The 72089-nt window shown below is 44.8% G+C and overlaps 1 protein-coding gene across 1 annotated transcript; it reads left to right on the top strand.

Annotated features, from left to right (window-relative positions):
• Positions 1 to 43766: 43766 nt before the first annotated feature.
• Positions 43767 to 60637, top strand: METRN (meteorin, glial cell differentiation regulator; the record flags this gene model as incomplete). Its single annotated transcript, XM_081338053.1, has 4 exons — positions 43767 to 43861; positions 53816 to 54240; positions 56886 to 56951; positions 60321 to 60637. The coding sequence occupies 4 exons, from the start codon at positions 43767 to 43769 to the stop codon at positions 60635 to 60637; spliced, it is 903 nt and encodes a 300-aa protein (XP_081194179.1).
• Between the last annotated feature and the right edge of the window lie 11452 nt (positions 60638 to 72089).

Raw genomic sequence — 72089 nt, 5'->3', positions numbered from 1 at the left:
TCCGAGGTAGGTAAAATGAGGACCCAGATTGTTGGGGGCAATAAGCTGACTTTGTAATAATGCCGCTTGGGGGGGATGTGAAAGCCCTAATAAGCAGGCATATACATAGAATGAAGGCTACTGCTAAGTTTGTAAAGCTGCCCTGAGTCTTCGGAGAAGGGCGGGATATAAATGGAATTAAAATAAATAAAAAAAATAAATCTATCTGTCTGTTAGATATCTTCCATCTAGGGGAGAAAAAAATCATTAAGTGACAAGGAAAAGTGTCCATGTCTGTCCTTGAACCTTCTGCCAGACCTGTCGACACCAATAGGTGAAGCTTCTCAATACAAAATAATGCAGAATGCAGGAAACAGAGGTGGAGATCTTGTAGATCAGCCCTGGGCCCATGGCAGGAAATCCTATACCAGGGGTAGGCAACCTTGGCTCTTTTATGACTCATGGACTTCAATTCCCAGAATTCCTGAGCCAGGAATGGCTGGCTCAGGAATTCTGGGAGTTGAAGTCCATGAGTCATAAAAGAGCCAAGGTTGCTACCCCTGTCCTATACCATTCTGGACAAACAGTTGTCCATTCCTTTCTTGAAAGCCTCCAGTGATGGCGTACCCACAATTTCTTGAAGCGAGCCCTTCCACTGGTTAATTGTTCTCACGGTCAGGAAATTCCTCCTTAGTTCTAGGTTGCTTCTCTCCTTGATTAAATTTCCATCCGTTGCTTCTTGTCCTGCCTTCGGGGGCTTTGGAGAATAGCTTGACTCCCTCTTCTTTGGGGCAGCCCCTGAGATACTGGAAGACACTTATCACGTCACAGCTAGTCCTTCGCTTCATTAGCCTAGCCCTAGACATACCCAGTTCCCACAGCCGTTCATTGTACGCTTTTTTCTACGCTATTCTTTAAGGTTTGCTGATACAGTTGGGCAGAAAAATGTCGGAGGTGGGGGTCCAACTAAGCAACCGTATTGATCTTTGTTGATGGGAAGGGCGTTTCTATATGGGTCCCACATTTTTTGCCTACTAAAGGCAAACGATGCAGTAGATTCTGGAAAGAGTGAGATCTCTACATTTTGAGTAGCAAACCAAAAATTTCTTTTATCCAGAAAGGGAACTAGAACCACAGAGAACTCACATTCAAAATAACCTCTGTCTTTTCCTCTTTCATTCACCCAAGCAGAGGGAAAAAAATCAGTGGCATTCATTAACATGTGCTGGGGTGTCCTATCTATCTATCTATCTATCTATCTATCTATCTATCTATCTATCTATCTATCTATCTATCTATCTATCTATCTATCTATCTATCTATCTATCTCATCTATCTATCTATCTATCTATCTATCTATCTATCTATCTATCTATCTATCTATCTATCATCTATCTATCTATCAGTGAAAAAAGTGAAAAAAATCAGTGAAAAAATCAGTGGCATTCATTAACATGTGCTGGGGTGTCCTATCTATCTATCTATCTATCTATCTATCTATCTATCTATCTATCTATCTATCTATCTATCTATCTATCTATCTATCTATCTCTATCTTCTCTCCCTCCCTCCCTCCCTCCCTCCCTCCCTCTCTTTCTTTCCTGATCTCAGTCCTTGGTTGTCTAAAGCCCCTTAAAGAAATGTGGTTTGTAATAACATTGTAACAGTCTTGATAATGGTTACTGAAGAGATATCTTCTAGAATCTAACAGGTGAAGTTACTCTAGGGCGCTTCTCTGGATGTTATGAAAGGCATCACTGGCCATCTTTTGGTGATCCAGGTTGGCATTAAAAGAAAGAAGTAGAAAAAAAGCACAGAACCAGGAGTCCATAAAAATGGGTTACCTTAGGCAAAGACCAGTGGCCCTGAAATCTATCCAAGCAGTCCAATTTTGTGGACAGAAGTCATTCTCAAGTTCAATGGTGGTTCTTCAAGATTAAATCTAGAGAGCTGCATCCCAAATTAGAGACACAGAGAGAAGGGGGGGGCGGTCTCTGTAGCAGGAAAGGGTCGAAATGAGAAGAGATGGTTTTACCGACTGTGGTTGAGGGCCAAATCCCAAACATCTTGGCCGGGATTCATTTCTTAGCCCTCTACCTTCTTTCCAAAGTAACCAAGCCACATGGGCATGCAATTAACCGTTGCTTCTCCATAGCTTCTCCACCAATCCAGGTTATCTGGGAGAAGCTCTGTCCATCAAAGGTGTCTCAGACCCCTCCACCTCAGCATGCCTTCCTCACAAAGCAGGGTAACGACACCATTGCCCCACCCTGCCCCATCCTCTGATGAGCTGGCCTCCAGAGCCGGCCACTCAAAATTTTCCATCCAATGCAGCAAAGCCCAACAGGGGTTGAGAGAAATCCTTTGAGTGGGGGGGGGATCCGGACTGCAACGGCAAGAGGAACCTCTTTTTTCCTTTCCCCCCCCCTCCCCACAGCCCTACTCGGGAGGACGAGAAGGCTGGTCCTTATGTAACGCCAACCTGGCATCCCAACCTGGCATCTCTGCTGAAAAGGGGAGATGCGGGCAGCCGAGCGGGGTACCTACCCACAGGGCAGATGTGAGAAGACCCCGGTGGCACGCATCCCGCTCAGGAGGCAGGGTTGGGACTGGAGAGGGGGGCTTTGTGGCCAAACAGCTTCAATCCACCAAAATATCGCAAGCTTACCTCCAAGACCTCGGTCTTAGCACATCCCTTCCTCACCCACTGCAACAGCAGCCAGAGCAGGGTGGTGGTGGTGAGAAGAATATATCACAATCCTTCAGTTGGAGGGGGGGTGGGAAAAAAGGATCCGAGAAAGGACTTCACGGAGAAGGGAAGCAGGCCCCTCAGTTCTCTCCTCTTCTTTTCTAACCCAGCCAGTTCTCTCTCTCTCTCTCTCTCTCTCTCTCTCTCTCTCTCTCTCTCTCTCTCTCTCTCTCTCTCTCTCTCTCTCTCTCTCTTCCTCTCGTCTTCTCCTCTCCAGCCGAGAAAGCTTCCCCTGTTTTTCCAGCATGCAATAATCCACCGGTCTGTTGTTTGCTCAGCCACGAAGCCAAGAAGAATCTGGAAAAAGGGCCCCCCCACACCACAAAGCAGGCATCCCCCCCCTCTGCCGTCGCTGATCAGAATGAGGGGTCTTGCTGGGAAGGGGTGGAAAAGAAGGAGCCCCCAGCCTCTCCTTCCCTCCCCATCGCCAGCCAAAGAACAGCAGCAACAGGGAGAGCGGTCAGGATTCCAAACAAGCCCACCACTTAAGAATAACAATGGCTGGGATGGTGGCGATGATGAGTTATCCAGACGGCACGGAAGCAAGAGACAGGATCCACTTCTCCGGCACCGTTCACCCTCCCTCCCTCCCTCCTCCTCCTCCTCCTCTGCCTTCACGTACACACACACACAAACACACACACACACTCATCCACACGCACATCCACGCTTCCTAGCCCGACACTCAAGTGTCCTCAGGCAAAGCCAGTTAAAGGCACAGGAGCCTGATTATCCATTACACCCTGCTCTGGCTCTGTCCGAGTGGCTGTCTGGCCCACCGACCGAGGGTCTCTTGCCATTGCTCTCTCCCCCCCCTCCTGGCTGGATTCCAAGGAGTGATTACAAGCTTTCTGTGGAGAAAAAACAGAAGGTTTCCCTCGGACAACTCCCCCCCCTGCCCCTTGTTTTAATTAGGACCCTCCTGTTTTCTTTTTTTTTTAAGAAAAGGGAAATCAAACATTGGATCTACCAGAGGATTCTGGGTAGGCAAAGGGCATGCAGCAAAGAGCAGAGGAGAGGAGAAGGCCAGGGTCATGTTGGAAGGCAGGAATGGGGGGGGCAGGAGGAAGAGAGATTGAGATGGATGGATGAGAAGCATGCATGATTGGTAATAGGGCAGCAAAGCAGCTTTTTTTTTTTAAAACCCAAACCATCGGGTTGCGATCCCAAAGTTGTTTTCCCACGAGGCCGCTGGACTTTCTCGTTTTTTCTTTGGAGACGTTTCGCTTCTCCCCCAAGAAGCTGCTGCTTCAGAGGAGAAGTGAAGGAAGAGCTTCAGGAAGAGTTGAAGAAGCTTCTTGGAGGAGAAGCGAAAGGTCTTCAGAGAAAAAAAAACGAGAGTCGCCTCGTGAAAAAGCGTCTTTGGGATAACTGTGACCCGGATGACGGAGAAGCGCCGTCAACATCAGGTTGAGGCTGGATCGGAAGCCACTTTGCATTCGGAATCTTGCTACGCCTTATTGACAGAGTCACGGAGTTGGAAGGGACCTTGGAGGTCTTCTAGTCCAGCCCGCTGCTCAGGCAGGAAACCCTACACCATTTCAGACAAAGGGTTGTCCAATCTCTTCTTAAAAGCCTCCAGTGATGGAGCGCCCACAACTTCTGGTGGCAAGTTGTTCCACTGGTTATTTATTTTTTCCACTGTTAGGAAAGTTCTCCTTACTTCTAGGTTGCTTCTCTCCTGGATTAGTTGCCATCCATTGTTTCTTGTCTTGACGTCTGGTGCTTTGGAAGTGAAATTGACCCCCTCTTCTTTGTGGCAGCCCTTCAAATATTGGAACACTGCTATCATGTCACCCCTAATCCTTCTTTTCATTAAACTTGACATACCCAATTCCTGCAACCGTTCTTCCCATGTTTTAGCCTCCAGCCCCCTAATCCTCTTCGTCGCTCTTCTCTGCGCTCTTTCTAGAGTCTCGGCATCTTTAAAATAAATGCTGTTGTGGAGTACCTGACCGTGCTGCATCAAGGGAGCTGTTGTAGGGGCCATGTTGTCTCTCCCACCCACTCCCAAAGATTCAGAGGACGTTCGGAGGGGGAAACCTTAGTGCATGGACAGAACTGCTAGTATACCCACCATATATTAAGAGCCTTGGTGGAGCAGTGGGCTAATGCCTCCTTAAGTAACACCAGCTGCCTGCAATCAGTGCAGGTTTGAGTCCCACCAGGCTCAAGGATGACTCAGCCTTCCATCCTTCCGAGGTAGGTAAAATGAGGACCCAGATTGTTGGGGGCAATTAAGCTGACTTTGTAATAATGCCGCTTGGGTGTGTGTGTGTGTGTGTGAAAGCCCTAACAAGCAGGCATATACATAGAATGAAGGCTACTGCTAAGCTTGTAAGCCGCCCTGAGTCTTCGGAGAAGGGCGGGATATAAATGGAATTAAAATAAAATAAATAAATAAATAAATATATGCTTCTGAGGTTGTTGCACCCTTCCCTGGCATCGCTGCCTTCTGAAATGGACGTTGCCCGATTTAACAGGCACCAAGAAGGATGCTATTTTGATCCGGCGGAGGGGGGGGGGAGGAAGGAGTGAGGCGGGGGGGGGGGGGGCGGGGAGAGAAAAAAATAGAAGAGAAGTGAGGCGTGAAGAGGGTGAGGTGATATGTGAGCATCAAGCGGGAAAGAAACAAGTTTCTATTTTCGACCCAGCTGCTGGCTTTCTCTCCCTCCCAGCCCAATTAAGAAACCTGACCCGCTTTTTAAATAATCAAGGGGGGGTGGTGGTAATCAGGCTCCCGGCTTTACAGGACCATCCGGGGTTTTGCCAGCCAGGCCCCGTCCCCAGGGAGAAGCCAGGCCCAACAACACCTGGAAGGAAGACGTTGGCTGATGGTCGGGGTGGCGCACAGCATATGGCAGTGACAGCCCTGCCTCGGCAGATGATGCGGCTCCGTCCCTTGTTCCGCGCCTCGGATTTGATGAGACGGGTGCCCTCCTGGTGGGACAGACTCAGCTCCGGGAAGCAAGCGCCATAGCAACCGCGGTGGAAGAGGGTGGTGGAGGTGGGGGGGGGCAACGTGAGTGAATTTCTAAAAATTGAGCTCTCCTGCAAGGCAGCCTCTCTTTCCCCATCTGGTTCCGCTCGCCTCGCCCACCCCTCGGGGAGAAGGGCCATCCCGCTTCTTCTTCTTTTTTTTCTCTCCCCTTGCCCTGATGTGAAATCAATTTAGCCCCCAAGTGACAGCCAGATGGTTCCTGCAATTTCACCATCTTGCCGACTTGGAGAAAAGGGAGGGTAGGCTGGGCTCTCGACAAGAAAGCCTACCAACCCAGAGTTGCCCAATGCCCAACACTAAGCGCCTATCCAAGGTTAACCTAAACCAGGCAACCTCGGCTCTTTTATGACTCGTTGACTTCAACTCCCAGAATTCCTGAGCCAGCATGGCTTAGCTTGGAAACCTCTCCCTTTCCCCTCAGTGTGGCTGGCTTCAGGAATTCTGGGAGTTGAAGTCCACAAGTCATGAAGCGGCCTAGGCCAGGGGTAGGCAACCTCGGCTCTTTTATGACTCCTGGACTTCAACTCCCAGAATTCCTGAGCCAGCATGGTTCAGCTTGGAAACTTCTCTCTTTCCCCTCAGCGTGGCTGGCTCAGGAATTCTGGGAGTTGAAGTCCACGAGTCATAAAAGAGCCAAGGTTGCCTACCCCTGGTATAGGTGGTACCTGGCTCAATAGTAGCAACTGTGAGAGGGATCTTGGAGTCCTAGTGAACAATCACATATGACTTGTGGACTTCAACTCCCAGAATTCCTGAGCCAGCATGGCTTAGCTTGGAAGCCACTCTCTTTCCCCTCAGCATGGCTGGCTCAGAAATTCTGGGAGTTGAAGTCCACGAGTCATAAAAGAGCCAAGGTTGCCTACCCCTGACCTAAACCAAGCTTAGCATGATAGGACATAGACTAATAAGGTTGGAAGGAGCCTTGGGGATCTTGCTAGTCCAACCCCCTACTCCGGCAGGAGACATACCAATCTGGACAAATGGCTGTCTGGTCTCTTCTTGAAAACCTCCAGTGATGGAGCCCCCCACAACTCTGAGACACAAGGTGTTCCTTTGATTAATCGCTCTCATTGGAAGGAAATTTGTGCTTAATTCTAGGTTGACTCTCTCTTTAACAAGCTTCCATGCATTGCCTCTTGTCCTGCTCTCAGGTGCTTTGGAGAACAAGTCAACCTCCTCTTGTCTGTGACAGCACCTGAAATACCAGAAGACAGTTATCATGTCCCCACCCCCACCCCCCAAACCTTCTCTTTGATTGGCTAGCTTGGCAGTCTAAAGAAAAGAGGAAATAGGGGAGACATGATAGCAGTCTTCCGGTATTTGAGGGGCTGCCACAAAGAAGAGGGGGTCACGTTATTCACCAAAGCACCAGAGGGCAGGACAAGAAACAATGGATGGAAGCTAATCAAGGAGAGAAGCAACATGGAATTAAGGAGAAATTTCCTGACAGTGAGGACAATCAACCAGTGGAACAGCTTGCCTCCAGAAATTGTGGGTGCTCATTCACTGGAGATTTTTAAGAAAAGGCTAGAGACAGTGACTTGTCAGAGATGGTATAGGTTCTCCTGCTTGAGCAGAGGGCTGGACTAGAAGACCTCCAAGGTCCCTTCCAGCTCTATTCTACATAATCGTACAGTTTAGCTTCTAGATCCCTTTTCATCTTTGTTGCTCTTCTCTGCAAGGATATTTTGTATTTATATTTTGTATAAATATAAACGGCCCAAGTTCCAACCTCTCTTGAATTCCATTGACTTTGGTCTACTGGCAATTCAATGTTGACCGTTAGTTGACTAGATTCTTGTGTATAGTCATGAACAGAGCTTTCCAAACTTGACAACTTTAATATGCTGACTGGGGAATTCTGGGATTTGAGGTCCACAAGTCTAAAGAGTGGCCAAGTTTGGAAAGCCCTGGTCATGAACAATAAACCTTCCGAACTGCAACTGAATGTGTGGACCTAATTCTTTGCACTGGATATTTCTAGGACTAAGTTTTTTTTAAAAAAATTCCATTTATATCCCGCCCTTCTCCGAAGACTCAGGGCGGCTTACAAGCTTAGCAGTAGCCTTCATTCTATGTATATGCCTGCTTATTAGGGCTTTCACCCCCCCAGCGGCATTATTACAAAGTCAGCTTATTGCCCCCAACAATCTGGGTCCTCATTTTACCTACCTTGGAAGGATGGAAGGCTGAGTCAACCTTGAGCCTGGTGGGACTCGAACCTGCACCAATTGCAGGCAGCTGGTGTTGCTTAAGGAGGCATTAGCCCACTGCTCCACCAAGGCTCCACCAAGTTGCTATGTCTCCCTCTCATAACAGCTTCTGAAAGCCTTCATCAAGGTTATCTCTACATTTCTCTGTTTCCTTGACTTGCTGGATGATGTAGTTAGAGCAGGGGGTCTTCAAACTTGGCCCTTTGATGACTTGTGGACTTCAGCTCCCAGAATTCCTCAGCCAGGCATGCCCGGCTGAGGAATTCTGGGAGTTGAAGTCCACAAGTCATCAAAGGGCCAGGTTTGAAGACCCCTAGGTTCGAGGGACTGTTTTCTAGCCAGAGATTTTCTCTCTGACAGAAGGGTCTTCTCCCTTAGAGAACTGAATGCATTTAATGAAGTATGGAAGAGCATGACAATTTCCCTACAGTGAGTAGGTGAGCAGCCCACACTTTACTGAACAGGGGCAGGTCCCATTTGGGTGGAAAGTCTCCTGGATTCAGATTGCTGGCCAGGTTGTGATGGGAGTTGTATTCTCCAGCATCTGAAGGGTGGGGATGGCTGCTTGCAAATAAACAAAGTCTCTCTTCGGTCCAGAGACACCCCCCCCAAAAAAAATGGAGCAAAACATTTTCCCAGTTGGCAAACGCCTCCACCACCTCTGCTGATATTTAGCGCGTGCAAGATGCATCCCTGCTCAGAAGCCAAAACATGAAATGTTAATGAGCTGCAAGCGTAGTTTCCCTCTTCCCTTCCCTGTTCTTGTTTCTTTGAGAAGAATCGGCCTTGCTTGTAGAATGATTAACTGTCAAGAAATGGAGTGTAGCTTGAAAAGCCAGCAGGATGGCTTGCTTGCCCCAGTGACCTCCGTAAATTATGGACAGGGCAAGAGAATGGAAATTAGATTAAAGATATGAATAATATCTTTTTGCTCTGGCTTTACAGTTTGGTAATTGCAGAATCAGCCAAAAGCTTTAGGCTGCAGGCAATGGAAAATCCAAGGAATTGGACAGCTGTCAATTGCCCCATGGTTACTGCTCTGTGGGTCGGTTTAGCTGTTTCTTGATAAAATTAAGAAGTTGCTCAAGAGGTCCAAGGCCAAAGTTTAGGAGGAGGAGGAGGAAGAGGAAGAAGAAAGAAAGAAAGAAAGAAAGAAAGAAAGAAAGAAAGAAAGAAAGAAAGAAAGAAAGAAAGAAAGAAAGAGAGAGAGAGAGAGAGAGAGAGAGAGAGAATGAAAGAAAGAACAGGCCAGTGCTGGAGAAAACAATTTTGTTTTTCCATTTGAATGAGAACTTCTCTAATTATGCATTTTACAACCAATCCATTGTCTGAATCATGGCTGTCATTCAACGTTTGCCATTCCCTGAATCTTGCCACCAGTGAAAGTATCCCACTGATAAGTGGAAAGTCTGCTACGAAACGTGTCTTGTGTTCATTCATGAAAAGTGCATTGTATTAAGGAAATTAATTGCAAAATTCCCTTTGTTGAGTAATCTGCTAAGAATAATGCCTGTGCAGATTGTTTTAAAAGAAGAAATGCACAGTTTTGGCAAGAAAAACGTGACACTTGCCAATACCTCCCTGTTTGATGTAATACATCTGTAGCTCCTGACCTCCTACTGTACTAGACTTCTCAATGGGAGGTTTGATGATGGTGACTGGCATTCAATCTTGGTTTGGTAGACAGCATTCATTTATCCTGTTTTCTATCCCTTTTTTTTGGCTTTGGGATAGAGACGGGGAAAGGAGACAAAGTTCCAAACAGCCCTTACAAATAATAGCATCAAAAAGTTCAGAAGCAATAGAAGAACACTAAATCAGAGCCAAAGGAAGTACTCTTTCCATCTATTTGACTACAGTGCCCTTCTTCCACAATTAATAAAAGCCCATATTGGAAGGACCTTCAAACAATTCATCAGGTGGAGGATGAGACATTGAAGCACAGTACTTTGCATGGGATCCTTGGTCCTCTCTGAGCTTGGTTGTTTTCTTGCAGATGTTTCAGGACCCAGCTAGGTTACATAATCAGTGCTAGAAGGGAGTGGGGTTTGCTTCCTGTTTCTATCCTGTCTGTCAGAGCAAGTCACTTGCATATAAAAAGAAAGCAAAACCTGCTCCCTTTTAACACTGATGACATTACCTAGTTGGGTCATGAGACCCCTGCAAGAAAAAAACCAAGCTCAAGAGATTAACAAGGACCACACATCTCCATCTCCTCCTCCTCCTCCTCCTCCTCCTCCTCCTCCTCCTCCTCCTCCTCCTCCTCCTCCTCCTCCTCCTCCTCTCCACAAAGCCCATGCCCTAGTAGCACTGATGATGTTACCTAGCTTGGTAATGAAATGTCTGCAAGAAAACCACCAAGCTCAGAGAGCACCAGGAACCCCACAGTTCTCCTCCACTCCACAACCCCCTTTTCTTCTAGCCCTGATGATGTTACCTAGTTGGGTAATGAAACGTCTGCAAGAAAATCACCAAGCTCAGAGAGCACCAAGGACCCCTAAATTCAACCTTGAACTATAAATGTTCTCTTTTATTGCCAAGCACAATACTATCAGAGGTATTACTATGGCTGCAGAGAGAATTAAAAAAAATATTTGGCAATAGAAGACTTTAAAAAAAAACAACTCACCCGAACAGAGAAAACAGGAGCCCCCCCCCCCCGAGTGTTAAGTAGATTCTCAAGGCAGGACAGAACTGTCTACACAGGATATGGTGCTTTTAGCCGAATGACAAAAGCAGAGACAGGCCACTGTGATTCAAACCTCCAGGCCTTGTGGATGTACCTATGACATCACACTGCAGATACCAAAGGGGTGGAGTTTGCATTCATAATCATAATCATAATAGTAAAGTTGGAAGGGACCTTGGAGGTCATCTAGTCCAACCCCCTGCTCAGGCAGGAAACCCTATACCCTGGCATTGCCCTGGCAAGTTTCTGCTTTCATAGTTTTCCCCCCTAAAAAAACCTCTGAGCCAAAGGACCCCAACTTAGGCAAGACTTCTCTGTGGCCTTTTTGTATCCTCGTGTCTCCGTAACACTTTGCTGTCCTCCCCTGTCACGTCTGCATCTTTGAAGAGACACATCTATGCATTTACGAAGTGATACATCCATATATATTCCTCTAGATCTCTATGCGGTCCTGTCTGCAATTTGGAAAGTGATGCGTCTATTGTAGATTCCTCTACACATCTAGAAGAACAGCTATGCACCTTTAAAGTGTTGTGCCTATGCAGATTTACCTCTATACCTAGGACAGGGGTAGGCAACCTCGGCTCTTTAATGACTCATGGACTTCAACTCAGCTGACTCAGGAATTCTGGGAGTTGAAGTCCATGAGTCATAAAAGAGCCGAGGTTGCCTACCCCTGACCTAGGAGAACATCTATGCATTTGTGAAGTGACGCACCCACGTAGATTCCTCTAGATATCTATGAGATCATTTGATCTATCCGTGTAGGCTCCCCTCTACGTGTATGAGAACATCTGTGCATTTATGAAGTCATTACATCCATATAGATTCCTCTAGGTATTTATGAGGTCACCTCTGCAGTTTTGAAGTGATGCATATTCTAAGTAGTTTCCTCTGTACATCTATGAGGTCATCTGTGCATGGGGAGGAAAGCCATGGCAAATCTAGACAGCACACTAAAAAGCAGAGACCTCACCCTGCCAACAAAAGTGCGTATAGTCAAGGTTATGGTCTTCCCAGTTGCAATGTATGACTGTGAAAGTTGGCCCATAAGAAAGGCTGAGTGCCAAAGAATTGAGGCCTTTGAACTATGGTGCTGGAGAAGACTCCTGCGAGTCCTTTGGACTGCAAGGCGATCAAACCCGTCAGTTCTAGAGGAGATCAACCCTGACTGCTCTTTAGAAGGCCAGATCCTGAAGTTGAAACTCAGATACTTTGGCCACCTAATGAGAAGGAAGGACTCACTGGAGAAGAGCCCAATGATGGGAAAGGTTGAGGGCAAGAGAAGAAGGGGGCGACAGAGAATGAGGTGGCTGGATGGAGTCACTGAAGCAGTAGGCGTGAGCTTAAAGGCACTCCAGAAGATGGTAGAGGACAGGAAGACCTGGAGGAACGTTGTCCATGGGGTCGCGATGGGTCAGACACGACTTCGCAACTAACAACATGCATTTATGAAGTGGCATATCTACCTACTTTCTCTCTGAGAACATCTGCGCATCTTTGAAGTGATACATTCCAAGTAGATTTATCTCTACATCTCTGAGATCATCTACGAGTCTATATAAGTGAACAGATTTACTCTATGTCTGATGAAGTGAGTTGCAGCTCACAAGAGATTTTGCCTTTTAGTAAGACCCCTGGGTTATACCTAAAACTAGTGTACAAATCAGATTTGATTAGAATTGAGCGGCTAAACTTTGGGGCCCTGGCGCAGTTAAGTGTTAATTCAGTTTTCAAAATCACGCAGCATTTAAAACATTTCCCCATCAGCCTTGGACCAAAAAGGGAAAGATGCAAGTTGCAAACAAGGGATCACTTCCTGTTCAAAACAGCACCAGAAGCAATGTTAGCTATCTTCAGTTCCCAATGCAACATCAACATTTTGATCCATGTGCGAAAAAATCTACAGAAAGGCACCAAGTTGCAGATGGAGGGAAGACTTTTACAATTCTTTTCTGATCCCTGAGAACAATCGCTCTCCCAGTGCTACAGAAGTCAGCCAAAGGGTGAAATTGGGTCGTCTGGGCCCTTTAGTTTCTGGCCTAATCAATTTCATGCTGGAACAACCTGAAAGCAAGAAAGATGGTTTTTAATTGTGAATGGAAGGATGGAGTAAAAATATACAGCTGTTGCTTTCTTTTCCAATCTGTTTATATATATATATATACTGTAGATATTCAGGCAGTGAATTGAAACATTTGAAAAACAGGTATGAGAGAGATGGAATATATTGCTGCACATTATGCAATAAATCTGATAGCACTTCCACACAAGAACAGCATCAGTTTAAAATGGACTGCCGTCCTCTGGGATCACACAAGATTAGCTGAGTTCATAAGCTAAATCAACTTATTTATAAGTGAGCTGTACTGTATTTGAAAGTGAAATTCAACATCCTGTTTTGGAAGGAGTAAAAAATAAAATCAGCCTCATGCAACACACACCAAAAAATCTGAAAACACGCAATGAAACTCTCCCAGTGTGCTTAAAGGCGTTGTTGTTTTGTGTGATTTTTTTATAACTACTCATCACAGTCATGTGTTCCTATGTTTTAACAGTTACAGCTACTGTGTCTTGCAAATGTTTTGTGTGATTTTTTTGTAACTACTCATCACAGTCATGTGTTCCTATGTTTTAACAGTTACAGCTACTGTGTCTTGCAAATACTGGAGAAATTTTAAGAAATTTTAGATGAATTATCAGGTTTTCAGATTTGCATCAGTAAAGGGACATTTGATGATATCCATCTTTTTTTTAAAAAAATAAAATAAATTATTAATAACTACATTTAATTTTAACTTCAGAAATTTTAAAAGGCTGTAGTTTTATGGAGCTTGTATACTGCATTTTTCTTACTTAAGAAACTCCTGCAACATTTTGGCTCTTGAGTTTCAACTTATCTTAAGGACAAAGTGGCTTAGCAGCTCCCCGTCATACAAAGTACTCAGATTTTTTTTTTTGCGGGGGTGGGGGGGGAGCCACACAATTAAAGAAATTCATTCTGTAGAACTTAATTGCGAACCATTTATCCATGCAACTGTATGAATGGAGTCAGGGATCTTTTTCTGATCCCTGAAGCAACTTAGAAAGTGTGTTGGCAGGAGTTCTTTCCTCCTTGTTCTAAACAGAATGACAGAGTTGGAAGGGACCTTGGAGGTCTTCTAGTCCAACCCTCTGCTCAAGCAGGAGACCTTATACCATGTCAGATAAATGGTTGTCCAATCTCTTCCTAAAAAACTCCAGCATTGGAGCACCCATAATTTCTGGAGGCAAGTTGTTCCACTGATAAAATTGTTCTCACTGTCAGCAAATTTCTCCTAAGTTCTAGGTTGGTTTTCTCTTTGATTAGTTTCCATCCGTTGCTTCTTGTCCTGCCTTCTGGAGCTTTGGAAAATAGATTGACCCCCACCCCACCCCAGTCTTCTTTGTGGCAGCCCCTCAAATACTAGAACACTGCTATCATGTCACCTCTAGTTTTTCTCTTCATTAAACTAGACATACCCAATTCCAGCAACCGTTCTTTGTATGTTTTAGCCTCCAGCCTGTTAGATTATGTTGTTGAAAAAATGGTTTGTTTAACAGAATATTATTAATACACAGTGGAAGTTGTACTGGGACTTTTAGGCAAACAGTAATGCACTAACACGAGTTTTATAACTTATTTTTACTCAGACAACAAAAAGAAACACAGTAAGAAATAGTCCAAGTATCAATCCAGTATCATGCACATAAAAGTCAGTCCATAAAAAACATAGTATCAAAATACAAAAGCTGCTTACCAATATCAAAAACAATATACACTGTAGCAAGCAGTTGATTCTTGAGAGAATAAATATCAAGTTAGCAAACAAGAGAACAAGAGGTATCCAAACACTAACATCAAACACATATACAAGAGCAACTACGTGTAACATCTAACTCTCTTTTATGTGGAATAATTACAACCACACCCTTAGGCTGTTTAACTCCTTAAAGGTGCTTTTACTCCATTATATAATATTGTCACCCAAATCAAGTTTAATCTCTAACAATCTCCCCTTTTTGGGTGGCATATTATACATATATTTTTACAATCTCAAATTACACATATCACAAACAGATTTATGCTTTATAGCACCCTGAGCTTTAGTAAACTGGTCAGCAATATTATCTTCAGTTGCACAATATTCCAGTTTAATCAAATTATCTTTAACACATTGTCTGACATTTAGATACCGTAGATCCGTATGTTTTGATCTAGTTTTCACTGCAGCATTAGTTGCTAATTTTATAGCTGCTTGATTGTCTTCATACACTTTTATTGGTTCATTACAATTTAAACCCATATCAAACAATAATTGTTTCCATACCAATAGCTCAGTACATAATAAAGATAAACAAGAAAATTCAGATTCAGTTGTTGATAAGCTTATATGCTTCTGTCTGTTAGACCTCCATCCTACTAAAGCGTTTCCCAATAATACAACCAATCCTGAAGTGGATTTCCTGGTTACAGTATCAGATGCAAAACTAGCATCTGCAAATGCTTTTAGTTCCAATTCCTTTGTTGGCTCTAGATATAGAGAATAATGTATGGTGTGCTTCAAATATCTTAAAACTCTTTTCGCACCTTGCCAACATCTGGTTGTAGGATTCTCACAATATCTAGCTAAATGATTAACTGTAAATGCTATGTCAGGTCTTGACCAGTTACATAAATACATCAAGCTGCCTATTAATGATTGATATATCTTTTTATCAAAGACATTGCTGTTATCTGCTGAACTCTCAAAACCTTGAACCATAGGTGTTTTTACTGGTTTACAGTTTTCCATATTATAACGTTTCAGCAAACCATTAATTTTCTTAGCTTGAGACAGTTTAAATCCTTTACTAGTCCTGACAATATCCAGCCCTAGATAATGACTAATAGCTCCTAGATCTTTTACTCTAAATTTTCTTTTTAACCCTGAAATTATTCTTTCAGTTTCTGTTTCATCTTTTGCTATAATAGCAATATCATCAGTGAATAATAATAACAATGATAATTCACTATTTTGCTGTTTTATAAATAAACAAGGATCTGCAATACTAGCTTTAAATCCCAAACTATTTAACTCTTTTACTAAACATCTATTCCACTCATAACCTGACTGTTTTAAACCATACAAACTCTTATTCAGTTTCCAACAGTACCCTACCTTACTTTCTATTCCTGATGGAACTTTCATATATATATCATGGTTTAATGTTGCATGCAAATAAGCAGTTTCAATATCTACATGTTTTATACTATAATTCTTATTTGCTGCCCAAACTAAAGCAGCCCTAAGAGTGGAAGCTCTTAACGTTGGGGAAAATACTTCATCATAATCACTATTATTCTGTGCAAATCCTTGAGCAACTAATCTTGCTTTATGTATTACCTCTCCTGTAACACTTTCTTTCAGTTTAAAAACCCATTTACATCCAATTAACTTTTCTGTTTTAGGTATTTTAACCTCTTGATAAACATTAAGATCTTGCAAAGACTTTATTTCTTTATCCATAGCTACTTTCCAATTCTTTCTTTCATTCTCAGGATACATTTTTATTTCTTCAACATTAGAAGGTTCAATGTCTATTTGACAAATTAAACCTGCCTCGAAACGATCAGGCTGTCGTCTTTCCCTGTTAGACCTTCTGAGAATTATTGGACTTATAGGTACATTTACATTATTATCTTCTTCCTCTCCTGTCTCCACTATCAGTGGTTCTTGTTTGATCTCTCTAGCAGGTTCCTCCTCTTCTTTATCACTTTCATTTGAGGAGTTAGTTAAATCTTGTTGAGGAATATATACAATATCTTCTACCCTTTCCCAGCCTGACTGTTCTTGAAAAACAGCGCTAGAACTACAATAAATGTTTTTAGTACCTTTCTCCCAGAACCGATAAGACTTATGGTTTAACTCATAGCCAACAAAAAATAATTGTTTAGCTCTATGTTCTCCTTTATTTCTTATTGAACTTGGAATATGTACCCAAGCAGGTGTCCCAAATGTGTGAATATAACTAAGATTTGGTTTTCTCTTATACCATAAGGTATAAGGAATTTTACCTGTAGCTGAACTAACCACATTGTTTAAAATATGATTAGCACATTTTGCTGCTTCTCCCCATAAGCTATCAGGTAAACCAGAATCTTCAATCATAGATCTAATCATAGCTTGCAATGTTTGGCCCCTCCGTTCAACAAATGCATTATGCTGAGGTCTATAAGGAGCTGTACGTCTATGCTCTATTCCCTCTGAAACTAACAGCTCATTGAACTGTTTATTAACAAACTCAGTTCCATTGTCTGTTATTATGGTTTTTACATTTAACTGAGTTTTCCTTTGTACAAACTTGAGCCAATTAGATATTGTTTGTATAGTTTCAGTTTTTGACGTAAGGAGATAACAGAACCCATATCTGCTATAATGGTCTAGAATATTTAATATGTAGCAAGCACCCCCTAAACTGGGTTTCATAGGACCTATCAAATCCATAAATACCAGTTCTAATGGAGTTGTGGTTTTAAATCCATCTAACCTATTAGCTGGTGCTGCCCTGCTCTTTTCTCTACCACATACGTTACACTGCAGATATTTCTTAAAAGCCTTTAACTTAAACCCATTAGACAAAGCTACAGTTCTTTTTAGTGTATTAAAATTCACATGACCCAATCTTCTATGTAATAAATGAATACATTCATCATGTGGTTTTTGATTCGTACAAGTAGTAGCCATTATTATAGGATCATTGCTAATTACAAACAAACCGTCTTTCATATTAGCTATTAAGTTCACTTCATTCTTTTGAATAAGACATTCCTCCCCTTGGAAAGTAACTTTAAAACCTGCTTCCAATAATGCCTTAACTGATAATAGATTATAATCACATCTGGGAACATATAGCATTTCCAAATTTTGTTTTAAAAATGAACAGTAAACCTTACCCTCTCCAGAGACCTTGACTCTCCAACCATTAGCCATAGAAATATATTTTTTACTGGACCTTATATTCTCAAAATCCCTTTTTATTTTTGAAATACAGTGTGTAGCTCCACTATCTACCACCCACCAATTGTGGTTATTGGTAGTTCTATTAGCTACAGCTACATTAATCAGCTTTTTATTCTTTCTATGGCTTTCCTTTCTCTGACAATTACTATTCTGACAAAACTTAGCAATATGTCCCTTTAACCCACAATTAAAGCATTTCCTTAAAATATAAGCAGATTCAGTCTTCTTTATTTCTTGTTGCAATGGCTCTCTCAACTGTTTTCTCTCCATACGACATCTTGATTCTTCCAACAACCTTCCAGTTATTGAAGAAACAGTTAGGTCTTCTTTGGACAAAACCTCCAAGGACGATACAAAGGCATCGTAGCTCTCATCCAATGATGATAAAATGATGTAAACCTGGTGAAGCTCTGAGAAAATAAGTTCTTTTTCTTGCAGTTCCAACAAAGTTGCTTTTATAAAGTTAAGGTGAGCTAACATATCGCCATCCTTTTCCAGTCTAGCTCTAAATAGCTTTCTGGTAAGATTTATATGAGCACCAACACTGTCCCGAACAAAAATCTTTTTCAACTTAGCCCAACATTTAGCAGCAGATTCTTCTCCATGCACATGGACTAGCTGTTGGTCTCCTAATGTTAGCCCAATGATAGATAAAGCCTTATCATTGTCTTTATTGAAGTCTACAATCTTCTTGTTATCTTCTTCATTAGTTGGATCCCAGGCAGTTACATCAGGAGGATTATGGACTATTTTCCAAAGACCTTGTGCCATTGTCTGAATTGGAAAACTCAGTTAGGAAATATAAATACAATACTGTGCCTGTCCTCAGCACCACACTGGATCTGGGCCCATAACCATTGTTAGATTATGTTGTTGAAAAAATGGTTTGTTTAACAGAATATTATTAATACACAGTGGAAGTTGTACTGGGACTTTTAGGCAAACAGTAATGCACTAACACGAGTTTTATAACTTATTTTTACTCAGACAACAAAAAGAAACACAGTAAGAAATAGTCCAAGTATCAATCCAGTATCATGCACATAAAAGTCAGTCCATAAAAAACATAGTATCAAAATACAAAAGCTGCTTACCAATATCAAAAACAATATACACTGTAGCAAGCAGTTGATTCTTGAGAGAATAAATATCAAGTTAGCAAACAAGAGAACAAGAGGTATCCAAACACTAACATCAAACACATATACAAGAGCAACTACGTGTAACATCTAACTCTCTTTTATGTGGAATAATTACAGCCACACCCTTAGGCTGTTTAACTCCTTAAAGGTGCTTTTACTCCATTATATAATATTGTCACCCAAATCAAGTTTAATCTCTAACACAGCCCCCTAATCATCTTTGTTGCTCTTTTCTGCACTCTTTCTAGAGACCCAACATCTTCTTATATTGTGGCAACCAAAACTGGACATAATATTCCAAGTGTGGTCTTACAAGGCATTATAAAATGGTCTTGATTCTATCCCTCTGTTAATGCAGCCTAGGACTGTGTTGGCTTTTTTAGCAGCTGCAACACACTGCTGGCTTATAAAATTTAAGTGATTGTCCACTAGGATGCCATGTTCCCTCTCACAGTTAGTTGTGAGTCCAGCAATAAGTTTCCCATTATCTGTATGCACGTATGCAAAGGAAAAATTTAAAATTTTTTAAAAAAAATTAATTTTAATTTTAACTGTTTTTATTTTTCTCAGGGTTTTATTTAATCTTTTTAAATTTGTTTTAACGTCTGTATTGCCTTTCTTTTAAATGCCCTGTAAACCGCCCTGAGTCCTTCGGGAAAGGGCAGTATATAAATCTAAGTAAATAAAATAAATAAATAAATAAAATAAAAATTGGGGGGGCGGGAATCAATAAATGGGGGTATCTCATTTGCTCATGATGCGATTAATGGCTCACAACAATATGAAAGTTGATAGCTCTTTATTCCAATAATTTTATTGGTTTATCAAAATATAAAATACAAGGAGAAATTTTTAAAAGTAATAGAAAAAGCGGGAGGGAAAAGAAAAAAGTTGGTGCGAGAAAAGAAGAGAAAAGAAAAAGGCACCAACTTCCGACTCTTTAGAAGATAATAACAGTACTGTCACAACTTTCTGCTTTTACACAACAGTATGCACAAAACATAGGGACGCGGTGGCTCAGTGGGTTAGGACGCTGAGCTTGTTGATCAGAAGGTCGGCAGTTTGGCGGGTCGAATCCCGAGTGCCGTGTAGCAGAGTGAGCGCCTGTTACTCGTCCCAGCTTCTGCCAACCTAGCAGTTCGAAAGCATGTAAAAATGCAAGTAGAAAAATAGGGACCACTACGGTGGGAAGGTAACAGCGTTCCGTGCGCCTTTGGCGTCTAGTCATGCCGGCCACATGACCACGGAGAGGTCCTCGGACAAGCGCTGGCTCTTCGGCTTTGAAACGGAGATGAGCACCGGCCCCTAGAGTTGGAAACGACTAGCACGCGTGTGCGGGGGAACCTTTACCTTTACCTTTATGCACAAAACATTTCTATAACAATAAACCTATCTAATTAACAAAAACAAAGTCAAGTTTTCATTTTCTTTTTCACTGCAAGCACAACATCTGGAAGCAATTTCAAAATAGAAGCTAGCTTAAACATATTCTCATCTTTGGATAAAAGAGTCCGTTTGACCACCTCTCATTGCTGTGGGGAATAATATATACCTCTATTGTCTCATTAATCTTTATCCTAGTTCATATTAAAAGAGTCCTCTTAAATATAAATTCAGTCTTTTTTTTTAACCCTAAAGGGGGAAAACATTTCCCCTAGTTTTGATATTGTTGATAGGTCTGGATGTCATCTTTCCAACCCAAATGTTTTTCTGATAACTTGGCATGATATTTCCCAAACATTTCCAGTCAACTTGGCCATGATAATGGGAGACGCTGGAAATTGTATTCCCCTTTCCCAACCTTGGTGCCCAACTCCAAGATTGCCTATGGACCAACTCCAGAATTGCCTGGCCAGCCAGTCCGTTGCCGAGAATCCTAAGAGATGAAGCCCATATCTCTGGAAGAGTTGCATGATGGGAAGGGCTGATGTACATCTAATATGTACACTGATGCTTTAGAAGCACTAAGTGGCAGCTGCTTCTAAGAGCATCCTGTGGGAAAGACAACGTGAGAAACACAAAGAAGGGAGAAGCTAGGATAGCATCTTTCTGGATGTATGCGTGTGATGTTAGTCAAAACACCCCCTCAGAAAACCTTTGGTATCTTCAACATAGCATCCTGGTCTAGATGGTCCTATCAGTTCTTTGAGGTAGTCCATTCAGGAAACCACAAATAGTACGATTACCTTTATTGCAAGGTTGTAGTAACAGAATTTTACAAGTCTGAAAGTACTTCTCCCCTCCCCTGCCTTTACTTTTTGGACAACTGGGGGGGGGTGTCTTTTTTGATATGCTTTCTCCACTCCCATTCCTTCTGTGGGCTGAGATTTCTGTTATCACACCATTGTCTAGGCCAGGGGTAGGCAACGTTGGCTCTTTTATGACTGGTGGACTTCAACTCCCAGAATTCCTGAGCTAGCATGGCTCAGCTTGGAAATCTCTCCCTTTCCCCTCAGCATGGCTGGCTGTGGAATTTTGGGAGTTGAAGTCCACGAGTCATAAAGCGGCCTAGGCCTAGGTCAGGGGCAGGCAACCTTGGCTTTTTTATGACTCGTGGACTTCAACTCCCAGAATTCCTGAGCCAGCATGGCTCAGCTTGGAAATCTCTCCCTTTCCCCTCAGCATGGCTGGCTGAGGAATTCTGGGAGTTGAAGTCCACGAGTCATAAAAGAGCCAAGGTTGCCTACCCCTGGCCTAGGCTGAACTTCTTCCTTCTGTCTCCCAAGGCTATTCTCACAGGCCATTTCAGGTCCACATTTCCTTGATTTAGTCTAAAAAACATAACGTGAAAGGGGGGAAAAAGGATGGTATAGGTAAGGAAAACAAATGCAATATTTTAGCATTAAACGATGGATAAAATTTAGGGCTAGGAGACCCTGACGCTATGGATTTGTAGGGAAAGGACCTTGGTTTACAGAGAAACTTTGATTGCAGCTCAGCAGTCTGCGTATGCACATTAAAAAAAGAACAGGACTTAGGTTGTGCGATTGGAGCTATTTTTACTCCCACCCACCCTGGAAGATGTTGGCTGGCTTTAGGAGGAAATGCCACTCACACGGACCCTAAGGCTTTTTGCAGGGTGGTGCTTAGGAAGGCTTACTGAGATGTGACGGTCCTGAGCGTGTTTGACAATATGCTCCCAGGAAAAATAATCTCTTTCTATTTTAGTCGACTCCCAGTTATGCCAGCTGCCCATTTGCAGAGAGGCCTTACAAAACAGGGTGTGGAGGAGCAATCAAAACACATCAACTCTCATTTGCATGGCAGTCTGAAAGACAAATCCCCGGATCCAGTTTGTTCTTAGATTTGCATTTCCTAATTTCAGATATTAGCTCCAGCTATGATGCCTCTCTGGTCTCGTTATGATCTTCAGAAAACATTCAGGTTTCAGGAGAAGGAGAAGCAGGAGGAGGAGGAGAAAAAGGAAGAGGAGGAGGAGGAGGAGCAGAAGGAGGAGAAAACGGAGGAAGAGAAGGAGAAAATGGAGGAGGAGGAAGAAGGAAGGAGGGAGGAAGGAAAGAAGGAAGGAAGGAAGGAAGGAAGGAAGGAAGGAAGGAAGGAAGGAAGGAAGGAAGGAAGGAAGGAAGGGTCTACCTAGTCAAATCTTCCTCCATGATTCCCTCCCAGGAGTGTGAAATCTCCAGCAGCAGCTCCATCGCTATTTACCCAGTTCAAGATAGACTGCACTGCAGATGACTCAGGCACCCAGCTGTCACCATGGCAACTAGTGTCGCCTAGCAATGCCTGCCTCCCAGTCTCCTAGCGATACCAGAGATGAAAATATGTGTGTGTGTGTGTGTGTGCGTGTGTGTACATATATATATATATATCACAGCTAGAGATGGAGAGTTTAAAGCTATTTTTAGCCTAGAGTTCAGACAATATCTTCCTTCACTGGAGAAGAGGCTACTGTGGTGAACCCGGTTTGTTTATGTGATTTATTCATTATATTTATAACCTAGACCTCATGGGTGGTGTACATACTTCTTCCTCTTTGATTCCCCTCCATCAACAACACCTTTATGATGTAGGTTGGATTTTAGATATTGTGATTAGCCCAAATTTCCTATGGATCTCTTCATTCTTAATCTAATACCTTCATCACATCACACTGACTTTCCAAGGTAGCTACTCTCCCTGCCAACGCACATGTAGGTTTAGTGAGACCTATGTGTCTTTCGTGTGTTTTCTCCACTACAACGGCCTTGAGAGGTAGGTCGGCTGCAAAGATGTGACTGGCCCAAAGTAAACCAGAGCATTGCCATGGCTGAGGGTGGATGCACATACAGATTGTTCTTGATTTACAGTGGTTTGTTTAATGACGCTTCAGAGTTACAGTGGTACGGGAAAAAGTTGCTTACTCCAACTTATGACCATCACGGCATCCCCAGAGTCATGTGATCAAAATTGGGGTGCGTCTAGGTATTTATGATGGTTGCCGCATGCCAGGATTGTGTGATTGCCATTTGCGAGCTTCCCAGCCAGCTTCCAAAATGGGAAGTCAATGGAGGAGGCCAGATTCATTAAACAACCATGTGACCCACTTAACCCACTGCAGTGATTCCCCTAACACCTGTGGCAAAATAGATCACAAAATCGGACTCAACTCATTTAACAAATGCCTCCCTTAGCAAAGGAAATCCTGATGCCAATTGTGGTCGTAAACTGAGGACTTATAAAGCCCTGATAAGGCCACACTTGGAATCCTGCATACAGTTTTGGTCGCCACAATATAAAAAGGATGTTGAGACTCTGGAAGGAGTGCAGAGAAGAGCAACAAAGATGATTAGGGGACTGGAAGCTAAAGCACATAAAGAACGGATGCTGGAATTGGGTATGTCTAGTTTAATGAAGGGACGCGGTTCCCCCACACAAGCGTGCTAGTCGTTTCCGACTCTAGGGGCTGGTGCTCATCTCCGTTTCAAAGCCGAAGAGCTGGTGCTTGTCCGAGGACGTCTCCGTGGTCATGTGGCCGGCATGACTAGACGCCAAAGGCGCACGGAACGCTGTTACCTTCCCACCGTAGTGGTCCCTATTTTTCTACTTGCATTTTTTACGTGCTTTCGAACTGCTAGGTTGGCAGAAGCTGGGACGAGTAACAGGCGCTCACTCTGTTATGCGGCACTCGGGATTCGACCCGCCAAACGGCCGACCTTCTGATTGACGTGCTCAGCGTCCTAACCCACTGAGCCACCGCGTCCCTTACTTTATCAATATAGGCTGTAACAAATGAATAACCAAGTCTAACATAATATTAAATGTTCCCCCTTTGAGAGGAAAAAAAGACTGTGAATTAAATTCAGGGCTATGGTGTGTGTTTTTTCCCCCCACCTCAAATCAAGTGCGCTGCTTAAGCAAGTGTAAAAATCACTTCTCCGCAATTTTTTCTCAAGTTTGTGGGATGAAAATGAGTTCATGGCAGAGTGGGTCAAAGAAAGATGCAGATTTTCTCAAAGGGTTTATATACCAAAGTGAAAACCTGAACAGGAGATGCTAAACGTTCTTAGGCATCTTCTCCCTAGCAGACCTAATGGCAGTAGTTCATCCTTAATTTACGAAGGTTGAAATCACGCTTGACAGGCAACTGGGACTATATTTCCGCATTCTGGCTTTTTCCAGGCATAGGGGAAACTGTCCTTTTGAGCCAGGAGTTGGTCAGACGAAAGCAAATGCAGCAACCCTTTCATAGGCAGTCCTCAACTTACGACCAGAATTGAGCCCAGTATTTCTGTTGCTAAGTGAGACATTTGTTAAGTGAGTTTTGCCCCATTTTACAAACTTCCTTGCCACAGTTGTTCAGTGAATCGCTGCAGATGTTAAGTTAGTAACCCGGTCGTTAAGTGAATCTGGCTTCCTCCGTTGACTTTCCTTGTCGGAAGGTCGCAAAAGGGGATCGCATGACCCCAGGGGACACGGCAACTGTCATAAGTATGAACCAGTTGCCAAGGGACCGAATTTTGATCATGTGACCCTGGGGGAATGCTGCAACGGCTGCAAATGTGAAAAACGGTCGTAAGTCACTTGTTGCGGTGCCGTTGCAACTCCGAACAGTCACTCAATGAACGGTTGCAAATCAAGGTCTACCTGCACTTTTGCGAAAATATCAGGATCACCAACATCTTTCAAAAGTCTCTTTGGAGCAAAGTGAAAATTCAGTAACATCAGAATTCAGAGTTTGACCCTCTGCCTACAGGTTCATTCTACTTCAAAGCTGCAGTTATCCATCATGTTTCTTCTCCAAAAAAAATGTTTTGGAAGAAAAAAAAATGTCCAAAGATGACGTTTGAGCTTATTGCCTTTTTTAAAAAAAAAATGAAAAAGGTACTTGAAAAAAACTAAAACTGGGTAAGAGCAAAGAGCTTAATCTCTATGGAGATCCTCGATCATCCAGGCCATGGTTATCCCAAAGATCTTTTAACCAAGAAAGTCCAGAAAGAAAGTCTAGTTGCCTTTTGAAAAGCACCTTTGGGACAGCAAAGACACAGAGGGAGACATCCATGGATGACAGTGTGTTGGGCCTCAGGATGCTTATTAAGATCAAGTGGGCTTTAAGTTGAGCTCAACTTCTGGTTATTATTTCCTGCAGACCCAATTTTCTTGACATGCGGGTGGAAATGATTTACCATTCATTTGCCTTTTTCAAGAAGGCTTTCTGATTGCGTATCCTAGTTGACAGGCATACTGTAGGGTTTCCCGGTCATGTTCGATCCAGGTATTAATGGAGTCCCGCTCTACTTCTTGAGATCAAGACTTCCGGGTGGTATCAGAAATTATTCATTGGAAATTTCAAGGTTTGAAACTGGGAGGTTTCTTAATGACTGGCATTGACTACCATAGAGCTTGGGTAAGATTTAGGACTAGTCCAGGAAGAAGGAAGAACTGCCGACTATAGAAGAATGGACTTTGAAAGTTTCCAACCTGGCGGAAATGGCAAAGATTTCAGCGTATTTGAAAGACCATTCGCAACAGAGATATATGGTGGAGTGGAAAAAAATGGATTGATTACAGCCAGAATAAATATGGGACTAAAAAGTTTCATTTGGCATTTGAATAAGTATTGATGTGATATTTATATTGCTTGTAGTTGTTTTATAAGAGTTAAAGTGCGATAGATTTTATAGTTTATTGTTGTTTGCATATGTTAGATTATGATTGTTTCTACTTTTATACCTTGTATTTAGCTCTGGGAAGTCGGGGAGGGGGGAGGGGGAGGGAGGGAGGTGTTGGGGAGGGTTGGGAAGAGGGGAGGGGGTTGGGAGGGGTTTTGTTTTGTTTTGTTAAAGATAAAATGTACTGTAAAACTTTTCAATAAAAAAAAAGATTTAGGACAAGTCCTAAAAGGAAGGGCGAACATTTTTTTTTAGAGAATTAAGCAGAAGTACTATAAAAATTGAGGGGGCTTCAGACGTTCCAAGGTTATCTTGGTTGGTTCTATCTGGCCATCTGAGGTTGTGATGGAATGTAGGTTTGCACCTGGGAAGGAACAGTTAAGGAGAGAGTTTTACAAAGCATTATTCGATAGAAGAGAATATTTGTAGCTTATGGTTGGATTGTGGAATCCTTGGTGCTCTCTGAGCTTGGTTGTTTTCTTGCAGACGTTTCATTACCCAACTAGATAACATCTTCAGTGCTAGGCTTAGCTAGTACCGAAGATGTTACCAAGCTGTTCAGTCCTAGGAAACAAGAAAGAAACTCAAAATAAGACTGCCTTGATTCTGTCTGGTACAAGATGTAGGAAAGAGGAAGACCGACATTCAGATTTTGGGTGCTCTATTCCTACAACAATAAAGAACATTTCTGAAATCATTGCTGTTCTTGACCTCCCCTAACTTGAAAGGCTGAGAAGGGCCCATAAAATATAAGATGGTTCCAACTGTCTTTTGATGGTCTTCTGCTGTTTTTCAAGATCCTTCTTTGAACGACGAGATGATACTAAAGGTTTTTTTTAATGGTTGAGATGGAACAATTATTAGATGGTACGTCTCTGTGACAGGGACAGTTATTCTAAGCAACAGCAATTTATGAGGGTGTAAGAGACATGATCTTCTCATTGAAAGAATGTGGTTCCATTCAGAGTCTGTGGTGAGTCAAAGGTAGGGTGACGCACAGTATATTATGAATGTGCAAGCATTAGTCATTAGTTAGGATAGAAGCTGGAACAGGGGGAAAAAATTAGCCCAGTCCTTCTGCTTCTTGCTGCAAAAGGGAGGAGGAAATAGAATGGAATGGAATGGAATGGAATGGAATGGAATGGAATGGAATGGAATGGAATAGAATAGAATAGAATAGAATAGAATAGAATAGAATAGAATAGAATAGAATAGAATAGAATAGAATAGAATCTTTATTGTCACTTCTGCTGGTGCAGAATGCGGCCGCGCGAGTTGTGATGGGGGTCTCCCGATACTCCCATGTAACACCTCTACTCCGCGAGCTGCATTGGCTTCCGGTTGCCCTCCGGGTGAGATTCAAGGTGCTGGTGATGACCTATAAAGCCCTAAATGGCTTGGGTCCGGGATATCTGAGGGAACACCTGCTGCCGGCATCAAGCTCCCTTCGTCCAGTGCGCTCCCACAGGGAGGGTCTTCTCAGGGTGCCACCGGTAAGAGATTGCCGGCGGGTGACACCCAGGGATAGGGCCTTCTCAGTGGGGGCGCCTGCCCTTCGGAACCAGCTGCCAGTGGAGCTGAGGACTGCCCCCGACCTCCGTTCATTCCGCCGGGACCTGAAGACCTGGCTCTTTGAGCTCTCTGGCCCAGGCTGAGGATTAATCTTATTTTAACTGGGGTTTTATTTATACAGGGACAAATATAATTTTTTAAAATTTGTTTTTAACTTTTGTATCTTGGTTCTTTTAATTACCCTGTAAACTGCCCTGTGTCCTTCGGGAAAGGGCGGTATATAAATGTAATAATAAATAAATAAATAAATAAATAAATAAATAAATAAATAAATAAATAAATAAATAAATAAATAAATAAATAAATGTACACTAATCAGCATACATTAAAATGAGATTTCATTGCATAGAGCTCTCAAAGGGTAACCACTTCTAATATACACTGCATAAACATGATTAAAATAAATAAAATAAATTGTGCTTGTACCCACATACGCACACGTGTGTGGCCCAGAGAAACAACACAGTCTACTTCGGATGTATACATGTACATGGTGATAAAAACAAATCGTGCGAGTTTTCCAGACGGGATGGCCTAAGAAACAGAGTTGTTACAGAATCTGGTAGACCTGCTAGAAAAAGACCCCAGACTAGAGACATGGAGTTCTGGTCCCCTCTTATGCATGAAGCCAGCTGGGTGACTTTGGCCAAGTCATTCTCCCTCAGTCCCAAGAAGACGACTCTGCAAAGGCTTTCCAAACCACTGCCAACAAACCTGCAGGAACCTATTCAGACATGTAGTTGGGTCAAAGCTGGCTTGAAGGCAGAAATTTCAAATTCCATCGTTGGATTAGCTGTGCCATGCTGCCCTCTGCTGCCTGGATGTAGTCCTAGGCAAAGGAGCGTGAACAGAATGCAGGTAGTCCTGATGGGTGACTACAGTTCGTCCTCGACTTACAACAGTTCATTTAGTGACCAAAGTTACAACGGCACTGATAAAAGTGACTTATGACCGTTTTTCACACTCCAGCATCCCCAGGGTCACCTGATCAAAATTAGAACGCTTGGCAGCTGGTTCATATTAAGGACCGTTGCCGTGTCCTGGGATTGTGCGATCCCCTTTTGTGACCTCCTCACAAACAAAGTCAATGGGGAGGCCAGATTCACTTAACAACCGTGTCATTTAAATTAACTGCAGTGATCCCCTCAACAGATGTAGCAAGAAAGGTCGCAAAACGGGGCAAAAGTGACCGAACAAATGTCTCGCTTAGCCACCGAAATTTGAGGCTCAGTTGTGGTGGTAAGTCGAGGGCTACCTGTATTCAAAGTTGCAGAGGCACTGAATAACCGGTCCTCGTACTTACAACCGTCCCAGCATCCCTTCGGTCACATGGTCAGAATCTGGACACTTGGCGACCTGCCTGCGTTCACAATGGCTGCAGCATCCCCGGGTCATCGGATCGTCATTTGAAACCTTCCCTGTCAGCTAAAATCACTGAGGGAGGCCGGGTACGCTTAGTCACTGCATGATCCGGTTAACAACTGCGGCGAGTCTTCCATGCGTGCGATCATCAGCCCAACCTTAATGAATCACAGTGACCTGTCCATGCCTGGTCTAACTTCACCACTTTCTTTGGCGGCTCTGACAGGAGGGCCTTCAGGAGCACCGTGGTAGGACTTCCCTCCGATGAGTTTTCTCCAGCCAACGGTCCTGAATTTTGATCACGTGAGCCAAGGAATGCAGCACTGGTCCTAAGTGCAAGGACGGGTTATAAGCCACCTTTTCCAGGGCTCTTGTAACTTCAAACAGTTGCTAAACAGATGATGATGATGATGATAACTTTATTGTCACTTTGAATGTACACCAATCGGCATACATCAAAATGAAATTTCGTTGCATACAGCTCTCAAAGGGTCACCACCTCCGATATTTACTCCTTGTTCGGGGCCCGCTCAAATTTCACATTGTCCATTTTAGTCTCTAGGGAGTGAACGATGGCAAACAGGACATATGGAAATGGGGCTCCATGTGGATTAGCCCTCAAGTTAGCTTGTATTCTGACAACCTCACCTTCTTTCCTTTTTCTGATCCTGACTCTTCCACCTTTTCCTTAAAGAGGCCTTGCTTCTTTTCGCCCCTGGAGCACGCTGCTGCCGCCGCCACCGACTCCTCCAAAAGCCTCTCTCTCTTCCTCTGGGCCTGCCGACAGCCTCATCCAGTTCCTTCGCTCCATAAGCTCCAGGTCCTCTCCTCCTCTGCCTCCTCTGGAAATAGCCCTGATTTGCAGTAGAATCCATCACTGGGCCAGCAGTCAGATCTTGCTGCTGGCAGAACAAATTCAAACAGCGCCAACGACTTTTAACGGTCTCACCAACAGTTCCAAAACAACGAGAAACTCGCCAGGCCAGCAAAGATTGTCGGTCGTATGTTGTATGTTACCTTAGTTCCACCATGTTGCTCAAACACATTAAAATCTTCCTGATCATGTGGCCTATAGCCCTTACTATCCCTCCCAAAACTATTCACCTTCAAGAGCCAATGCAGCCGCAGCCATTCCAGGCGCCGCCATCTTAGAACTTAGATCATCTTAGATGATTACAAGTCAAGGACTGCCTGTACTTTCACATCCTCTCTACATCCTCCTTCAGACTCTGGTCTTTCTCCCACTTCTCCTGTTCCTTCTTTGTACTGTTGCTGTCACTTGGTGCCACTGTCTCTATCACCATGTCTGTCTTCTGGTCCTTGTTTACTACCACCATGTCTGCTTGATGGGCCAGTAGCTACCTGTCTGTCTTAATCTGGAAATCCCACAGGATCTTAGCCCTGTTATTCTCCACAGTCTTCTGTGGGGTCAACGTGATCCCACTTTGTGAGCCCACAGAAGAGCGACAAAGATGATTAAGGGCTTGGAGACTGAAACGTACAAAGAACGGTTGCAGGAATTGGGCGTGACTAGTCTAGAGAAAAGAAGGACTAGGGGTGACGTGACAGCAACGTTCCAATATCTCAGTCTGCCCCAAAGAAGAGGGAGATCAAGCTATTCTCCAAAGCCCCTGAAGGCAGGACAAGAAGCAACGGATGGAAACTAACCAAGGAGAGAAGCAACCTAGTATTAAGGAGAAACTTCCTGACAGTAAGGACAATTGACCAGTGGAACAACCTGCCTTCTGAAGTCGTGGGTGCTTCATCACTGGAGGCTTTCAAGAAGAGACTGGATAGCCACTTGTCTGGGATGGTATAGGGTTTCCTGTTTGAGTAGGCGGTTGGACTAGAAGACCTCCAAGGTCCCTTCCAACTCTATTATTCTGTATTTTGTATCTCCTATCTGGATTTGGGAAGATCCAGCCCATACACTGTGCAGATGTTCCTGTATACAATGCCAGCTGCTTAGTGTTGCCGTTCATTGCATGTTGTTCTTTGCCTGCATCTTATACCCTGCCACTATGTGTTAGGCTGACAAAATTTCCGGGTTGCAATTACACGAAATAAGTAGAAGGTCATCAGAAGATAAAGGATGAAAGTCTTAATACCTAAAGTCTGCCCGGATATTGAATGGACAGATTGTGAAATATTTCCTATTTCACTGTTCGTGTTGCATTCAGCTTAGCCACAAGGGAGCACTTTAAATCCACATTGCTCAAATCACATTTCCGCCCTTCCTCCTTTATTCCAAGTTTTAAAAGAAAAGATTTGATCAACTCTGTTCCTCTGGGAAGATGTTGGTATATCTGTTCGCTTTGATACATGCTTAACATGAAGGAAATACTGGTGTCTTCTGCTAATTTATCTGGATGGAAAGCAGAGATTTACACCTAACTATATTTCACCCTAGAGCAGTGTTTCCCAACCTCAGAAACGTTAAGATGTGTGGACTTCAACTCCCAGAATTCCCCAGCCATGTTGGATATATATGTCTTTGTGTGTGTGTGTGTGTGTGTGTGTGTTTTGTGCGCACACACACACACATATATACAAACTTTAGTCCAGTTGCCATGATTTAAAATTTATAGATACTTTTGGCCTGGATGATTGAGTCTTCATTGACTGATTGAAATGCATTGAAAATTAAAGTACTCTCTAGTTGAATATTCAGTCATCATCATCTTTGGCCACACAAGAAGTTCTAACTGCAGCAAACTGAAGACGTCTTAAGGCAGACATGTCAAACACAAGGCCCAGGGACCGGATCCGGCCCGCGAAGTGGTTTCATGCGGCCCACGAAGCCATCCTGGAAACAGTGAGGGAACGGCCCCCACTGCCTTGGCCCTGGCCCAGAGACCCTCCTTCTGCCAGAGACCCTCAGATCTGTCCCACTCCTGCCCGGGACCCCATAGGCACCCTTGATGTGAATGATGTAGAGCTGGCCACACCCACCCAATAGGCCATACGCACTCTAGCCACACCCACCCAGTAGGCCACGCCCACCCATGCCACACCCACCCACCCCCCTGAGGGCAACCGCAATGCTGATGTGGCCCTCAATGAAATTGAGTTTGACACCCCTGTCTTAAGGGGTAGTCCTATGGTGTTCTTTGGAGACGGCCATCCTCCAGGTGGACACGCCTTTACAGGGTGTAACTTTCAGCAACAATCCAAAACCTCAACGTCAACATAAATTGGAGCTTGTTTGACTGGGATGTAGCTGATGTGCAAGTATCTAGTCAATGGGAAATTTTCTTCTCCATACCACAAGCCATTATTAGGAAAAGGAGACACTATCCTCATCAAATGAGAACTTCTGAGCTTGTAGCTATCTTGGCTTGCTCTGCTTTGCTGTCTCGCTCTCACTCTCTCTTCCTCTTCCTCCTCCCCCTCTTCCAACCTCACTCCCTTCTAGTATTGATAATGTTACCTAGCTGGGTCATGAAATATCTTCAAGAAAGCAACCAAGCTCAGAGAACACTAAGGACCCCACAGTTCTCCTCCTCCTCCTCCTCCTCCTCCTCCTCCTCCTCTCCTTTCTTTTCTGCTATCATCTCTCCCCCTCAACTAGAAGAAGCTGCTTGGGCAGTCCAAAGGTGGTGGGTCATATGGAAGAGAACAGTCGCTAGAAGTCTTTGCTCACCCAGCATGTGCAGAACAATCCTTGGTTCAAACAATGTCACTCCATGGCAACGGAGGAAGTTGGGCACTGAGAAGGGAAAAACTCGGAGAGGGTTAGGTCATGCTTTACTGGAGATGAATAAACTTCAAGCTTGTCACTGGGCTGAAGTTGAATCCTTTATTTCTGCTCCCGGTAACAGGAAGAATAGCTGCTGGAAACATCTGTAGGATCAAAATCCTCATGACTAGCATAACTGAAGTGGAATCCAGGGAATGTGAATTGCCCAGATAACAAAATAACAGAATTGGAAGGGACCTTGGAGGTCTTCTAGTCCAACCCCCTGCTCAGTCAGGAGACCCTTTATCGTTCCATGTCAGACAAATGGCTGTCCAGTCTTTTCTTAAAAGCCTCCAGTGCTGGAGCAGCCCCAACTTCTGGAGGCAAGTTGTTCCACTGATTAATTGTTCTAACTGTCAGGAAATTTCTCCTTAGTTCTAGGTTGCTTCTCTCCTTGATTAGTTTCCATCTATTTGTTTCCTGTCCTGCCTTCAGGTGCTTTGGAGACTAGATTGACCCTCTTTTCTTTGGGACAGCCACTCCGTTTGCGCTCCATCTCTGGAAGCTTTCAAAAAAAGACTGCACAATCATTTATCTGAAAGGGTATAGGGCCGTGGTGGTGAACCTATGGCACGTGTGCCACAGGTGGCACACAGAGCCCTCTCTGTGGACACGTGCGCCGTCGCCCCAGTCCTAGGTTTTCAGCTGGGTTTTATAAAATCTTTTCGCTTTAGGCCTCCGCCGCCGTGTGCAAAAAAAAAAAAGTTCCATCAATTTCAACTTCTCGCAGGAAAAAAAAGATCTCGCAAAGCTGGAATTGATTGATGGAACTTTTTAGCCCCACCCAGTCTGCTGTTACCGCCACAGCCACGCCCACCCAATGGGCCACACCCACCCAACGGGCCACGCCCACCCGGCACCCGACGATCCATAAGTGGGCTTTGGGTTGCAGTTTGGGCACTCGGTCTCTAAAAGGTTCGCCATCTCTGGTCTAGTGTCTCCTGCCTGAGCAGGGGTTTGGACTAGAAGACCTCCAAGGTCCCTTCCCTTCTACGTTCCATGTTCTAACATGGCAAGACCTGGCCACCGACTTCAGCTCCGGCCCTTCCAAAACCACATCTTCTCTCGCCTGCTGTGTCTCTGTGCCTATGGGTCAGAGCGAAATTTTAATCCAGTAAGATCCAGCCAAGACAACAAGTCAAAAGTTCAACTGCCAGCCCCCCCCCTCCCCAGCCAATTTAGCAATAGGAAAAAAAGAACCAGGCAATAAAAAGAAGCCATGATCTCAGCCAAATAAGCTCATTAACTGACAAGGATCTTGCCAAAATACAGCTCTGGATCCCACCCACCCAACGGAGCACAGAATGGGAAGGGCTTAAACACATGGCTTGCAGACTTACCCCAAGAGAAATATTTATTTAAACCCAACCCTGAACCACCGACACTTTGGCAAATTCCTTTTAGGGCCAAAGGGGTTGTGCCAAAGTGAGCTGAAATGGTTTGCTCTAATAATTGAGGAAGGAAGGAAGGGAAGGAGAAAGGAATAAGGAAGATTCTGGTCCACGTTGGAGAGTTTTCATGCTGGGTGAGGAATTCTGGGGGCCGAAATGCACACATGTTAAAAGCATGGTGGCTGGGGAATTCTGGGGGCTGAAGTCCACACATCTTACAGGATGCACATGTTAAAGCACGCTGGGTGGGGAATTCTGGGGGCTGAAGTTCACACATCTTGAAGCATGCTGGCTGGGGAATTCTGGGAGTTGAAGTCCACCTTAAAGTTGCTAAGGTTGAGAAACAGCACTTTAGCAAAGCAATCTGGAGAAACGCAACAGGTTATAAAGAACGAGCAAAGTCTGCAGGATGTGAAAATCTGTGTCACAGACACAGAAGGTCCGGCTGATATACCGAACAACGTGCTCCAGAGGGCAAGCTTTGACTATCGTTTTTATTTATCTGTGTCCTGTATTTTATGAAGAAAATCTTCCAGAGCAGTGGAGAAGTTCTCTTCGCAACAAACTGTAGAAAGGAACGTAGATCGGGAGAAAAGCTGTAGTCCCTTGTCACCAAAACCTTTCCTCGAAAAAGGGACAGATTAAGGAGACCCTCCAAACTTCTTAGAAATGCCCTTCTCTGCCCAGAAAAAGCAGGATCACGTTTAACTGAATTAAAATTCCAGCAGCACCGTTAGAGCTGGGTGTGCAACCACCCAACTTACTTTCCCCATTCCTGGCTGAATGCAGAACCGTCATTCTGTTCCATCCCTTACTTCACCCCTCAGCAATGCCTCGCTACAATAGGGAAGATGTGTTGGCTGCGAGAGAGACCGGGTGGGTAGGAGCTGGGGGTGGGCGAGAGTCTGTTTTTCCCAGACTCATTGGAATTCATAAATTTAATGCGGGGGACTGGGTGGAAGTCAGCAAACAAAAGAAAGAAAGCTGGCAAGCAAGGCCGAAAGACTGGCTTACTGTAAGGAAGGACGTGAAGGCTTCAAAGTGATTAAGCCAGCGCTTGAGGTGCAAAGAAATCCATGTTTCGGAAGCTTTTGACAGAAGGAAAGAGGCTGGCCAGCCTCCAGGTTTCTCAAATGGACAAAAGGAGAAGGGGCAGGCTGCAAAAGATTGGGTTTCTCGGCCACACAGCTCTTCAGAGGATTGCATGCCACAGCTAACCCCAGTTCATGAGCCAGCTCTCAGATTTGGGGAGAGCAAACAGCTCTGTGCTGCCAAAAAAAAACACCCCTCACTAATCACCAGAGGGCAGCAAGCAGACATGGAACCTTTGCTGCCCTCAGATGGTCATGAAGAGTTCTACAGGCCTGATCTATGTCAGCCTTTCTTCTGGCTCAAAAGGTCATAAAATTGGTTCAACTCACTTAACAACCTCCTTGCTTAGCAATAGACATTCTGCTCTCAACTCTTGTCGTAAATTGAGGACGAACTATATACAAGTTAGGAATTCCTTCTACTTCCACTCCTGAATTGGTGAAAGGGGAGGTGGATCTATGAATTATAGACATCTCTCCCCACTCCGGGATCTGCTAATGTGATTCAGGTTGCCAACTTTTTCTTTTTTTTGTAGCTCCTGGAGAAAGCAATTATGTTGGGAAGGGTTAGTGGTAGAAAGAAACCAGACCAGCAAAAAACACAGTAGCTGGACCCAATCAAAGTTGACACCAGCCAGAGCACCAAAGGACTCAAAAGAGTAGGGAAAGATCGGAAGATATGGAGAGACCTGACCGAGAGCACAGAATAACTTAAAACAGTAGGAAAAGATCGGAAGATGTGGAGAGACCTGACCGAGAGCACAGAACAACTTAAAAGAGTAGGGAAAGATCAGAAGATGTGGAGAGACCTGACCCAGAGCACAGAACAACTTAAAAGAGTAGGGAAAGATCGGAAGATGTGGAGAGACCTGACCGAGAGCACAGAACAACTTAAAAGAGTAGGGAAAGATCGGAAGATGTGGAGAGACCTGACCGAGAGCACAGAACAACTTAAAAGAGTAGGGAAAGATCGGAAGATGTGGAGAGACCTGACCCAGAGCACAGAACAACTTAAAAGAGTAGGGAAAGATCGGAAGATGTGGAGAGACCTGACCCAGAGCACAGAACAACTTAAAAGAGTAGGGAAAGATCGGAAGATGTGGAGAAACCTGACCGAGAGCACAGAACAACTTAAAAGAGTAGGGAAAGATCGGAAGATGTGGAGAGACCTGACCGAGAGCACAGAACAACTTAAAAGAGTAGGGAAAGATCGGAAGATGTGGAGAAACCTGACCGAGAGCACAGAACAACTTAAAAGAGTAGGGAAAGATCGGAAGATGTGGAGAGACCTGACCCAGAGCACAGAACAACTTAAAAGAGTAGGGAAAGATCGGAAGATGTGGAGAAACCTGACCGAGAGCACAGAACAACTTAAAAGAGTAGGGAAAGATCGGAAGATGTGGAGAGACCTGACCGAGAGCACAGAACAACTTAAAAGAGTAGGGAAAGATCGGAAGATGTGGAGAGACCTGACCGAGAGCACAGAACAACTTAAAAGAGTAGGGAAAGATCGGAAGATGTGGAGAGACCTGACCGAGAGCACAGAACAACTTAAAAGAGTAGGGAAAGATCAGAAGATGTGGAGAGACCTGACCCAGAGCACAGAACAACTTAAAAGAGTAGGGAAAGATCAGAAGATGTGGAGAGACCTGACCGAGAGCACAGAACAACTTAAAAGACTAGGGAAAGATCGGAAGATGTGGAGAGACCTGACCCAGAGCACAGAACAACTTAAAAGAGTAGGGAAAGATCAGAAGATGTGGAGAGACCTGACCGAGAGCACAGAACAACTTAAAAGAGTAGGGAAAGATCGGAAGATGTGGAGAGACCTGACCGAGAGCACAGAACAACTTAAAAGAGTAGGGAAAGATCGGAAGATGTGGAGAGACCTGACCCAGAGCACAGAACAACTTAAAAGAGTAGGGAAAGATCGGAAGATGTGGAGAGACCTGACCCAGAGCACAGAACAACTTAAAAGAGTAGGGAAAGATCGGAAGATATAGAGAGACCTGGCTCATAGAATCACCAAGAGCCAGACACAACTGAATGGATAACAACACCATCATCAAATCCTGCGCTGTGGATGCTATTGCATTAAGTGAAAAGGCCGATCTTCATAATGCAGAGTATAAACTTTTCTCATTGTTTGGGGCAGGTTTTTCCTTCTTCCTTCCTTCTCCCTTCCTTGTCCATCAACTTCTCTCCCTGTCTTGCTTCTTTCCACAGGACTCAAACCCTTGAAAGGCAAAAATCTGTCAAACCTCTAAATACTTTTTAATGCATAATGATCCTGCCTTCTGAATGGTCTCCTTCATTCTTCTTGCAACTAAGAAGCAAAGCACACCACTGTGAAAATTTGGCAGACCAGCCCTGGGGGGGCAGTAAAAGGAATGGAGGAGCGAGAGAGAGTGGCTCCCACTGATATTTCCAGCCCCATGAGAAGATGGGCTTTGATGTTAGACAGGCTTAATGACAGCCAACGGGAGGGGGATTCTTTTTTCGCTTGTGTCCCTCACCCCGTGACCCCTGTGACTTTTGCACTGTGACCCCCAGTGCTTTGAATGCTGACATGATGAGGATCATGAAAGGGAGCTGAAAGAAACCAAAGAAGAACAGACCAATGTCCCTTCTTTGGCCATTCTGTCTTGTAGCTAAATGCTATTGCTAGTGTGACTTCTCAGCGGAGACGAGATGATGTAGCCCAGGGTCTGCAGACAGCATAAGAACACCTGGAATGCTGCATCCAGTTTTGGTCACCCCTTTATGAAAAAGAAGGGAGTTTGGGAAAAGGGCAGAAAAGAGTAACAAAGAAGATTAGAGGCCTGGAGGCTAAACTTAGGAAGAATGGCTGCAGGAATTGGGTATGTCTAGTCTAGTGAAAAGAAGGACGAAGGGTGACATGATTGTTGTTGTTGTTGTTAGCTGCGAAGTCGTGTCCGACCCATCGCGACCCTATGGACAACATTCCTCCAGGCCTTCCTGTCCTCTACCATCTTCTGGAGTTCATTTAAGCTCATGCCTACTGCTTCAGTGACTCCATCCATCCACCTCATTCTCTGTCGTCCCCTTCTTCTATTGCCCTCAATCTTTCCCAGCATTAGGCTCTTCTCCAGTGAGTCCTTCCTTCTCATTAGGTGGCCAAAGTATTTGAGTTTTAGCTTCAGGATCTGGCCTTCTAAAGAGCAGTCAGGATTGATCTCCTCTAGGACTGACCGGTTTGATCGCCTTGCAGTCCAAGGGACTCGCAGGAGTCTTCTCCAGCACCATAGTTCAAAGGCCTCAATTCATGATAGTCTTCCAATATTTAAGGAGCTGCCGCAAAGAAGAGGGAGTCAAGCTGTTCTCCAAAACACTAGAAGGCAAAGCCAGAAGCAACGGATGGAAACTAATCAAGGCGAGAAGCAACCTAGAACTAAGGAGAAATTTCCTGACAGTGAGAATAATAACGGTGTTCCTTCAACAACTGTGATTGCCCCATCACTGGAGGCTTTTAAGAAGAGACTGGCCAGCCACTTGTCTGGAATGGTATAGAGTTTCCTGTTTGAGCAGGAGGTTGGACTAGAAGACCTCCAAAGTCCCTGCACTCTGTTATTCTGTGAGAACATCCCCCAACTTATGCACCCCTCTCTAAGACACTTATTATGATATACCTGTAGGTTCTTTATGGACAATTTCTTCCTTAGCTCCGTAACATCTTAGAAGTTCCACCAAGGAGATTGTTTACCTTGGCTCGTAAAGCTGATCTTCAACTCCAGCAGTTCCAGAGGTGCTCAAGTCTGCCTTGTGAAGATTTGCAATGTCCGTGAAAAGGGCAAGCCCAGCCAAGCAGCCCTCCCTCATTGTGACCCATCCAATTTATGAGCGTTGAAGGAGCAACAATGAAGGACTGGATTCTGGGTGGCCTTTCATTTCCAGCATCCTGTCTCAATCCCCTGAGCGTCCTGCATAAACCCTGTTCCTTTCTCCTAATTCTGGAGCCCTGATTGATGGAGGAAGCATTGTCAGTCTTCCAGACTTCTCCATTCTGCCTTTCCCCCTTTTCCTCCTCCCCCTCCTCTTTCTCCACAGTTTCCTGGGGTCTCTGTTCCCGCTCACAAACCACGCTGGATCCTTGCCCTCCGAAAGCATCTGAGCTCGGAACTAATCCTGCACCATTTTTTGCACGTGGTAGACGGTGGCTGAAAGACGTCCCTCGTCCTTCTCTGCAACACTTGTCTTGCAAAAAAAAAAATCTCACTCTTCTTTTGACATTTCTGCTCAGGGGACCAGCAAAGATTAATCCTCACCGCTGCCATTTGTGTTTATTTATTTTGTGGGTGTTTTTATTGTTTTGATGTGTTTTTTTTTTAAAAAAATTGTTTTGATTGCTTTATAATTTTAGAATTGTCAGCTGCTCAGAGTCACTTGGTTGAGTAAGGCAGCCATGGAAATAGAAAAAACAAAGGCATTTAGAGGATCTGTTTTGCTTTGTTTTTGTTTCTGACTTGAATATATAATAAATTATAAATTAATATGGATCAAATATCAAAAGCCTCTTCCTCAGTAAAAACCAATCTTCAACTAAGAAGTAAGGAAAGGGCCAGAAAGTAAAAATTTGCCCAGAAGTGAACCTGGCTATATCCATTAATGTCCCTCCATGGTCTTTTTAGGGACGCGGTGGCTCAGTGGGTTAGGACGCTGAGCTTGTAGATCAGAAGGTCGGCAGTTTGGCAGGTCGAATCCCGAGTGCCGTGTAGCAGAGTGAGCGCCTGTTACTCGTCCCAGCTTCTGCCAACCTAGCAGTTCGAAAGCACGTAAAAATGCAAGTAGAAAAATAGGGACCACTACGGTGGGAAGGTAACATCGTTCCGTGCGCCTTTGGTGTCTAGTCATGCCGGCCACATGACCACGGAGACGTCCTCGGACAAGTGCCAGCTCTTTGGCTTTGAAACGGAGATGAGCACCGGCCCCTAGAGTTGGAAACGACTAGCACGCATGTGTGGGGGAATCTTTACCTTTACCTTTATGGTCTTTTTATTTTGATTGATTTAAAAGCTTTGCAACCTGCTCATTCTCCCAAAGGGATAGCTGACTCAGGAATTCTGGGAATTGAAGTCCAGGAGTCATAAAAGAGCCGAGGTTGCCTACCCCTGATCTGATCTGATTTCAGATAAACCACTATCTTGCTTTAGGTATAATAAATTAGCAATTAACTTTTTTTTATTCCCTTTCTTTTCTTTCTCATTCATTCATTCTTTCTCGTTCTCCTTTTTTCTTTCTTTCCTTTCTCTCACTGCCTTTCACTTTTTCCTCTCTTTTTCTTGTTCCTTTCTTTTTCTTTCTTTTTTGTTCTCTCTTTCCTTCTTTTTCTTTTTCTTTCTTTCCTTTCACTGTCTTTCACTTTCTTTCTTTTTTCTTTCCCTCTTCTTTTTTTCTTTCTTTTTCTTTTTCATCATCCATTTCCTATGGATTCCAACCTTTTGATTCATTCCAGTGTCAGGCTGCCTCTAAAATATTTTCACTCACTTCTCCCAGACCCTGCACGCCTCCCGCTTGCCTTTTCTCTCTCCAAATGTACAATTGTCCATTTTTCATTCCACTTTGCCTTCCCTGTGGACCCTGTTCTCAGCCCAGATCACTACACTGCAATTGTTCCATGTTTACTTCAAACATTTTGGTGGGCAGTCATCCCAGTGGAAAAATAATTAATGGCAGGATCTGTTTTGTTGTTTTTTTTTTTAAAAAAAACCAGGGACAATGCTGTCTGGGGAAAGAGGGTGTGTGGTTTTTTTAAAAAAAATAACTCAGAAAATGTTGTGGTCTTTTTCTTTGGTATTCAGATGGTTAATCATCAGAACAAGCATCAGGAGGTTCAACCCAGTTTTGTCGAGTTTTTAAAATTCACATTATTACTCTGTTGCACCGGGATTAGACTGTATCACTTCAACGTTTAGAAAGCTCGGATAAAAATTCCTTTGGGTTTAATCTAGTCTGACCTCTGGTGAACAAAACTGAGACTCACACACTGACGTTCTTAATCGAGGTGGCTGGATCCGTCCCCTTTCTCGCCCCCCCACCCAGCCTTCTTTGAAAAAAACAACAACCTTTAAACAAACAGATGCTGACTTTAATGGATTGCTTAGTGCAAAAGAGCAGCTGAGATCTCATTTATATAAAAATTGGAAGTACAGGAAACCAGAAAAGGCTGTTAGCTGATCCGTTCCCATAAATCCTCACTGGCTCCCAGCACATCTAAAGTGAGCGGTGGGAAAATTCTCTTTTTTAAAAAAACAAAGCCAAACCCAAGAGTTAACCATGGTTGGGTTTGTGGACCACTAACCTTCTCTAAAAAGGTAAAAGGTAAAGGTTCCCCCGCACACGCGTGCTAGTCGTTTCCAACTCTAGGGGCCGGTGCTCATCTCCGTTTCAAAGCCGAAGAGCCAGCGCTTGTCCGAGGACGTCTCCGTGGTCACGTGGCCAGCATGACTAGACGCCAAAGGCGCACGGAACACCGTTACCTTCCCACCGTAGTGGTCCCTATTTTTCTACTTGCATTTTTACGTGCTTTCGAACTGCTAGGTTGGCAGAAGCTGGGACACGTAACAGGCGCTCACTCTGCTACGCGGCACTCGGGATTCGACCCGCCAAACAGCCGATCTTCTGATCGACAAGCTCAGCGTCCTAACCCACTGAGCCTCCAGGTTCTTGCTTTCAATTCCCCCTTTTTTAAAAAATTGTGATGAAGCCACACGTGGCCTGCTTCAACTCCTCCAAATTCATCCCTTTTCCCAAGGAGAATTACAGGCATCTTTCAGGAAGCTGAAAACAATTTCAAAAAAAGTTTTGGATTCCCACCCACCCCCCAGCCATTTGGGGAATTTAAACATCTGGGCTGATGAGGGTGATGCTGTTCTCACTCAAAAAGGGCATTCAAGATTTAGAAATAGACAAAAATGTCACACTTGGCTTACCAAAGTGTTGGGAGATACCTAACAGAAAGGGAGAATTGGAGCACTAGCACAGGTAAATTCTTGACTTACCGTCATTTGTTTAGTGACTGAAGTTACAAACACGCGGACAACATGACTGCATTTACACCTGTTGCAGCATTCTCCACAGTCAAAGGATTGAAATTTGTGCACTTGGCAAACGGCCTGCATTTATTTATGACGGGGGTCCTCGGTGCTCTCTTGAGCTTGCTTGTTTTCTTGCAGACGTTTCATTACCCAAACTAGGTAACATCTTCAGTGCTAGAAGGGAGTGGGCTTTGTGGAGTGGGGGCGGAAGGGGGTCAGGAGGAGGAAGAGGAGGATTGTGGGGTCCTCGGTGCTCTCTGAGCTTGGTTGTTTTCTTGCAGACGTTTCATTACCCAACTGGGTAACGTCATCAGTAAAGAGTGGGCTTTGCTCTCAGTTTATGTATATCCTAGTGCCGGAGTAGGCAACCTTGGCTCTTTTATGACTCGTGGACTTCAACACCCAGAATTCCTGAGCCAGTGCTGGCTCAGGAATTCTGGGAGTTGAAGTCCACGAGTCATAAAAGAGCCAAGGTTGCCTACCCCTGTCCTAGTGGTTTGCTCTGTCCGTGTTAGTGGGTAATGGGGTTTGGGTAATGAAACCGACTGCAAGAAAACAATCAAGCTCAGAAGGCACCATGGACTCCATAGTCCTTCCCTCCTCCTCCTCCTCAGGCCCCACTCCCTCCTAGCCCTGATGGTGTCACCCAGTCAGGTAACGAAACGTCTGCCAGAAAACAACCCAGCTCAGAAGGCATCATGGACTCCATAGTCCTTTCTTCCTCCTCCTCCTCCTCCTCCTCCTCCTCCTCCTCCTCCTCCTCCTCCTCCTCCTCCTCCTCCTCCTCCTCCTCCTCCTCCTCCTCCTCAGGCCCCACTCCCTCCTAGCCCTGATGGTGTTACCCAGTCAGGTAACGAAAGGTCTGCCAGAAAACAACCCAGCTCAGAAGGCACCATGGACTCCATAGTCCTTTCTTCCTCCTCCTCCTCCTCCTCCTCCTCCTTAGGCCCCACTCCCTCCTAGCCCTGATGGTGTTACCCAGTCAGGTAACGAAAGGTCTGCCAGAAAACAACCCAGCTCAGAGAGCCCCAGGGACCTCTCGTTCCACTCCGGGTGTCTGAATCGCATTGTTCTCCCGAACGGCTGCGACTCATCCTACACCCCCCCACACACACACTACTCCTTTCGGCTCCCCCCCCTACACCATTGGCTCCAAGTTCCCCCAGCCAGGCTCTGATTGGGCGATCTCCCCCCCTCCTCCTCCTTGGCCCCGCCCCGGCTGATCCCCGAGCTTGGCTGGAAACTGACCAGCGCTCCTTCGGCGCGTCTGATCCCGAAGTGCCGTTTCCATCGGGAGCTCCGTGGCGGCGAGGAAGCGAACCTTTGCGCCCAGCCAGCCAGCCCTCGGACCACGAGGCAGCGGAAGCCAAAGCCTCTCGGAAGGGCTGGGAAGCGGCGGCGATGGGGGATGGAGAGCAGGCGGAGCGCCTGAAGCTTCGCACGCCTTTGGAGAGGCGGCTTTCTATTTGAACTCCGCGCTGCGCCGCCCGTGTTTTTTTTCCTTCCTTCCTTCCTTCCTTCCTTCCTTCCTTCCTTCCTTCCTTCCTTCCTTCCTTCCTTCCTTCCTTCCTTCCTTCCTTCCTTCCTTCCTTCCTTCCTTCCTTCTCTTTTCTTTCCCCCCACTTTTCTTTCCCAGGGAAGCCCGTGAAAGCATGCCTTGGAGCCCGCGCTTGCTTGCCCTTCTCCTCCTCCTCCTGGACCCGGCTTTTTGCAGTTACTCCGAGGATCAGTGCAGCTGGAGGGGAAGGTAAGGAGGGCGAGGAAGCCCAAGGCTCCAGCTGCGGCGTTTTGCAACTCGGAAGAAGTTGCCTGTCGCATCCCGCCATCTCTTGGCTTGCATTTGGGTCTCCAGCCGGGGGGGGGGGGGGCAAGGTTGCAAAACTCCGATCCGCCAGGGCGGGGCGCCATAGAGGCTGTGTCTTTTGGGACGGGGGTCCTTAGCTCCCCTCCGCAGGGTCTTCGGGAGAGTTGCCGCCAAATACGCTTGCCGCATGAGTTTACCTTTGAAAATAGAGACTCGCCCGCTCCCCTTCTTCTCCCACCACCACCACTCCTGTCTCCTTAAAACTGGAGTTTCTCAATTCTTGTCGGGTGTGTGTGTGTGTGTGTGTGTGTGTGTGTGTGTGTGTGTCCAACCTTGGCAACGTGTGGATTTGTTCAACTCCCAGAATTCCTAAGCTTGGCTGGCTGGGGAATTCTAAGAGTTGAAAGCCACAGGTCTTCAGGTTGCCAGAGTTTAGACTGCTGTAAACTCAAAGGGACGCGGTGGCTCAGTGGGTTAGGATGCTGAGCTTTGCAGTTTGGCGGGTCGAATCCCGAGTGCCGCGTAGCAGAGTGAGCGCCTGTTACTCGTCCCAGCTTCTGCCAACCTAGCAGTTCGAAAGCACATAAAAATGCAAGTAGAAAAATAGGGACCATTACGGTGGGAAGGCAACAGCGTTCCGTGCGCCTTTGGCATCTAGTCATGCCGGCCACATGACCACGGAGATGTCCTCGGACAAGCGCTGGCTCTTCGGCTTTGAAACAGAGATGAGCACCGGCCCCTAGAGTTGGAAACGACTAGCACGCATGTGCGGGGCAACCTTTACCTTTACCTTAAACTCAAAGGCTGGCGGAGGGGGGGGGAGGATTTCTGCGAGTTGAAATCCACACGTTTTCAAGTTGGCAAGATTGAGAAATATTGCGCTAGAGACTCAGAGTGATACTAGGGGGGGGGTTTGACACGATAGCAGTGTTCCAATATTTGAGGGGCTGCCATAAAGAAGGGGGAGGGGTAATTTATTTTCCAAAGCACCAGAAGGTAAGACAAGAAATAATGGATGGAAACTAATCAAGGAGAGGAGCAACCTGGAATTCAGGAGAAATTTCCTAACGGTGAGAACAATCAACCCGGGGAATAGCTGTGGGTGCTCCGTCACTGGAGGCTTTTGAAAAGAGACTAGACCGCCATTTGACCGGGATGGTGTAAGGGGTTGGACTAGGATGCTTGAGCAGGGGGTTGGACTAGAAGACCTCCAAGGTCCCTTCCAATTCTGTTATTCCGTTATTCTGATACAACAGTCATGCTGGCTAGCCATGTTCCTTGGTGTTGCTAGGCTGGAATGTGGACATTTGAATGCAAGCATCTTTTAAATGCGCCCGTTGGTTCAGTGGAGGGGTGTCCTGGCTTTCTGCCACAAATGCTATTCTAGGGTGTGCCTCGGTACTAATTTCTCCTACGGTTGTGTGTTGGAAAAGGATGTTCTAGATCAGGGATGTCAAACTGCCGGCCCGCAGGCCAGATGCATCATAGCGAACCCGCGCCCACCCCATTGCTGGCAATGGAAAAAAAGTCACGGTATGTCATGTCATGTGACGTTGCGAGTTTGACACCCCAGTTCTAGAGGATATGAGTTGGTTTGGGGACAGATTAAAATAAAAGGGCTTACTGCTTTCGTGTACCTTCAGGCAAGCCCGTGCTGCTCAGTGCAATTTGAGGGATCAGTCTCTTGGGGCGGGGAGGAACAGTGTGGTGTAGCGGTTAAAGTACCAATGAAGATTCTTTAGTCCCATCAGGTAGAGCTGTCTGGAAGTTGAGTCGTGGCAACTCGACCTTTTCGTTGTTGTTGGTTTGAAACATTTCACTGCTTATCCAAGTGCAGTGGTTCCTTGGCAGTCAACTGGTACTCAACCCATTTTGATGCAAAAATGTTGTCCCAGTACTCATGTTTGTTTAGTTTTCGATGCTTAAGCTAGAACTTGCCTTGTGACTCACGTTATTGTGGGGAAAATGTCATTAGATTTTGGTACTCGTTGGGCCTCCCGGAACCAATGAATGATAAGAATCGAGGTACCACTGCAACGTCTTCAGTCTCAGCAAGTTGGTTAGCACGTTTGTCCTTTGCGGGGGGGGGGGGTTCGTTTCTCACCTAATCTGAATAGACTCATTAGTGAGTAGGCAGAATAACAGAATGACAGAGTTGGAAGGGACCTTGTAGGTCATCTAGTCCAGAGGTCCCCAACCTTTTTGGGCACCAGGGACCGGTTCTGAGGTTTTTCCGCGGACCGGAGGGCACATGGTTTTGTGTGCTGCTTGCTTCCCACAGATGGGGCTTTGTTTGTTTGTGCGGCCTGGTTGCTGGCATGCTGCGGCCCGGTACTGGTCCACGGCCCAGGGGTTGGGAACCCCTGATCTAGTCCAACCCCCTCCTGAAGCAGGAGACCATATACTATTTCTGACAAGTTGCTATCCAGTCTCTTCTTGAAAGCTTCCAGTGATGAAGCTCCCATAACTCCTGAAGGCAAGATGTTCCATTGGTTGACTGTTCTCTCTGTCAGAAAACTTCTCCTTATTTCTAGGTTGAATCTCTCCTTGATCAGTTTCCATCTGTTATTCCTTGCCTGGCCTTCAGAAGCTTTGGAGAATAGCTTGACCCCCTCTTCTCTGTGGCAGCCCCTCAAATATTGGCACACTGCTATCATGTCTCCCCGGGTCCTCCTCTTCATTAAACTAGATGTACCCAATTCCTGCCACCGTTGTTCATATGTTTAAGCCTCCAGCCCGCTAATCATCTTTGTTGCTCTTCTCTGCACTCTTTCCAGAGTCTTTCAGAAAGTTGTGAAAGGTTCTTGTTCCTAAATCCTTCTCTTTGCTGGATCGTTAAGTGTGACTTCCATGTTGATCCATCATTTCTGAAAATTTTTGCTAAGGAAATTCAGCACTCCTATTCATGCCAATCTCTCCACCCCTTTGGCGTTCGCTCATCTTTTCCAGGGGGAAAACTTATGAAAAAATGGTTGAGACTGATGAAAAGTTGGACATTTTAACTGAAGAGGGTTGCTGAAGGAAGCAACATTTATTTCAGGGAGTATCTCAAAAGCACTGAATGAGTTATTAGTTATGGCAAACCTGGCTTATCTTTTGGTGTGTTAGCCTGCTTTTCCTCCTAAAGGTAAGGGGATGATGGAGGTGGTTTGTTCCTAGAACAGTGTGAAAAAATTGATTTGAAGATTTGGGGAATCTCAAAGATGATTCAGATGATTCAGTCAGAATCATCATTGAAGGTGATTCAGTCAGATCCCCAGATCCAATCAACAAGTGCATCTGGGTTGATAATTGTGGATGAAGTCATCCCACTGGATGGGTTGACAATTGTGGAACAAATTGGAAGGTTGATATTGTGAATCAAGTCATCACGTTGGATAGGTTGACAATTATGGAGCAAATCAACAAATTGGATGGGTTGATAATTGTGGATCAACTCATCCCATTGGATGGGTTAATTATGGATCAAGTCATTGCATTGGATGAGTTGATAATTGTGGATCAAGTTACCTTATTGGATGGTTTGATAATTGTGGATCAACTCATCCCATTGGATGGCTTAATAATTGTGGATCAACTCATCACATTGGATAGGTTGATAATTGTGGATCAAGTTACCCCATTGGATGGGTTGATCATCATGGATCCTATTAGATGGAAAATAAATATTACTAATTGCTTTGGGTTGGAGATGTATATTTAACAATGCTATTGGCTGGTTCTCCTGAAGACATAAGAGAACTGATTGATTGACTGGTTGATTATATGATATCAAGGCAGTGTTGACTCTTAGTAACTATACAGACAAGTGCTTAAGGATAGCCTGTTGAAGGGAAAGGAATTATAGGGCACCCATTCATAATGATGATATCCTAGGATGCAGTAGTTAAAGATGCGGAGCTACAGGCAGTTCTCACTGACCATTTGTTTAAGAGCCGTTCAAGGTTATGATGGAACCCCCAAAAAATGGGCTGGTCTTTGCATTTGTGACCATTTCAGCATCCCCACAGTCAGGTGATCACGATATGGGCACTTGACAGCCATCATGTATGTTTGATGGTTTCAGAGTCCCACAGTCACGTGATGGCCATTTGCAGCCACCTTAGCCAGCTTCTGACCAGCAATGGGGAAGCCAGCAGAGAAGATTGCGAGTCGCTGTCATGTGAGTCTCACTTAACGACCGTGACAAAAAATGGTCATAAAATTGGTTGCGGTCAGACGAGGTCTCACTTAACAATTGTACTGCTTAAGGACACGTTTTCAGTCCCTATTACGTTTGTAAGTGGAGGACTACCTGTAAGATTATGGAGACCCAGATTAAAATTCCTGTTCAAACTCGAAGCTCAGTAATTGACATGGAACCTGTCAACGCCTTTCAGTCCAACCTGCCTTACAGGGTTGTTGTGAGCATCGAATGAGGAGAGAACGTCCCCGTGCTTTTCTGCTTTCAGCTGCCAGAGGAACATAAGAAAGAAAAAAAAATACTTGCACTGAACCTTAAAAATTTTTTCTCCTTCAAGACGGTTCTAATTGAGCTACTAAGAGGGGAAATGACAGAATGAAAAGCATACGGCAAGATGGTTGACGAAGAGGAACATCAAATGGTACAAAAATCACATGCATAGGGCAGTCTCTCTCCATGCTGGCCAGGAATTGTACTCCTAGTTGTACTCCTAGCAGATCTGGAAGCAGAATAACAGAGTTGAAAGGGACCATGGAAGTCTTCTAATCCAACCCCCTCCTCAGGCAGGAAAACCTCTACCATTTCAGACAAATGGTTGCCCAATCTCTTCTTAAAAACTTCCAATGTTGGAGCATTCACCACTTCTGGAGGCAGGTTGTTCCACTGGTTAATTGTTCTCACTGTCGGGAAATTCCTCCTTAGTTCTAGATTGCTCGTCTCCTTGATTAGTTTCCATTCTTTTGCTTCTTGTCCTGCCCTCATGGGCTTTGGAGAATAGGTTGACCCTCTCTTCTTTGTGGCAGCTCCTCAGATATTGGAAGACCGCTATCATGTCACCCCTAGTCCTTATTTTCATTAAACTAGACATACCCGATCCCTGCAACCGTTCTTCAAATGTTTTAGCCTCCAGTCCCCTGATCATCCTTGCTGCACTTCTCTGCCTTCTTTCCAGAGTCTCGACACCAAGCAATGGTGGCTCACGGTTGAACTGTGAGATCCTTGGTGCTCTCTGAGCCGGACTTGATGATGTTACCTAGTTGGGTAAGGAAACGTCTGCAGGAAAACCACCAGGCTCAGAGAGCGCCACGGACCCCATAGAACTGGAAGCCCCTTTGAGGTGGGAAAAGGCTGTGTTCTTCCACAGATGGGTCACAGAACTGAATTACCTCACCCCTGACTCTAAGCCACCCTGCGCTCCCAGCTGTGCGGTGGTTTGGGGAATTTCTAAGTTCGACGGAAAGAGAAAGAGAAACCCTGGAGGCTGGGGGAGAATTCCCTCCCCCCCAAGCCAATCTCCTAATTACAAGCCATTTCTCTCTAATCTGGCTGCTTCCAATCCTCTCTGCCCCATTTCTCCCTTCCCCGCCCCCCACCTCCTCCACATATTTCCTGGTCACCAAAGGATAATACTTTTTGGTTTGGCAGAGCGATTCGGGGCGAATGTGTTAATCGTTTGAGCTCCCACATGCGAGAAATTAAGCTAATACCATTAGCCACTCACTCTTTTGTTTTCCTCCTGTTCCCTTTTGTGGGCTGTTTAAAAAGAAAACAGGGAAAATCTTGTCTGTGGGCCAAGCAGCTGGTGGGAAATGACTCCGGAGCTGTTTACGGAGGAGAGAGAGAGAGAGAGAGAGTGGGAAAAAGAAGGGAAATTTAAGGAGTTTGGGAATCCTGAGATTCTGTTTATAACGCTGAGTATCGGATTGGACACCCCTTTCCCTTGGAAATCAGGCAGCCTAAAGAATGGTCCTCAAGCCTCATTATCTATGGAGCTTCTGAAGAGGAGCCTCAATAGAGCTTTTTGTGATTAAATAGGCTGGAGGGGTGGGGGGACACAGCTGCAACATCTGGTTCTCGGCAGGCTTGATCCTTTGCAGAAGACGAGCGGATGAGTCATGGTTCTTGTGAAAATGGCAGGCGTCAGTCAAAGCTTTCCCACCCTCTCTGATGGCATCGACCAGGTCAAGATGGGGTGGAGAGGGACAAGTTGGACAGTTGTCGGGATCTAAGGAGGCAGCCTCTGAGCAGATGGGCTGTGGGGGTGGCTGAGTCATGGCCATCGCCCACACATCCCTGCCGGCGATGAAAGGCAGAGAAGAGAGGCACATCTGACCGGTCTAGCCGACCACAACTTTCCCAGGAGAATCCAAGGGGAAGCACATGGATGACCTCAGAGCAGACATCAATCCCAAATATTGGAAGACAGGGGTCCCGGGACCTTTGGGAGGAGGCACTGGTCCATGGAAAATGTTGAGACCACCTGGTGGGGAAAAACATAGGCCAGAAGGTTTGGCTTAAAGATCTGTTATGGGAACAGTGCCCACTTATCAAATTCCATTTATCAGAAGACAAACTCCACCATTTGTTCTAAGAGTTCTAAGATTTTATATTTTCTGGGGAAATTTTATATTTTATTTGAAGAGTTTGTATTTTAGAAACCCTGGTGGCGCAGTGGTTAGAATGCAATATTGCAGGCAAACTCTGCCCACTGCCAGGAGTTCGATCCTGACCGGCTCAAAGTTGACTCAGCCTTCCATCCTTCTGAGGTCAGTAAAATGAGGACCCAGATTGTTGGAGGGGGAATAATGCTGACTCTGTAAACCGCTTAGAGAGGGCTGTAAAGCACGGTGAAGCGGTATATAAGTCTTGCCTTCAGAAATTGTGGATGCTCCATCACTGGAGGTTTTTAAGAAGAGACTAGACAGTCACTTGTCTGGAATGGTATAAGTTCTCCTGCTTGAGCAGGGGGCTGGACTAGAAGACCTCCAAAGTCCTTTTCTATTCTATTCCATTCCATTCCATTCCATTCTGTTCCCTATTCTATTCTATATTCTATTCTATTCTATTCTGTTGTGCTCTGTTCTGTTCTGTTCTGTTATTCTATTCTATTCTATTCTATTCTATTCTATTCTATTCTATTCTATTCTATTCTATTCTATTCTATTCTATTCTATTCTATTCTATTCTATTCTATTCTATTCTATTCTATTCTATTCTATTCTATTCTATTCTATTCTATTCCATCCCATCCCATCCCATCCCATTCCATTCCATTCCATTCCATATTTTCTATTCTATTCTATTCTATTCTATTCTATTCTATTCTATTCTATTCTATTCTATTCTATTCTATTCTATTCTATTCTATTCTATTCTATTCTATTCTATTCTATTCTATTCTATTCTATTCTATTCCATCCCATCCCATCCCATCCCATTCCATTCCATTCCATTCCATTCCATTCCATTCCATTCCATATTTTCTATTCTATTCTATTCTATTCTATTCTATTCTATTCTATTCTATTCTATTCTATTCTATTCTATTCTATTCTATCCTATCCTATCCTATCCTATCCTATCCTATCCTATCCTATCCCATCCCATCCCATTCCATTCCATTCCATTCCATTCCATATTTTCTATTCTATTCTATTCTATTCTATTCTATTCTATTCTATTCTATTCTATTCTATTCTATTCTATTCTATTCTATTCTATTCTATTCTATTCTATTCTATTCTATTCTATTCTATTCTATTCTATTCTATTCTAATTTCTATTCTATTCTATTCTATTCTATTCTATTCTATTCTATTCTATTCTATTCTATTCTATTCTATTCTATTCTATTCTAATTTCTATTCTATTCTATTCTATTCCATTCCATTCCATTCCATTCCATTCCATCCCATTCTAAAGTGCTATTGCTGGTGCTAGTTTCTTGGAAGAGTTTATAATTTATTTGAAGATTTTATTGTTATCTTCTCGGATATGCTCTGAGCTGCCCAGAATCCTTCTGGAATCAGTGGTGCCTAAATCAAATACATTAAATTAAATGAGGATGGACACTTCATACCCCTGCAGTTTATCCTTTTCTCTTTTTCCCCCAAATTGTTACTTCAAAATAATCTGCGACCCCTTTCAAGCGAGCTTCTGGGTGATATGCGAAAGGCAGACTCTGGATTTTGAGCTATGACAGTTTCCTGATTTATTTCTATCCCAATGCAGGTAGTTCTCAACTTATGACTACGACTAAGACCAGAATTTCCATTGTTAAGCAAGGGGGGTGTTCAGTGCCCAATTTTATGACCTTTTTTGCCAGGATTGTTAAGCAAAACGTGGCAGTGGTTGAATAGAACCGTGCGAGGGTGAAGCAAACCCAGCTTCCCCCAGTGACTTTACTTGTGGTAAACTGGCTGGGAAGTTCACAAACATGACAGGGGGATGTTGCAACTGTCATAAATATATGCTGGTTGCCAAGGACCTGAATTTGCATCACACGATCGTGGGGATTATGCGAGGTCATAAGTCAGAGGAGCGGTTATAAGTGACTTCTTTTTCAGCGCCTTCAAATGGTCAATGTCTATGGGGAATCTCCATCATCCAGGTCCTGGTTGACCCAAAGGTGCTTTTTCAGGAGGCAACTGGACTTTCTTGGTTTTCTTTGAAGTCGTTTCGCTTCTCATCCGAGAAGCTTCTTCAGCTCTGACTGGAGGGTGGGGAATGGAAGGATTTATACTCCTTGCAGACAGCCAGTCATTTGCATTCTTTTAGAAAGTTGTTGAGGCCACTTGGAGGTTGTCTTCAGGTGACCCTGAGGACACAGACAAACCTCCAAGTGGCCTCAACGACTCTCTAAAACAGACATGTCAAACACAAGGCCCGGGGGCCGGATCTGGCCCGCAAAGTGGTTTCATCTGGCCCGCGAAGCCATCCTGGAAACAGTGAGGGAACGGCCCCCACTGCCTTGGCCCTGGCCCAGAGACCCTCCTCCTGCCAGAGACCCCCAGATCTGTCCCACTCCTGCCCAGGCCCCCATAGACACACTTGATGCAAACGATGTAGAGCTGGCCACGCCCACCCAGTAGGCCACGCCCACCCAGGCCACACCCACCCGGCCCCCTGAGGGCAACCGCAATGCTGATGCGGCCCTCAATGAAATTGAGTTTGACACCCCTGCTCTAAAAGAAGGCAAATGGCCAGCTGTCTGCAAAGGAGTATAAATCCTTCCACTCCCCACCCTCCAGTCAGAGCTGAAGAAGCTTCTTGGATGAGAAGCGAAACGTCTTCAAAGAAAAACCAGAAAGTCCAGTTGCCTCTTGAAAAAAGCACCTTTGGGACGTCGAACAGCCGCTAAACAAATAGCTGTAAGTTCAAGACTACAGATAGTCCTTAACTTGCACCCGCCCCTGTGCCCAAAATTTCTGTTGGTAAGAGAAACATTTCTTGAGTGAATTTTGCCCCATCTCACGACCTCTCTTGCCAAAGTTGTTAAGTGAATCACCGCCGTTTTTAAGTGAGTAACACGGTTGTTAAAACAAATCTTCCCCATGGACTTTGCTGGTTAGAAGGTCGCAAAAGGGGATGATGACGTAATCCCGGGGACACTGCCACCGTCATAAATACGAGTCAGTTGCCAAGCAACTGAATTTTGAACACGCGACTGTTAGGGTGCCGCCATGGTCGTAAGTGTGAAGGCTGGTCATCGGTCACTTTTTCCAGTGCCGTGGCAACTTTGAACGGCCACTAAACAAACTCTTGCAAACTGAGGAATGCCTGTACTTGTAACCTGTACTTCAAGCGAGGCAGGAAGCTGGACAGGTCCATTGGGAGTTGTGGGTGGGTGCCCAGGGGCGCCCGATTGAAGAACCATGCCCGTCGGGCAGAGCCCCTTCCTTTGGCTAATCCTGCCTTCTTGCTCTCCCTTGCAGTGGTCTCTCCCAAGAAGCTGGCAGTGTGGAACAGATCTCCTTGCACTGTGCTGAAGGATCCCTGGAATGGCTGTATCCAGCCGGCGCGTTGCGCCTAAGCCTCTCCCCCCGCCTGCCCACGGGCCCCGCCGGCCAAGAGAAACCGCAGCACGTCACCGCTTGCATCAAGTCCTCCAGCAGCTTCCGGGGAGCCCAGATTTACCTGGAACGGGACGGGGTTTTGGAACTGCTGCTCTCGGAGACGGATGCGGCCCTACAGCCCAAGGTGCGCTGCTTCAGGTGGCTGCCGCGAGAGAAAGTCGCCCTCTTCCTGCAGTCCACTTTGCACCAGGACATCAGCCGTCGAATTGCAGCTTTCCGGTACGAGCTGCGGGGCGAGTGGAATGCCCACTTCTCCTGGCCCTGGAGGAACCTCAGCGTGGAAGGTGCGTTGGTGTTGGCCTGGCGGGGATCAACCAGAGAGGAAATCCACAAACAGATGGGCTAATTCTACTTTATTGTAATGCTACAATGGCCGGATCTTGCAAGTCTGAAAGCACAGTCCTCTAAAGGAGAATATTTGTAGCTCAAAGGGGTCCTTGAGCTGAGGGCTCCTTGGTGTTCTCTTGAGTTTGGTGGTTTTCTTGAAGATGTTTCGTTACCCAACTAGGTAACATCATCTGTGGTAGAACTAGCACGGATGGTGTTACCTAGTTTGGGTAATGAAACGTCTGCCAGAAAACCACCAAGCTCAGTGAGCACCAAGGACCCCTCAGTTCAGTCTCCTCCATCTTTTTTGCAGCCTGAGAAACGAAGGAAGGTCTCTTCTGAGCCTCTTGTCCTGCCCAGTATGGAGTTGTGGGCTAAGCTGCCTCTTATCTGACTGTTCCCTTGACAGCATCTCTTCACTTCGTCTCCCAAGTTCTTCCCCACATACCATTATAATTTGCTTGAATACAGGACGAATGACTTGTGGGAATGTTGGACAAGGAAATGTATCTTTACCTAAACGTATGAACTATCTGGAGCTCCTGTACGTAATTAGTAATCCAGCCGTAACCAAATTCTCCAAAGTGAACGTGGAATCCCAAATCTGATAGGCATGCTAGCCTGTAATGCTGTATTCTAACCACTGGGAGGGAGGGAAGGAAGGAAGGAAGGAAGGAAGGAAGGAAGGAAGGAAGGAAGGAAGGAAGGAAGGAAGGACTTAGCAATAGCACTTAGACTAATATGCTGGTCCACCGTGCTTTTAGAGCCCTCTCTGTTTACAGAGTCAGCCTATGGCCCCCAACAATCTGGGTGCTCATTTTACCTCATTTTACCAACCTCAGAAGGATGGAAGGCTGAATCAACCTTGAGCCGGTCAGGATTGAACTTCTGACTGTGGGCAGAGTAATGCTGTTTTTAACCACTGGGAGGGAGGGAGGGAGGGAAGGAAGGAAGGAAGGAAGGAAGGAAGGAAGGAAGGAAGGAAGGAAGGAAGGAATAGACTAATATACCAGTCCACCATGATTTTATAGCCCTCTCTGAGCAGTTTACAGAGGCAGCCTCTTGCCCCCAACAATCTGGGTCTTCTTTTTACTGACCTCGGAAGGATGGAAGGCTGAGTCAACCTTCAGCCAGTCAGGATCGAACTGCTGGCAGTGGGCAGAGTCAGCCTGCAATACTGCACTCTAACCACTGTGCCACCCCAAAGTCCTAATTACTGTAACATGCCACGTGGCCAAGCACCCAAATTTTGATCGCATGACCACGAGGAAGCAGTGATGGTCGTAAGCGTATGTGATAATCATTTTTTTTCAGTGCCATTGTGACTTCAAATTGTTGCTAAACGAATGCTTGCAAATCGAGGACTACCTTATGAAAAAAAAATATAATTTTAACGTGTGCTCAGCAAAGAGGTGCATCTACTGTATTTAAAACTGGAGTGCAGAAGAGCTTCAGGACAGTTGGGGGGGGTGGGCAGTCAGCTTCTTTAAGGAACCCCCTCCGAAAACCTCTTTGCCTCTTCCAATTGAAAAAATCTCTCTGCACACACAACTTAGCAGCAAGCTTCAGATACAGAGGAAATCCATGGTTTGCCATCTCCTTGGCATCAAGGACCCTGGAAGCAATCAGCCGGTTTCCCACCATTTAAATCCTTTGATAGGGTGGGATGTCTGAATGCTGTCTGACAATAATTTGACAGTATTTGATTGCTGCTGGATGGGAATGGGCTAATGCTGGTAACTCTCCTCCCCTTTCCCAGAAATCACGCTGGGAATCTGAGCGGTGGGGATTGGGTAAATCCGTGGAGGACAACCTTCCATTTTTTAAGGTGCCTTGTCCACAAGCGAACATCATGAAAGATTGAACTTGAAGTACAGGTAGTCCTTGACTTAACAGCCATTCGTTTAGCGACCGTTCAAAGTTACAACGGCACTGAAAAAAGAGACATATGACCATTTATCGCACTTAACGACCGTTGCAGCATCCCCCAGGTCACGTGATTTGCATTCGGACACTCGACAATTGCTTCGTATTTAGGATGGTTGTGTGTCCCCGGGGGGTGGGGTGTGTGTCACGTGGTCCCCTTTTGCAACCTTCTGACAAGCCAAGTCAATGGGGGAAGCCAGATTCGTTTGAACAACCGTGTGACTAATTTAACAACTGCAGTGATCCGCTTAGAAAAGTGGTAAAAAAATGGGGCCAAACTCACTTGACAAATTTCTCACTTTAACAGCATAAAGTTTGGGCACCTTTGTGGTCGTACGTTGTAAGCATCCCAGAATTGTGTGGTCGCCATTTGGGATCTTCCCAGCCAGATTCCAACAAGCAAAGTCATTGGGGGAAGTTGTGTGTTGCTTAATGACTGGGCGGATGCTGCTTTGGTCATAAGAGCAAGGACAGCCACAAGTCACTTTTTGCAGCACCACTATATTTTTTTTTAAATTCCATTTATATCCCGCCCTTCTCCGAAGACTCAGGGCGGCTTACAAGCTTAGCTTGTAATACTTAATCCATGAAGGACTGTAAGTCGAGGACCAGGTGTCTGTTGGTTATGGGCCCAATTGCTGTTTAGTCACTATTTGTTCATTTCTCCCTTTCAAAGATGCAGGGACTTGCCGTCCGTGTAACAACACCGAAATCCTGATGGCAGTTTGCACCAGTGATTTTGGTGAGTAGATTTTCTCCAGCGTTATTTCCGGCTCTCTTCACCATCCATGGAGATTCTCAGTCATCCAGGCCATGGTTGTCTCAAAGGTGCGTTTTCAAGAGGCAGCTGGACTTTGCTTTTCTCTGAAGACGTTTCATTTCTCATCCAAGAAGCTTCTTTAGTTCTGACTGAATGATGGAGGAGGGAAGGATTTATATTCCTTGCAGGCATCTGGTCGTTAGTACTCTAGCTAAGAGGCTGGCAAGTGGAGTTCTAGTCCCACCTTAGGCATGAAAGCCAGCTGGGCGATTTGGGACCAGCCCCTCTTGCTCAGCCCAAATCACCTCACCTCAGGGTGGGTGGGTGGTTGTGGGGAAAATAGGAGGCAGAAGATAGATAGATAGATAGATAGATAGATAGATAGATAGATAGATAGATAGATAGATAGATAGATAGATAGATAGATAGAGATAGATAGATAGATAGATAGATAGATAGATAGATAGATAGATAGATAGATATGAGAGAGAGAGAGAGAGAGAGAGATGATATAGATAGATGATAGATAGATATAGATAGATAGTAGATATGAGAGAGAGATGATATAGATAGATGATAGATATAGATATGAGAGAGATGATATAGATAATAGATAGATAATAGATGTAAGAGAGATGATATAGTTAGATGATAAAGAGAGATAATAGATATGAGAGAGACATGATATAGATAGATGATAGATAATAGATATGAGAGAGAGATGATAGATAGAGAGATGATAGAGAGAGAGAGAGAGATGATAGATAGAGAGATAGAAGAGATAGATAGAAGAGATAGATAGATATATAATAGATGAGAAAGAGATGATATAGATGATAGATAGATAGATAGATAGATAGATAGATAGATAGATAGATAGATAGATAGATAGATAGATAGATATGGATAGATAGATAGATAGATAGATAGATAGATAGATAGAGATAGATAGATAGATAGATAGATAGATAGATAGATAGATAGATAGAGATAGATAGATAGATAGATAGATAGATAGATAGATAGATAGAGATAGATAGATAGATAGATAGATAGATAGATAGATATGAGAGAGAGAGAGAGAGAGATGATATAGATAGATGATAGATAGATATAGATAGATAGTAGATATGAGAGAGAGATGATATAGATAGATAGATAGATATGGATAGATAGATAGATAGATAGATAGATGGATGGATGGATAATTGGAGGTGTACGGTGCTTTCATTCCCCCTCCTTTGCAGTGCTTGTGGTCATCCACCTGCCTTTCCCCGCTCCGTTGTGGGCAGCTTTTGCTTGCTTGCTAACCCCCCCTCCCCCCATGTTCAATCTTCAGCCCTGGAAGAAAGAGGTCACGGTGTCTGTGAGGGCCCAGCTCTGGGGTTGCTACAGCAACTGGCAAATCAGACAAGAGAACAGGCGGATTTGTCACGCCAGATCAGATCAGGGGCCTATCGGGAGACCTCCGAGAGGCTCCTTGCAGATTTTGGGGGGGGGGGGCTGGGTGCTGAAAGCCAAGAGAGTATTGGTGGAATCCTAGCAATTCTACAGCTACTCAAAAGCCACGGCAGCCGATTGAGAGAGAGGTCAGCAAAGAAAAGTTGGCCAGACTCCTCTCTGGGAGGGTCCCTTGACCACCCTGAGTTAATCAGAGTTAATGGATATTTTTAATAATGCCCCTTGCGATCACACGATTGCAACTGGACCGCATTTATGGCTATTTGCAGCATCCCACAGTCGCATGACCGCAACTTATGGCGATTTTGGCCAGGAACTGGTGTTCGCTTTCAGTTTCCCACAAGAACTGAAACTGCACCGGTTACGGTGCAGCGTTCATTTAAGCCGCAAACAAGGTTATAAAACAGGGCGCAGTCACGTGGTGACTCACTTAATGACCGCCACGACCTCTGGGTTCAAGTACAGTTGGAAGTCAAGAACTATTTATATTTTGTTGCGCGAATTGTCCAGCATGTTGAACCATAATAAAGCTGCATGTTAGTTGAACCGACTTTGGATATTGTCTTAATTCAGGGCTAGGATCAAATATCTTTTAGAGTCATTGACAGAGATTCTCTTACCTGCCGGGGAAACATCAGATCCGGATTTAGTATGGGTCTTCTCTGTGGCTATAAAAGGGGATCAAAATTACAGGGGGGAATCATTGGGCCTCAGATGTGCTTCAACTATAGTTCTGAGCAATCCCAGTTAGTCCCTCTAATGGTGAAGGTTGCCGGGAGCTGTCGTTTAGCAGCCTCTGGAGAGCCAGCACTTCCCACTTCTTGTCTAAAAAATGATTCTGTATGAACACCCACCTAGGCTGCTTCTCCGACTGTCTTCTATAAACCATCAAGACTTTTCTTCTCGGGAAAAAATCACTTGGTTTGCAAAAAATATGAGGTAGATCAACCCCCCCCCACCACCCATAAAGGTCCTCGGGAAAGAATTTGGAGAGAGATTGCAAGAGTCAGGATGTCGTTAGACATATAGTGGGACGATGCAGTGATGAATGGTTCAATAAAGGAGAATATTTGTAGCTCAGGACTGAAACGAGGGGTCCTTCGTGCTCTTTGTTTTCCTGCAGACGTTTCATTACCAAACTAGGTAACATCATCAGTGCTAGAAGGGAGTGGGTTTTTGGAATAGAACAGAAGTGGGGAGGAGGAGGAGGAGGAGGAGGAGGAGGAGGACTGTGGGGTCCTTGGTGCTCTCTGAGCTTGGTGGTTTTCTTGCAGACGTTTCATTACCAAACCAGGTAACATCATCCATGCTAGAAGGGAGTGGGCTTTGTGGAGTGGAGGAGGAGGATGACGACGACTGTGGGGTCCTTGGTGCTCTCTGAGCTTGGTGGTTTTCTTGCAGACATTTCATGGCCCAAACTAGGTAACATCATCAGTGTTAGACTAATTTGGGTAATAAAACGTCTGCAAGAAAATATGCCAGCTCAGAGAGCATCAAGGACCCCTCATGTATGGGTCTGGGGTCTGGCTTCTAAAGGCTGCCAAGTTTTCAAACTTGGGTGCTTTAAGAGGTCTGGACTTCAATTCCCAGACTTCCCCAACCAGGGATTCTGGGTGATGGAGTCCATACCTCTTAAAGTGGCCAAGTTTGAAAAACACCAGTTTAGAGAGTTGTGTGAACCGATGCCACTGGGGATATATTCAGTAAGCTCTGATCAAGGCTCACCATAGCTTAGCCTTTGAGCCTGGAATCACCTGGACCTGATCTGCTATTCTGATTCCTGGGCTACTGCTTGAAATGACCTGATAAAGGGAAGGGGGGGGGATTGAATCATTGTTGATCTCCTTTATGAGCACTTTCCCTTCTACTCCCCCTCAACCTTTCTTGCAGTTATCCGTGGCAACATCAAGGCCGTCTCCAATGACAGGGAAGCCCAAGAATCGATCATCAGCGTGAGCGCCACTCGGATCCACCGACAGAAGTTTGCTCTGTTTCAGCCGCTTGGCAAATCTGGAAAATCCACAGGCAACATCCACACTCTGCTACGATGTGGGGTGAGGCCCGGTCCGGGCAGTTTTTTATTCACTGGGTGGATGCACTTTGCTGAGGCCTGGCTCACCTGCGCTCCCCGTTACAAAGACTTCATCCGCATTTACGTGGAGGCACGGCAGGCTCACGAGAACCCCTGCGAGGTCTCGTTGGACTGACTTGAGATGAGAAGAGGTCAGGAAGAAGGGAAGCCTCTGGGGCTGTGATCAAGCCAGAACCAGCCACCCTCGTGGTGGCAACGGGAGGAGAACCTTGTCCTTAGACTCAAGGAAGAACAAACTCTTTCCTTCCTCCAGGTGATCAAATGGATCTACCAACCCATGACTCTTTTCCTGGTTGTCTGCAAATCAGTTGTCTTGGCCAACTCCAAGCAGAGCCTCATGAGATGTTCTCTGATCATGTTGGGGATCATCACGAAGCAGGCAAGAGGTTTCAGAACTTGCCAAACATGGGAATGAGGTGGGACTTGGGGTTTTGGTCTTTGAGTTTTCCACCACCCATGAAAGCCAATATAATTATTCCTGAGTTTGCAGAAAGCCACACCTGTTCCTCTTCACTGTGGATATCTGCAGATACATCACCAACCCAACAGGAAGGACCATGAGTTTCAGGTCTAAAAGGATGATCCATTCAGCTGTTCGTTCATGATCAGTCAAGAAAGCCCAGGAGATGATCCAGTTTTCTCTTTGCAGGTTGTGTGGCTTATCATCATTAGGTTCTATCATCCAAGGGGACCATCCTAAACTAAATGAAGAATGAGATGTTTTCAGGAGAGGGGAAGAAGAAAGTCATGCTTCAAACCTGCTGAAAGATGTCAGAAAGAGGGACAAAACACGTGCTCAGTTCTATTCATTTTCTTTTTAAAAAATATATCCATCTCTTGGTAATTCAGGCAGGGAGAACAAAGCTTTAAACAACTTCAGATGAAATACGTTTCCCCCCAAAAAAGAACGTAAATGTGAAAATGGGTTGATTGAATTCCACATCGGGATATCTGAATGCCGTTGCAAGGTTTGTTTAAATAATGCAGATCCAGCCACCAGCTTTTTTCTTCATAAAAATGGCCTGATTCTGACTTCCATGGCCACCAAGTCTCAATAAAATCCAGACTGGATTCACACATGGTACTGAACTTTGATATGAGCTCAGTCTATCACACAAACCCAACCGGTTGTGACTTATTCGATACATACACCCTAGTTTTTTGAAAACTGTGGCTTGGTGCTGTGTGTGTGAATCCAGTGAGTTGTAGTTTCTTTAGCAAACTGGGGTTAATCAAACCATATCTTAATGCACTGAAAATCCTCAAGAGTCTTATGTTCCACGGCAACACATTTTTAATTGTTCAGTTAAGCTCTTATTCTTCCAAAATAATAATTGGATAACTCCTGATAATTGGAGAACTATTGATTGATCTGGGAAAGAAGGAACCTCTGAAGATAATGTACACCAAGGCTATTTTCAATTTATGTCTGTTTATCCATGGTACTCAGAAGAATCTGATGGCTCAAGTTTGTTGGAGATTTCAAACAATTATGATGTTCTCTAGATGTTTTGGACTACCAGCCCTTGCTCTTGATTTGTCAGCTGATGAAAGTTAAATGTCCAAAGCACTTCTAGAGATCATTCAATTTTCTTCCCCATAATTTTGAGATCTCTGCAGCTAGCCATCACAGAACTGCGATTCCCAAGATTCTTCAAAGTTGAGAAAGATCACATCTCCAGTACTAGAGATCAAAAAGGATATAGGATATAACTTCACGTCAGAAGAACTTCAGAATGTGGTGCTGGCTGCAAAAAACAACCCTTCCTTATTGGCACTTGTTTGAAAAATATTTCTAGTCTGTGATTTCAAAAATGTGCTTAAAACCATCTGATAATTATTTAGTAAAGCTGGAGAGGTGGACCAGATTTACTCAAGTCCTACCTTGCGTGCCATTTTCTCTTTAGGGCTCCTGTATCCAGGCTTCCAGAAAATTGAACAATTATTGCATGGCAGCTAAGTATTCTTGAAATCTGTTTTATTGCACTGTACAGGTAGTCCTTGACTTACAACCACAAGGAGGTTGTAAACGTTGAGTCCAACATTTACAAAATGGAAGGACTGATGTTGGGTTCACCTCCACTGAAATTGAGGTGGTGGTTAAATTGCAGAATCAAAACTAAATCCTCAACTTACGACCACACTTGAGCCCAAATTTTTTGTTGCTAAGTGAAACATTTAGGGGGTCGCCTGATCCCCTTTTGCGCCCTTTCTTGCCACAGCTGTTAAGTGAATCACTGCGGTTGTTAAGTCAGTAATACCGTTATTAAGTGAATCCGGCTTCCCCATTGATTTTGCTTGACGGAAGGTCGCAAAAGAGGATCAAGCCACCCCGGGATGCTGCAACTGTCCTAAATACATGCCAGTTGCCAAGCTTCTGACTTTTGATCACGTGACCCTGTGGACGCTGCAGTGGTCGTAAGTCGCTATTTTTCAGTGCCGTTGTAACTTTGAACAGTCCACTAAGTGGACTGTTGTAAGGCGAGGACTATCTATCATGGTTTCCTGGAGCTTTGGAACTCACCTACGGATCGATGGCTTGTCCTCCTGCTTGTGGGAAAGAGAGAGAGAGAGAGAGAGAGAGAGAGAGAGAGAGAGAGATCGCTAAGAAAAGGTGCCCGTCTTCCCTTCATCACTCTAAATTGCACGGAACAATTCTATCATCACTTTCTTGCTCATTGTTGATTTCTACCCGGCCACAAAACCTCTGTGCCAAACGGGCTGGCAACTTTGTCAGTTGTCACCAATTTTTTTTAAAAAATAATAATATCACTGTGTATTCAGGGTGCCTTACAGCCTAATCAATTTATGGCAGCCTCAGCATTTACAGACTACATTTCAGTCTGTCAAAGGTTCACCACGTTATCTTGAGTTCCCTGGGCTGGTCTGGGGGGCGGGGGGTGAATGAGAAGGACAACTGTGTGCGCTCACAACGAAAGCGGGTGATAATCAAGAGCTGAAACTGGGGATGATTGTCTGTGAATGAACAGCCATTCAGAGAAATGGTTATTGCGGCCAGCACAGAAATTTGGAAGCATCTACAGCCTGGTTTTTATTATTACTACTACTACTACTATTATTATTATTATTACTAATTTAGAAATTGTTTTTCTTCAAGCCACAGAAAAAAGAGTTGGGTCTTTTCAGGAATTTGAAACTCAGGGGTTTCTGCTAAGCTGGGCAGCGTCACCTTGAGTGAGGCTGGGCAGCCATATAAATGTTCTTAATAAAAAAAAACAAAGAATACGTACAGGTTATTCCTCGACTTACGACCACAACCGAGCCCAAAATTTGTGTTGCTGAGTGGAACATTTGTTAAGTGAATGTTAAGTACTTAACATTTGTTAAGTAAAAAGAGCCTTGGTGGAGCAGTGGGCTAATGCCTCCTTAAGTAACACCAGCTGCCTGCAATTAGTGCAGGTTCGAGTCCCACCAGGCTCAAGGTTGACTCAGCCTTCCATCCTTCCCAGGTAGGTAAAATGAGGACCCAGATTGTTGGGGGCAATTAAGCTGACTTTGTAATAATGCCGCTTGGGGTGTGTGTGAAAGCCCTAATAAGCAGGCATATACATAGAATGAAGGCTACTGCTAAGCTTGTAAGCCGCCCTGAGTCTTCGGAGAAGGACAGGATATAAATGGAATTAAAATAAATAAATAAAAATAATAAAATAAGTGAGCTTTGCCCCAGTTTATCACCTTCCTTGCCACAGTTGTTAAGTGAATCACTGCAGTCCAGTGAATAACTTGGTCGTTAGATGAATCTGGCATCCCCATTGACTTTGCTTGTTGGAAGGTTGCAAAAGGGGATCGCGTGACCCCGGGACGCCACAACCCTCATAAATATGACCCAGTTACCAAGTGTCTTAATTTTGATCACGTGACCGTGAGGATGCTTGTAACGGTCGTAAGTGTGAAAAACGGCCATTGGTCGCTTTTTTTCAGCGCCGTTGTAACTCCAAACGGTCCCTAAATGAACTGTTGTAAGTTGAGGACGTCCTGGAAATAGTTAAAACTGGACGTTGCAAATCTCGGCGTGCAAAAACTCTTTGGCCACTGTTTTAGCCTCTCAAGATAACTCTGACTTGGTTAGAGGGTGGGCTGGTTCACAAAATATCCCAAGGTATAAACTGGAATTGAAAAACCACACGCGCAAAGGATTTGGATCGAATCAGGATAACACTCGTGTCTGCAGTCTTTGCAGGCTTTTGCTGTTACAAAGAGGTTAAACCAGTGGTTCTCAATCTTTTCTTCACCACGGACCCCATTTAAATACATTTTGGTGGCCACAGAGCATGGCCACGGACCCCCAAGACTTAACCTGAGATTTAAATCGTAACATCTTTTTCAAGCCTTTGCGGTTCCCCTGTGACGACATTGTGAGGGGCCCAGGTGTCCGTGGACCATAGATAGAGCGCCACTGGGTTAAACTTTTAGAGGCCATGACCTCCTTTGTGGTGACACAGTCTCAGTTCCACTGTACTGTGAGGTTGGTGATAGTAAATGCTGCTAAATTCTAAACAGCTCCTCCTCTGTTTACCATCTGGAAAGGACTGACAGTGTTATAGACGTGTCACGGGATCTATTTTTGCATGGGCTCCGCCATGATGCCTAAGGGAAATAGGTCCGTTGGAATAACCTGTCCATGAAAGCTGGTGTGGCCGTTGTCACAGTTGCTATTCTAAAGAGAGATTGTTGGGCAGTCTGGCCACAGGCTCTGGTATCACTGTTTCCCAACCTTGGCAAGGTTTAAGATGTGTGAACTTCAAGTTCCAGATCTTCCCAGACAGGCTTAAAATTGCTGAGGTTGGGAAACACTGTTCTAAATCATCTTGTTTTATTCTGATGTGTCCTATGTAGCCTGCCTTCCTTCCCTCCCTCCTTCCTTCCTTCCTTCCTTCCTTCCTCCCTCCCTTCCTTCCTTCCTCTCTCTGTCTCTCTCCCTCCCTCCCTTCCTTCCTTCCTTCCTCTCTGTCTCCCTCCCTCCCTTCCTTCCCTCCTTCCTTCCTTCCTTCCTTCCTCCCTTCCTTCCTTCCTTCCTCTCTCTGTCTCTCTCCCTCCCTCCCTCCCTTCCTTCCTTCCTCTCTGTCTCCCTCCCTCCCTCCCTCCCTTCCTTCCTTCCTTCCTTCCTTGGCAGAAAATATATAAAAATAGGAATAGATGCTCTGATAAAATGAGAGGCTTAAGAGAAGGAAGGAGGGAAGAAGGGAGGAAAGAAGGGAAGGAAGGAAGGAGAAGGGGAAAAGGGAATGAGAAGAAAGAAGGAGGAGGAAGGAAGGAAGGAGGGAGGGAAGGAGGTAGAAAAGGGAAGGAAGGAAGGAAGGAAGGAAGGAAGGAAGGAAGGAAGGAAGGAAGGAGAGACAAGCCTTCCCTTTGCACTTGTACCCTTCTGCCCTGTGTTTGGTTTCTTCAAATCCACTCTTCCTCTACTTTTGCTCTCTTTTTTAAAAATACGCACAGGTTTACTTGATTTGGCAGCTAGTAAATGCAAAACTGCCAGGAGCCCCTCTTGAAAATGTCCAGTTTCTGTATCTCATTAGTCCTTTAATTTATTTTTTTTAAAGATTTCTTTTTCTATGTAGAAAATGAACTTATTAGGAAACTGACATGCTGGAAGCCGTGGTCCCTGCTTTTCTCTCTATGGATGCTCCCTTAAAAAAGAGCTACCACAACAGGAATCTTTGCAATTCAGTGTTTTGTTAGGAAAAAGTGCTCACTTTCTTTGAAAATGTAAAAAGAAAGTGGGGGGGGTTAACATTTGTGGGTGGGTGATTAAGAAGACGGCCTGTTTCCAAATAAGGGCACCTTGTGGCTGTATGTCCCCCCTATGGTGGTCATTGGTGAGTGTGTCCCAAACACTCAAAATCTCAAATGCAGCCAACCTACTGAATCCTTGGGAAGCCGTGAGTTAGATCATTATTTCTCAATCTTAGCAGCTTGAAGATATATGGACCTCAATTCCCGGAATCCCCCCAAAATTTGGAAGTTGTCCACCAATCTTAAATCTGTCAAGGTTGAGAAACATTGAGTTGGAGTCTTGTGAACCCAGGCCGTTTCTTCACTGCCATTTATGATATCTTACAACATCTCCAGGCATGGTGCAGATATTACGCAAGAGTAACTCCATTGCAACAACAGTTGGGTGCAAATATTCCTGCAATCGATGTCTCTCTCGTAAAACTTGTGGACTTCAAGAAGAGAAGATGTGTAGCTCAGGGTTGAACTGTGGGGCCTTTGATGCTCTCTGAGCTTGGTGGTTTTCTTGCAGACCTTTCATGACCCAACTAGGTAACATCATCAGTGCTAGAAAGGAATGGGTTTTTTATATACAAGCTCCTTGCTCTGTCTCTCTCCAATGGAGCCCAGTGGCTTGCTACTAACAGAGCACATCTATGTCTCTTTTTTTGGGCAATATTAGAGTGAAAAGATGACACCTCACTTCCGTAAATAATTGCCCGGGAAGATTTTGAGAGTCTCTCGTGCCAAAATAAGCCAGATCCAACCCTGCTTATTTTTTTTTTGAAAGTCAGTCAAAGTTGGCTGCTATCTGCTAGAACTGGTTGATGCTATAAATTGCTGGGAAGTACATGGCTGTAGGTAATGTGATATAAGGGTATCTTCTCAGCGGGTCTATCTCAGCTGGACAGGATTTTTTATTTTTTGGGAAAAGCGTGGAGGCAAATGGCCTTTCTCGTGTTTCCTAGAAGAAGCAAAGCCAGATTTTGTATTCAAGTGAAACGTTGCATGCCTAGAAGGTTGGCTGAAGATCTTCATTGAAAGAACAGGATGGATTTCGGACAGGTAGTAAAATGAAATGCAAAATCAATGTTAGCGTGTAAATCACAGGTGTCCAACCTTGCCAATTTTAAGACTTGCGGACTTCCAACTCCTAGAATGGGGGTTTCTGGGAGTTGAAGTCCACAAGTCTTAAGGTTGCCAAGGTTGGACATCCGTGATCTAAATGCAGGCCAGCCGTTTAAATTTGTTTTTAGTTACCCAACACGGGAAGTGTGTCCTATGTGCACTAAAGTGATCACGATACCAAATGTGTAGTTTTGTTCTTTGTTTGAATCTAAATTGTATTGTAATTGTCCATGTGTATGTCTGGTCTCTTTTTTCTTTTTCTTTTTTCCCCCCAGCTTGAAATGTTAATATAAGATGAATTGCCAACAGTAGCAAGAAAAGGTACCAAATAAGTCTCTCTCTCTTTTTTTTTAGCCCATTGTAGAGGATTTTAGGCAAAACAAAGTGCCAGGTTTGCTATGGAGAAGATTTGTAATATGTTCAGTACCGTTTTTATACATATTGTTAATGTCTAAGAAGAGATCAAGAGATGAATGAGACGCTCGGTTGCAATTTCTTTCCGCTTGTTTTTCTATTATTATTTTTTTTTTAAAAAAACAAAACCTTGTATTGATCTTTTGAAGGGTATGATTAAACAATTCTCTGAGTTCTCAGCTTTGAATCTGAGATAGCCTCTTAGGGGTTTGTTCTGCATTTTCCGTGGGGCATCCTTCATACAGAACCACAGGGGGTCAAAAAAGTCAACATGGCAGCCAAGTTAGAGCAACTGAAGTTCTACAGGTAGCCCTGTACAACGTCAACCCCAATTGGGATTGGGAGTCTGGTTGCTAAGCAATGCAAACATTAAGGCAGACCCGACTTTATGACCATTTTCTGCTGCAGTCGATCAGCGAACCGCTGTGGTTGTTAAGAGCTGCAACCCAGACAATCATCAGATAAAAGAAACCCAAGTCTGGGCCAGTAAGGTAACCTGAGGGAGCATGTCAGACATAAGCTCCACTAGCTCTGGGGAAGAGGAAGGGAAGGAAGGGAGGGAGGGAGGGAGGGAGGGAGGGAGGGAGGGAGGGAAGGAAAGAAGGGGAGGGAAGGAAGGAAGGATGGGAGAGAGGGAGGGAGGGAAGGAAAGAAGGGGAGGGAAGGAAGGAAGGATGGGAGAGAGGGAAGGAAGGAAGGAAGAAAGGACAGAAGGGAGAGGGAAGGAAGGAAGGAAAAGAAAGGGAAGGAAGGATGGGAGAGAGGGAAGGAAGGAAGGAAGAAAGGACAAGGGAGAGAGGGAATGAAGGAAAGAAGAAAACGAGGGAAGGAGGGACGGGAGAGGGAAGGAAGGACGGGAGAGAGGGAAGGGAGGGAAGGAAGGAAGGAAAAAGGAAGAAAGGACAGAAGGGAGAGAGGGAAGGAAGGAAAGAAAGGATGGGAGGGAGGGAGGGAAGGAAGGAAGGAAGTCAGTGGAGATTCTCAATCAACCAGGTCATGGTTGTCCCTCAAGTGCTTTTCCAAAAGGCAACTGGACTTTTGTGGGGATTTTTTCTTTGAAAACATTTCACTTCTCATCCAAGGAGCTTCTTCAGCTCTAGCTGACTGGAGGGGAACAGAAGGATTTATATTCTGTGCAATCATCTGGTCATTAGACTGACTTTCAGAGTGCTAACGACCAGATGCCTGCAAAGAATAAAAAATACTTTTCCTTAATTTGCACTCCTCTATCCCAGGATCAGCAATTCCTCCAAGTTTCCCGAGTCAGGAAAAAAAACTGGAGTCTGGAGGGGAAGCACCCCCACTTTAGCTTTTCAGCCCTCACCCATCTTTTTTTTTTAAACTAACAGAATAACATCTTCTCTTCAACATCTGTTTGGTATTGTGGTGACCAGAACTGAACGCAGTATTTCAAGGGGTCTCACCAGTGCAATATAAAACCGTATTTTCACATGATCTTGATGCTATCTCTCTGTTGATGCAGCCTAGGACTGCATGGGCTTTTTTGGGAAGCTGAGCAGAATAACACAATAACAGAGCTGAAAGGGACCTTGGAGGCTTTCTTATCCAACCCCCTGTTCAAGCAGGAGACCCCTATAGCAGGGCTCTCCAAACTGGGCAAGTTTCACACTTACGGGTTTGTAAGCTGCCCTGAGTCTTCAGAGAAGGGCGGGATATAAATAAAATAAAAATAAAATAAAGTCCCAGAATTCCCCAGCCAGCATGATCAATTATAGCTTTCGAAAGCATGGCCGGCTGGGGAATTCTGGGAACTGAAGTTCACAAGTCTTCAACTTTGCCAAGTTTGGAGACCCCTGCCCTATATCAACGGAGACAATGATTGTCCAATCTGTCAGCTGCCACCTTACACTAGCTTGTATGGTTCGCTACCATGAGGTGACAGTGCGCCATGAAGTCTGGGGAGGGTGGATGGGAGGGGGAAAATCCTTGGGGGAAAGTGAAAGTAACGGCTGTATCTCCCCGAGAGGCTGCTTCAAGGTCACCAGGCTGAAAACAGCCCTGGTCCAAGACAAATGGTTTGTAAACCACAAGGAAGTTGCCTAACATAAAGGACTTGTGTGGGTCGGCAGCAAGCTGTACGGGGCCGGCAAGTTGAAGCTTCTAATTCTGCAGAGGAGCCATGATTCTGAAACTGCGGGGCATTTTGGTTTTGTAAAGACCCTGCGTCTCGTTAAACGTCAATTTTGGTGGCCAGGTATGAAGAAAGATGTGGAGGGATACATGGCTGGTTGCCCTGTAGGTGCCACAGTAAAAGGACCCTGGGGTAAGCTACGGGGGCTATTGCAACAGGTTGACAGCCCCTCAGCACTCTGGAAAGACATCCCCCCTTCTGCAGCCCTTGTGTGCAACTGCAGCATGCTGCTGGCTCCAAGTGGGCATTTCCATACCTGAAGGAATACTTATTCTTTCTAGTATCACATTGGAAATGCACGGAGAAAAATGACCACACAGGAGGGAAAAACAGAAAACGTCGAGGGAGGAAACAAGGGGGAGAGAAGATAGTAAATAGCACAGCAGAAATGCTGGCTTCCCAGTCCTGTCTCTCATGCATTCTTTTTCATTTAAATTATTGCATTTAATACTCTACACATCCGGTGAGGTTTCTGCCTAGCAGAGAGATTGTTTTGATTTAAGCTGAGGGTTTTTTTGGCCAAAGCAGATAGCCTTTTCTGCCAAAGAGAAAACATTTATTCTTCTTCCCACCCACCCACCCTCTCCTCTTCCCCACTCCTCTGTTTGCAGGGGGTGTTTTTTTTCTCCCCCATTCTTGTTTTCGTTGCCCTGTGCCCCCCCCCCGTTTAGCTGCGACCTCCCGCTCCGCTTCCCACATCCCCCTCATTCCAGAGTGGTGATTGGGATGCAGCCAAAATTTCTAGGGCTGTAGAAAAACGTTTTGGGGGAAAAAACAAAATTAAATAAATAAATAAAAAACCCCAACCCATAAAAACCCACAACCTGTGCCAGCAGAAAGACAAGCAAATGAAAGAAAACTTAAGGTGGTCGCATCAGAATTGAATATTTTCCCTGGGAAAGTCATCTGCATTTTCTTTGACGATGGGGAAATTATGCATGAAGTACATACAACCACAGCAATTTCATTTATCCCCCTCCTCCTCCTCCTCCTCCTCCTCTCTCTTCTTCTCTCTTTTCCCTTCCTCCTTGTCTCTTTTCTCTTTCTCATTTCCTTCTTTGTCTCCCCTGCTCCTCCTCTCTTCTTCTCCAATCCTCTTCCTCCTTCTCCCCTCCTCCTCCTCCTCGACTCTCTTCTCCTTCCCCTCCTCCTTCTCTCCATAATCCCCCCTCCCTTCCAGTGCTGATAACGCTACCTACGGTAGTTGAGTAAGGCAACATCTGCAAGAAAAGAAGCGAGAGCCTCAAAGACCCCTGGTTTTAAATCTGAGCGACAAATATTCTCCTTTCTTGGCAGCTTGCTATCTTTCCAGCAGAAGACCCCTCTTTGCCCTTGATTCCTACTGCTCCACAGAGGAATTAGGAAAGTGCAAAGTAGCTGCAGATCCCCTGTGCTCATCTCCAGGCCTCCATGCCAGTCTGGTGGAGAAGGCGGCCCTTTCTTTCCCTTCGCTGACCCAGAAGCCAAAGAGGTGGCTAATGGGGAGATCAATTTTCTACTACTGGAGCCAAATAAAAGTTGGATATTCAGAGCCCTGAAGAGGGTGGGACAGAATGTGTGGAGTTGTTGGCTTGAGGTTCTTCTGGCTGTAAGACATAATAAGAACTCATCCAATCTAAAGTGGATTGCCTGAATCCAGCCATGCCAAGTAGGCAGAGAACTAATGTAGGCAGAGCCATGTTGGCCCAGTGGCTAGAATGCAGTACTGCAGGCTACTTCTGCTGAGTGCCAGCAGTTCGATCCTGACCAGCTCAAGGTGGACTCAGCCTTCCATCCTTTCGAGGTCGGTAAAATGAGGACCCAGGTTGTTGGGGGCAATACACTGACTGTGTAAACTGCTTAGAGAGGGCTGTAAAGTACTGTGAAGCAGTATATAAGTCTAATTGCAATTCCTTCCTTCCTTCCTTCCTTCCTTCCTTCCTTCCTTCCTTCCTTCCTTCCTTCCTTCCTTCCTTCCTTCCTTCCCAGTGGATAGAATGCAGCATTACAGGCTGACTCTGTCCACAGTCAGAAGTTTGATCCTGACCAGCTCAAGACTGACTCAGCCTTCCATCCTTCCGAGGTCAGTAAAATGAGGAGCCAGATTGTTGGGTGGCAATAGGTTGACTCTGTAAACCGCTCAGAGAGGGCTGTAAAGCAC

The sequence above is a fragment of the Vipera berus genome, assembly GCF_964194415.1.
Source record: "Vipera berus genome assembly, chromosome: 13".
Lineage (NCBI taxonomy): Eukaryota > Metazoa > Chordata > Lepidosauria > Squamata > Viperidae > Vipera > Vipera berus.
Note: the sequence above shows the minus strand (reverse complement) of the source record. Positions and strands in the feature narration are given on the sequence as shown.